The sequence below is a fragment of the Triticum urartu genome, chromosome 5, assembly GCF_003073215.2.
Source record: "Triticum urartu cultivar G1812 chromosome 5, Tu2.1, whole genome shotgun sequence".
Classification (NCBI taxonomy): domain Eukaryota; kingdom Viridiplantae; phylum Streptophyta; class Magnoliopsida; order Poales; family Poaceae; genus Triticum; species Triticum urartu.
Window position 1 is genome coordinate 6,529,346 of NC_053026.1, and position 72,089 is coordinate 6,601,434.

Sequence of the window (72,089 nt, forward strand, 5' to 3'; positions counted from 1 at the left end):
GTCATGTACTAGAATGGTGATGAGTTATTATATATATGACTACGGATTATGAGTTATTATATGACTACAAATGATGATGATGTGGTATTATTATATGATTGTGGATGATGAGTTGTTATATCATTGGGTCGAAGAAAAACACGGATTAGATTAAAGTGGATGGATCCAAGTGAGCAAGTTGAATTAGTGGGACGATATGACGTTGGGACGGCACACGGCACACCAACCTTTTCATTGCTACTGTATAAAAATTGTATAACAGTGTATAAATATAAAGAAATAAAATACGCAATAATAGTAATGGTGTGGGGAAAAAATAGGCACCACTGCTATTTAGCAGTAGCGCGAATCCAGTCCCATGCTACTGCTAACACCAGTAGCAGTAGCGTGGGGTCAGACCCGCACTACTACTAACAATTAGTTGTAGTGTTCTAACAGTAGCATGGCCCCCACGCTAGTGCTAGCCCTTAACCCCACGCTACTACTAGGGATTTCCCTAGTACTGAAATAATCCAGATGGTGTTACTAGCTCGTTTAATGAGTACACTCTATCGGCTAGCCCTAAATTTTTCAGCCATGCATCTAATTACCCACAAGTACCAATTGAAATTAATTTACATGCTTCAACTTATTATTATACTAGTAACATACACCATGTGTATGTAAGTCTCATGCATCGGCAAACCCACAAATCTATATGCCGATGAACAACATGATGTGTTCGGTTGATTAATTTGAAACACCACATCTTAGAATTTCCAAAGCCATCCAAGAAAGTGTTTCACCCATTTATCCGTCGGCAACTAATTTGCAATATGTGAATCCAAACATGCCGATGGGTGGGAGAATTGGCCAAGCTACTACTATTTATACGGCCAATTACCCTCAACCATCATATGCTATACATCATGTTAGTAATTTTTCGTCACCTTACGCTACTGTTGACATTCATAATTTGGCTCCACACCTTCGTAAATATAGCCGAATGGGTGAAAATTTTACAATAGCCCATATGCCTTTATGTTGTTGCAATAATTTGCCTCCTTGTGTTTGGAGATTGTTGTCATAAACAGTATGGGACTAATGTGTTTACTAGTGCACACAGAGTCACAAGCCCCTAAAGTCATGTGGAGTTTGGTACAAACTCTGACGATAATCTCTTGCGAGGCAGCAAAGATTATCACCGAAGATTATGCCTGTCGAAAGTGACCCCCCCCCCCCCCCCACACACACACACAATTGCTGACGTGAAGCAATCGGTTCGGTGTCTATCTGAAGAAATTGACTGCAGCCGAGAAAACGAAGCAAAAACATAGCATTTGTTTTGTTGTTCTTCTTTCTTTTTCTTGAGTCATAGGACAAGCGTATTATTATTAAGAGGGGTATAGTGTTCAAAGCTTACAGTTATCTGATGCTAAACCCGAATCCTGTGTGAGATGAGAGAAATCACTTTGTGTTCGGAATACATACTGTTAAATTGTGATCCAAATTATACCGTGTTGGACTAGACGTAGTACAACCGGTGTGGGACTTTGCGTTGACGTCGACGCGTACGAGTAGAACTCGTTTACTTGTCCTCCAAGGACTCTCATGTATTGCCCTCTTATATACCCCATGTAGTCGCATCTCAGACGGCCTGTCATCTCGTGCTTGTAATACTCCTCCTCATAGTGATTGCGCCTTCGTGCGTTCGTGGTTTTCTCCCGCAAGGGTTTCCACGTAAAAATCTGTGTCTCTCGTGTCTCGTTTATTCTCGTTATTATCTAACAAGTGGTATACAGAGCTGAGGTTGCAGACACGAGGTTTGAGACGAGAGTTAGGGTTTTATCTGTGCGCGCCGCCGTGGTGCGATCTGTCCGACCAGGGATCTGTCAGTTCGAAGGCAGATCGATTTGTGCTGCAGCCGTCGTAAAAAACCGAGACCGAGAGGAACTCTGGAGTAGGTCTACTGTGGATTAATTCCCGTCGAGGCCGCTAGCTTCCCTCGTGTGCATACGCGTCCACGCGTGCTCTGCAGGTGGATCAAGTCCCGAGGCAATTTGTTTTGCTGCTGCTACTCGGCGCGTGAGCATTGATCCGTTCAAGTACTGTTTCAACTAGTACTCCTCACGCACTAGTACGTGACGAAGCTAGTACTAATTGAGTACTAGATCATCAATTGCTACAGCCACCGAGAGTTTCCAGGTGTTATTTTTTCAACTCCGTTGCTCCGCATTAATTAATTCTATTCAGAACTTTTTCTACCGGCTTGTACTACTTTGTGAACACATATTCAATCTACTCATGGCATCCATGAAGTACGATTTTCCGCTGCTGGACCGTGATGCGGGCGTTGTTGGCACAGGTCGACTATGATGTAGCACTGGATAGTTTTGGGAAGAACCGAATTGAGGACTGGACTGCTGAGGAAAAAAGAATTGATTGTAAGGCTTTGTCATAAATTCAACTTCATTTGCATAATAATATTTTGCAGGAAGTTTTGAGCGAGAAAACTGCCGCCGCTCTATGGTTAAAGCTGGAAGGGATTTGCATGACTAAAGATCTCACCAGCAAGATGCATCTGAAGCAAAAATTATTCCTGCACAGGTTACCCGAGGGAGGTAATGTTTTGAATCATATTTCGGAATTTAAAGAGATCATATCTGATCTAGCTGCAATGGAGGTTAAGTATGAAGAGGAAGATACTGCTTTAATGTTACTTTGTTCACTGCCAAGTTCTTATACCAATTTTAGAGACACCATATTATACAGTCGTGATACTCTCACACTTAATGAAGTTTATGAAGCTTTGAATTCTAAGGAGAAGATGAAACTAATGGTGCCTCATGATGGTTCAAGTTCATCCCAAGCAGAGGGATTATCTGTTCGTGGCAGGACAAAGGAAAAGAACTCACATAATGGAAACAGAGGCAAAAGTAAGAACGGCTACAGGGGCCGGTCGCAATCCAGAGACAAGAAGTATTGCATGTATTGCAAGAGAGACGGGCATGGCATCTCAGAGTGTTTCAAGTTGCAGAACAAGGAAAAGAGGAAAGGTAACAAACAAGGTGAAAATCCTGCTAACGTTGCTCGTGATGATAGTTCCGATGATGCTCTTGTCGTTATTGCTGGATGTGCTGAGACCAATGATGAGTGGGTACTTGATACTGCATGCACTTTTCATATGTGTCCACATAGAGATTGGTTTAATACTTTTGATTCCACTACTTCTGCTGGTTCCATTTTGGGTTTTGATAATTCACCATGCAAGATTGAAGGCATAGGTTCTATTCGAATCAAGATGTTTGATGGCATAATCAGAACTTTGACAGATGTTCAGTATATTCCAAAGATGAAGAGAAATCTTATCTCTGTTAGTGCCCTTGATGCAAAGGGGTACAAGTATTCAGGTGGAGATAGTGTTTTGAAGGTCACCAAAGGCTCCCTTATTGTGATGAAAGGTGACTTAAGTTCGACCAATGGTCTTTATTACCTTCGAGGTTCTACCGTTTCAGGTAACGCTACTCCGGTTGTTTCAAAAAATTCTGATTGTGATGCTGCTAACCTTTGGCATATGCGTCTTGGACATATGAGTGAACTTGGTTTGGCAGAGTTAAATAAGAGAGGTCTTCTTGATGGATATGAACCTGGTAAACTGAAATTTTGTGAGCATTGTATCTTCGGCAAACACAAGAGGGTGAAGTTCAATACTTCGACCCGTACTACTGAAGGTATTCTTGATTATGTGCATTCTGATTTATGGGGACCATCTCGCAGAAAGTCACTAGGTGGTGCTAGTTACATGCTGACTATTATTGATGATTATTCGAGAAAAGTTTGGACTTATTTCTTGAAGCATAAATATGAAGCATTCTCAGCTTTTAAGGAGTGGAAGATTATGATTGAAAGGCAGACTGAAAAGAAGGTAAAAATACTTCGCACTGATAATGGTATGGAATTCCGTTCTAAGCAATTTAAGAACTATTGCAAGTCTGAAGGCATTGTCAGACACTACACCGTTCCTTATACTCCTCGACAAAACGGTGTTGCTGAGCGTATGAACAGGACCATTATTTCCAGAGCCCGTTGCATGTTGTCCAATGCAGGTTTGCATAGGCGTTTTTGGGCTGAGGCCGCTTCCACTGCTTGTTATCTCATTAACCGTTCACCATCTATTGCTCTTAATAAAAAACTCCAATTGAGGTATGGTCTGGTTCACCTGCTGATTATTCACAGTTGAGAGTTTTTGGTTGCACTGCTTATGCTCATGTTGATAATGGAAAATTAGAGCCTAGGGCTGTTAAGTGCATCTTTCTTGGTTATAAGTCTGGTGTTAAAGGTTTTAAATTATGGAATCCTGAAACCCAGAAGGTTGTTATTAGCAGAAATGTTATCTTTAATGAATCTGCTATGTTACATGATGTTTCATCTACTAATGTTCCCGTTGAGAGTGAACAGCAGCCTACTATTCAGCAGCCTACTGTTCAGGTGGAGCATGTTATTGATTCAGGTGTTTCATCTGGTAATGAAATTGTTGATGCACATGATGAACCCGCCGTTAATGATGATCATGTCACTCCCACTCCAAATCAGCCTATTGTTCCACCCAGTTGGAATCTTGCACGTGACAGAGTTAGACGGGGTATTAATAAACCTGACAGGTTAATTGAAGAGTGCAATATTGTTTCTTTTGCTTTATCTGTTGCAGAAGAAATTGAAGGTAATTCTGAGCCTTCTTCATATTCCGAGGCTATTATTTCTGGTGATAGTAATAAGTGGATGCCCTCTATGCATGATGAGATGGAATCACTTGAAAAGAATGGCACTTGGGATTTAGTAAAATTACCTAGGGAGAAGAAACCTATTCGTTGCAAGTGGGTTTTCAAGAGGAAAGAAGGTGTTTCTCCTAATGATGAGACAAGATATAAAGCAAGGTTAGTTGCTAAAGGTTACAGTCAGATTCCAGGTATTGACTATAACGAAGTCTTTTCTCCTGTTGTGAAGCATAGCTCTATTCGCACTTTACTCAGTATTGTTGCCATGCATGATCTTGAGCTTGAACAATTGGATGTTAAAACTGCATTCTTACATGGAGAATTAGAAGAGGATATTTATATGGAACAACCTGAAGGTTTTGTTATTTCTGGAAAAGAAAAGCTTGTCTATAAGTTAAAGAAATCTCTGTATGAATTGAAGCAATCCCCTAGATAGTGGTACAAGAGATTTGACACCTTTATGCTCTCTCAAGGTTTCAAAAGGTCTAATTATGATAGTTGTGTTTATTTGAAAACTGTCAATGGTTCAACTATTTATTTGCTCCTTTATGTTGATGATATGCTTATTGCTGCAAAGAGTATGTCAGATATTGATGAACTAAAGAAGCAATTGAGTAATGAATTTGAGATGAAGGATTTGGGTGCAGCAAAGAAAATACTTGGCATGGAAATATCCAGAGATAGACCGTCTGGAAAAGTGTATCTAAGTCAGAAGGGATATATTGATAAAGTTCTTCGTCGTTTTAATATGCATAATGCCAAGCCAGTAAGTACTCCGTTAGCCGCACACTTCAAATTATCATCAGCTTTATGTCCTAAGTCAGATGCAGATATTGAGTACATGTCTAGAGTTCCCTATTCGAGTGCAGTTGGTTCACTTATGTATGCCATGGTTTGTTCTCGTCCGGATTTATCATATGCATTGAGTGTTGTCAGTAGATACATGGCTAATCCTGGAAAAGAGCATTGGAAAGCAGTTCAGTGGATTTTCAGATACCTGCGAGGTACTTCTAATGCTTATTTACAGTTTGGGAAAACTAGAGATGGACTTGTTGGTTTTGTTGATTTTGATTTTGCTGGTGATTTGGATAAGAGAAGATCACTCACAGGTTATGTTTTCACCATTGGTGGTTGTGCTGTGAGTTGGAGAGCAACTTTGCAGTCTATTGTGCCTTGTTCCACTACTGATGCCGAGTATATGGCTATTTCTGAGGCATGCAAAGAAGCTATCTGGTTGAGAGGTTTGTATTCTGAGCTTTGTGGAGATTCATCTTGCCCTACCGTATTTTCTGATAGTCAAAGTGCCATATATCTTACAAAGAATCCAATGTATCATGAGAGGACAAAGCACATTGATGTCAGATTTCATTATATTCGAGATGTTGTTGCTGAAGGCGATTTGAAGGTATGCAAGATAAGTACTCATGATAATCCAGCTGATATGATGACAAAGCCAGTTCCGACCAATAAGTTTAAGCTTTGCTCACGCTTAGTTGGTATTTCTCACTAGTCCTATGGACTTTGACGCACAAGGTGTTTATGCTGATTTGGATGGAGTTATCTACTTTCTTCGACTACTGAAGGGAATTTGGGTCAAGGTGGAGATTGTTAAATTGTGATCCAAATTATACCGTGTTGGACTAGACGTAGTACAACCGGTGTGGGCCTTTGCGTTGACGTCGACGCGTACGAGTACAACTCGTTTACTTGTCCTCCAAGGACTCTCATGTATTGCCTTCTTATATACCCCATGTAGTCGCACCTCAGACGGCCTGTCGTCTCGTGCTTGTAATACTCCTCCTCATAGTGATTGCGCCTTCGTGCGTCCGTGGTTTTCTCCCGCAAGGGTTTCCACGTAAAAATCTGTGTCTCTCGTGTCTCATTTATTCTCGTTATTATCTAACACATACTAGTCAGCAAGAGATGAAGTTCTTCGGTACGAGAGATTCGATTCGGACCGAGGAGTTAGCATTTCTCTTCACTAAATAAGCGCACTAGATTTCGGATGTATACAAAAAATGTAAATTGTGTGTGGAAGAAAGTGAAAACCAAAGAAAATTAATGAAGACCAGGAAAGAAAAGAAAAAAGAAAAAACCAAAAACATGAAGAAAAACCGATGCATAGCAGTAGAAGACAGTGAAAACCAAAAAAAATCTAATTAAAACTGAGAAAACAACAAAGAAAATGTAGGGGAAACAAAAAAACAAAAAGGAAACAAAAGAAAAAAAACGCAAAAAACAGTACAAAAAATATGCAATCCAATACAACGCATTGTAAATCAGTGCCTTGTAGCAGTCCGGTAAAGCTTCAGGCGAGACCAGGCTACATCTCGCTGTAAGCGAGATATAGCCATGGCAGAGGAGGAGTAGAGCAGCGCCGACTACAAGATTGGGACCTCTATATGGGCTGAGCACACTCGAGCCCAGTTGTGCCGCTTCGGACCGGGCTGAAACTGGCTTGGCTCAATGGCCCAAACCAGCCCAAAGATGGCTCGGCTTGGGGTTTTTCCTTCTCAGGCCAACCAAAGCCTCGGTCGATCTGTCCTGTTCTTTGTTAAGTATTCCATCTGTTAAACAGTTAACCTATTTTTGTGACATTTATTCGATTACACAAACCTATGAACTTTGCCATTTCTCAGACATATAAATAACCTGCTCACACACCCATCAGGCTAAGACAGGACAGCACCTCGGCACTATATAAACTACAAATAAGGACAGGCTCTCTCCCTCTGAGGGGTCTCAATAAGGTCTATATAAACCTCTCGGCAGTCATTATAGCAGAACAGAGAATCTCACAAGGGGTTGCTACTTTGGCACTATATACACTACAAATAAAGATGTTATTTCTTCTAATATATCTAGAGACTACAGTACATATATGTGGTCATAGCTAAGTATCCATCACACTACGCCCACCATAGAAACAACATCCAGTAGCCTGGCATCCCTCTTCTGTCAGCCACTTCCAGAGTCTGCACGACGTGTAACAAATAATAACACAACGTGAGTGTCTTTTGCATGCAAGCAATACCTAATCCACATTCTTTGCAAAATGTCACACAACTCAAAGTTAGCGCTCCTCGACAAACCTACAAGCACAAACATACATCTCTTGTTCCTAAAAAATCCCTAAAACTTTCAAGTCTACAAACGGAAGATGGATGCTTTGCTAAAAGAAACATGGATGAAGTCTGTTTTCTACACAATTTACTTGCTGCACACCACCTATTAACCAAAATGATAAACTCCCAAAATATCAGCATACTTTATGGTGTGGTATGATTATTTTAAAGATATAATCACATAATTATTGTAAGAGTGTATTGCACAATGCATACAACTATATGATCTTACATACTTAACACTAGCATTATGTCTGGATAATTATTATCTACAAAAAATGGAATATACATACTTGAGAATTGAACTAATAATCTGGATACTAATTTGTAGACGGGGCTAGTTAAAAGAGGAGATGTGTACCTAGCTTGTAATAACTTCTCCAAGTTTTGATAATTTTGCACTCAACTCTATGGTGCTTCGTTCTTCTTTGAGTGTGTGAAACACCCCAACCTATGGAGTTAGCGAAACAAATCTCTTAGTACTAGCATCTTGCTAATAATACTTCGGTACAGAGGAATGGATGGTGGTGGTCAAGCAAACTGCCGTTATAATATAGAAATGAACTTACAGAAATATGAACTTCAGCAAGGCCCTTGCATTGCTCATCAGCATATTCTCCAACTGATAATTACAGAGAAAAAACATTGCACTCAAGACCGTGAAGCTACCAACTATCACACAAATGTAATTTATTTTCAACTCACTAACCTAACAAAATCTCTAATACACCCACCTCAATTGTGGTAGAAACAGGTTTTCCATTGATAGATTCAATAACATCACCTTTTTGGATTCCGAGTATCTCAGCATTAGATCCTTTCGACACCTAGGGTTCAATTGCCAAATAGTTATACCATATACACATGGGAAAAAGAGCACCTTCAGGAAGCCATTACATACCTCTTGAACAATAAGACCATGATCAATGTTATACATACGCCATAACATGTCAACATGAGCAGGCTCTAGATGCTTGATGGCCTCAAACATCATCCCAAGATGGGGCCGAGCGATGTACCTGCACCAAATCAGACACCATTTAACATATTTCGAGCCAGGTATACAGGAGTAAGTAACCCTTCCACGATAAGCAATCTTTGGTGGAATTCAACTTCTATCTAACATGTTACAAAAACGGTAACAACTATTTTGATTCAAATAAAGCTCAAAAAGACCCTAAGGGGACAACAAAGCCTTTGGATCATTCACAGTAGTTGAAAAATGCTAAAGGACGGTTTTTCATGATATTACGTAAAGTAAAACATCATATTTCAATATGATCGAGAACAACTAAGTACCACAAAAAAAACATTTGAATATCTCCTAGGTTTCAGGAAAATTGTCCATTAAGAGAAAACCTAAAACATAGTTTTTCATTTAACTCCACTCTACAATTTGGCTAAAGACATGCGAAGCAGAATTATAAAGTCTTATCAGTTCCTTCTTATAAATAGTTGTCATCATGAACCATTTTGTAGTCTCGTTGTGGTCCCACTTGTTTATTTCTAGTTCTTGATTTGCTTATAAATAATTATTATTGCAGCCACTTGTTCAGACATACGACTATGTACATATACATAAAAAACGGCACTGATCAGGACGTGGAGTTTCTACACTAGGAGCAAATGCTCCTGGTGTGAACAGTAAAATCAAATAAACTAAAAAACAATTCAAAAAATTCTGAATTTTTTTGTGCCATACTTTCATAAATGTTTGTTGTGCCTGCAAAATTTCATCGCAAAATCACATTGGTCGTAGACGTGGTAAAAAAACAAAATCGATGCTCTGAAAATGTTACTTACAAAAGCATTTTGGAGCTCTGATTTTGTTTTTTTGGCACGCCTTCCACCAATGTGGTTTCGCAATGAAATTTTGCGTGCACAACAAACATTTGTGAAAGTATGTCACAAAATAATTTCAGAATCTTTTGAACATTTTTTCTATTTTTTTTTATTTTACTATTCTTATCAGGAGCATTTGCTCCTGGGCGTAGAAAGGTACTTCCGCACTGATCACATTTGCTCTGAGAATCTTAACGTAATTTATGGTCATTAAATTGCGCTGTTAAAAATATCGGCCAGTTAATCTCGGCATATCGGACAGTTAATCATGTCTTGGCCACCTGCCGATACAAAACCACCTATTCACGCAATTAACTGGGTGAATCGATTTACTTGTCTGATAAGCTGATTAATTGATTGTCAGACCGAATTATAGGCCGGGCCAATTAAGTGCCTGGGCAATTTTGGCCCAAATTTAGCCCGTTCCCTCCCTTTTCCCAAAGCCTACCGCACATGAGGTTAACCCGTTCGCTCCCTTCTCCCGCTCGTGGAGTAGTAGCCACAGCTCGCGCACTGAGCTGCCGCCGGCGCCCCGCCGGCATCATCCTCTCCCCGAACAGCGGCCGTACGAGTGCAGCAAGTGCTCCAACATGGAAAAGAAATTCAGATGCAGCGTAGGATATACCCTAGTTAACCTACCTATAAATTCAGTTAATAGGCTGATAAGCCAATTAATCCCTACTCAACAACCCAATCGATATGCTACCAATTACTGAACATTGTTAAATTGCATCAAAGTGAGCAAATAGATAGCTTCAAAAAAATAATTTGACTTCTAACAAAAAGTAAGAAGAAAAAATATGAGAGAACACATTAGCTTAGCATCACCAAATAATCATATAGATGCTAAATCATGTAAAAAAAGTGTATTAGATATTACTTGCATGCTGAAAACATTCGCCTTGAGAGAGGAGTTTTGCATGCAGAAGAAGGTGTGGTTATTTGACACTCACGTTGTGTTATTCTTTGTGACAGGTACTAGAGTCTCTTGAACTGGCTGCCGGGAAAAGAAAAGGTTTCCATATTAGATGTAGTGTCTAGTGGATATTAGAAATAACTTGTGTACATGTAATTTAGTGCCCCTTGTTCTGTTTTGCTAAAAAAAAACAAGAGCACTAGCTAGAACCAACTTGCTAATGTCATGTGAAGATAGTATCTCAGAGGGCTGTTAGACTCAAAGAAAGGCTCAGTATGATCTCAGATACATGAGGAATAGCAGCTGGCGAGGTCATAGTGAGTGAATGCCCTATCATCTCTTCAAGGCTCCTTCCTGCATAAAGGGTGTGAGGTCCCATGTTAAATACGGAAATATGTTAATGTTCTTGGAATGATGTTTTGCTTGATCTCTGGTCGCCATCGCCATTCCCGGCCATCCTGCATCCCTCATGAGTACCAATCCAATCCACGCGGTTTGAGCCCAGCATCTCTAGAGCACCTCCGTCGTTGGAATGGTCGCCCGAACAATGTGTCTGCCTGCCCTCGTGGTACGGCCTTGTCCGCCCCTACATCCCTTGTCTCATTGAGATCCTGCGGTGTCCATTCTAAAGTTGGGAACCAGGAGAAGTCTGGGAAACTCACGACACCCGGATGGCTTAGGGTTCCTTACCCCTCCCGCAAGGAACCGGAGAAACTCGCCTACATAAAGCAGCATAAGGCGGGGGCAGAGAAGCACCAGAAACTGTACAAACTGCTAGATTGATCCGCTCTCGTTGTTGTGCCGACGCTGTGCAATATCCAACCTGCCAAGATGTCAACATTTGCGCAGTTTGTGGGTGCGAGCCGGCCGGGACTGAGGCAGAACCGGAGGTCTGTGGGGGCGATTACTGGGCTCCCTTTGTGGATGCTGCCCACCTGAGCCTTCTGATGGGGATGTTGAGGCCCTTGAGGTGAGGAACCCGTGGCCGTGGGTGCAGATGCTCGTCGCGTGGGAACAAGAGAAAAAGATGGGCGTGCCAGCTCTGCCGTCGCCGCCCCAAGAGGAGGGAAGATCGGAAGTAAATGGCCCCGAAGGTTTCATGGAAGGTGAGGATGTATTGCTGAAGTTGACTTGGAGGAAGCTGGTGTTCTCCAGAATCTTTCCCAAGGATCAAACACACGATCACGCTGCAGCTCGACGGGTCGTGTACGCGCAACTCGTCTTGATGTATACGAACTAGCTGTAGCACTTGATATTTTGCCGGCGCTCACGCAAACACCGGGACCAGAACACACGCACACGAACGCAGCAACTCGAAGTTAGCCAGAGGCACGTGTCGTGCCTCGTAATATCTCTTTATTGCTTTTCGTTTTTCTGGTGATTACAAACGACGTAAGGTGGTGCATATATATAGGTGCACGACCTGACTCCAAAACTAATGTGATACGGACACAAAGTCCTAACCGGACTCACTTGATTTACTTTCCTAATCTAAAACCCGGCAACGCTGATTGCACCGTACCAAATTTAGCTACCTAAACTTACTAGTACTCGGACTACTACTAGACATCCAACACGTATACTACTAGAGATTGTTTGGATTATCCAACAATCACCCCCTAATCCAAACATTCGACTCGTAGACTCTGAACCAACACATCGTCTGGATTACCAGTCCACGCCGTCACATCTTAGCGTGCTACATGTAGACTAAACACATAGCCTCTCATGCAGGAACTCAACTTAACCGGTGCGCATCCATCTTCACGCTGGCCTTCGTCTTCTCGCCGAGACACACGGACGACTCAGACACAAACAAAACTAAAGACACGACTCTTTTTTTTTTGTTTTTTTTTCAACCGCCGCTTCTTCCTTAAAGCAATCTCGGGTCATCATCCATGCCCACTTCAGCTAGTTGTAGAGTCCCGTGCTCCTTCTTTGCCTCCTTCCGCGGATTAGGACACTCTCGCGAATAGTGTCCATGGTCCTGACAATTGTAGCAACGGACTTTAGATTTGTCGAACTTCCGGTACTTCTGCTTATCTTTCTCCCTACTACGCGAGAACATCAACTGCTCTTCTTCTTGGTCGCGTTCACGCCCCTTCAACGTCAACTCATAGGTCTTCAGCCTCCCGATCACCTCCATCACCGACATCTTCGTCACATCGCCCCACTGCTCTATGGTGCCAACAATCGGTAAAAACTTATCGGGAACGGCTCGAAGTAACTTCTCCACAACTACGATGTCCTCCATCTTTGATCCGAGAGCCCGCATCTCATTAACCAGGGAGGTTAGCTTCAACGCAAATTCACCAACCCCTTCTGATTCTTTCATGCTCATCCTCTCGAACTCCCTCCTTAGAGCTTGAACACGAGCCTTCTTGACACGATCATCTCCAGCATGCATCTCCTTGAGAGCTTCCCAAGCTTCCTTTGTCGTCTCTTTCTCTGATATGGTCATGAAAACGGCATCAGGCACAGCTTGGGCTATGGCGGCGAAAGCTTCTTGGTCCTTTATCTTCCTCGACCGCACCATCACCTTCCACCGCTGCCCAGACTCCACGTGCACGCATGAAGATCTTCATCTTTGCAGCCCACACCCCATAATTGCCGCCTTCAAGCATGGGGAACTGGATGGTCACACCACCACCACTCGCCTTCGAAGTGGACATGATCCTCTTCGATTTTCCGTCGTCCGTGACACAACTTGACGGCGACGAAGAATTCCTTCAACTCCGCCATGATGTAACTTGACGGCGAAGCCTTCACACCTTGCTCTAGATATCAATTGTTGGAATTTCCCAAGGATCAAACACACGATCACGCTGCAGCTCGACGGGTCATGTACGCGCAACTCGTCTTGACGTATACGAACTAGCTGTAGCACCTGATATTTCACCGGTGCTCACGCAAACACCGGGACCAAAACACACGCACACGAACGCAGCAACTCGAAGTTAGCCAGAGGCACGTGTCGTGCCTCGTAATATCTCTTTATTGCTTTTTGTTTTTCTAGTAATTACAATTTATTGCTTTTCGTTTTTCTAGTAATTACAAACCACGCAAGGTGGTGCATATATATAGGTGCACGACCTGACTCCAAAACTAATGTGATACGGACACAAAGTCCTAACCGGACTCACTTAATTTACTTTCCTAATCTAAAACCCGGCAACGCTGATTGCACCGTACCAAATTTAGCTACCTAAACTTACTAGTACTCGGACTACTACTAGACATCCAACACGTATACTAGATTGTTTGGATTATCCAAACATCAACCCCCTAATCCAAACATTCGACTCGTAGACTCTGAACCACACATCGTCTGGATTAGATTACCAGTCCACGCCGTCACATTCTTAGCCGTGCTACATGTAGACTAAACAACATAGCCTCTCATGCAGAACTCAACTTAACCGGTGCGCATCCATCTTCACGCTGGCCTTCGTCTTCTCGCCGAGACACACGGAACGACTCAGACACAAACAAACTAAAGACACGACTCTTTTTTTTTTGTTTTTTTTTCAACCGCCGCTTCTTCCTTAAAGCAATCTCGGGTCATCATCCATGCCCACTTCAGCTAGTTGTAGAGTCCCGTGCTCCTTCTTTGCCTCCTTCCGCGGATTAGGACACTCTCGCGAATAGTGTCCATGGTCCTGACAACTGTAGCAACGGACTTTAGATTTGTCGAACTTCCGGTACTTCTGCTTATCTTTCTCCCTACTACGCGAGAACATCAACTGCTCTTCTTCTTGGTCGCGTTCACGCCCCTTCAACGTCAACTCATAGGTCTTCAGCCTCCCGATCACCTCCATCACCGACATCTTCGTCACATCGCCCCACTGCTCTATGGTGCCAACGATCGGTAAAAACTTATCGGGAACGGCTCGAAGTAACTTCTCCAAAACTACGATGTCCTCCATCTTTGATCCGAGAGCCCGCATCTCATTAACCAGGGAGGTTAGCTTCAACGCAAATTCACCAACCCCTTCTGATTCTTTCATGCTCATCCTCTCGAACTCCCTCCTTAGAGCTTGAACACGAGCCTTCTTGACACGATCATCTCCAGCATGCATCTCCTTGAGAGCTTCCCAAGCTTCCTTTGCCGTCTCTTTCTCCGATATGGTCATGAAAACGGCATCAGGCACACCTTGGGCTATGGCGGCGAAAGCTTCTTGATCCTTTATCTCCTCGACCGCACCATCACCTTCCACCGCTGCCCAGACTCCACGTGCACGCATGAAGATCTTCATCTTTGCAGCCCACACCCCATAATTGCCGCCTTCAAGCATGGGGAACTGGATGGTCACACCACCACCACTCGCCTTCGAAGTCGACATGATCCTCTTTGATTTTCTGTCGTCCGTGACACAACTTGACGGGGCGACGAAGAATCCTTCAACTCCGCCATGATGTAACTTGACGGCGAAGCCTTTACACCTTGCTCTAGATACCAATTGTTGGAATTTCCCAAGGATCAAACACACGATCACGCTGCAGCTCGACGGGTCGTGTACGCGCAACTCGTCTTGACGTATACGAACTAGCTGTAGCACTTGATATTTTGCCGGCGCTCACGCAAACACCGGGACCAGAACACACGCACACGAACGCAGCAACTCGAAGTTAGCCAGAGGCACGTGTCGTGCCTCGTAATATCTCTTTATTGCTTTTCGTTTTTCTGGTGATTACAAACGACGTAAGGTGGTGCATATATATAGGTGCACGACCTGACTCCAAAACTAATGTGATACGGACACAAAGTCTTAACCGGACTCACTTGATTTACTTTCCTAATCTAAAACCCGGCAACGCTGATTGCACCGTACCAAATTTAGCTACCTAAACTTACTAGTACTCGGACTACTACTAGACATCCAACACGCATACTACTAGAGATTGTTTGGATTATCCAACATCAGGCGCATCCATGGACTGTTATCATGCTTGTTTATTCCTTGGAAAGGCCAACACCGAGAACTTTGTTTGAGAACATAGAAGCTGGATGACGGTTGAAGGAGGACCTGGATTACACCTATCTAGGGCACAACAAGTACCTTGTTCACTTTGGTTGCGAAGATGATATGGTACGAGTTTTGAAGGGAGGGTCGTGATAGTATGAACATGATCGATCCTCTAATCATTGAAGCTTATGATGGTATGAAGAAAACTTTGGCTTACTGACCTATACGTTCCTATGAAGTGGAGAAGTGACCCTGTGAAAGCATAGCGCAATGTATGAGCTAGTCAGACTAGTAGCATGAATGCCCAGAACACGGCCCAATCTCAAACAAGGAGCTCCGATATTATTCCACGGTTGCGGAATCTGTCGTATGGCGCAAAGATGACGGAGGCGGATCTATCTGATGACCTCTCAACTCTGGGCAAACGCAAGACGGGTGATGACCATGTGATAGGCTCTAGGCTGGCGGACGACAACCAAGCTTTGGTGGTGTAATCCTTAAGTTCTAACATAACCACTTTGGCCGACCCCTTGCTTTCAGGTACACCAAAAAAGTGCAAGACGGAGGGGCTTCAGGAGCGATACTAGTCCGAGGGAGGAGGGGAAATCCACGACCAAGATATGCAGGAGAGGACCAACACTACGGAGGCAGCCGGCCCAGCGCCCCGTCAGGAGCAATGCATATAGTAAGCCACGGACAGTTCGTGATCTCATGAGTTTAAGAATTAAAATTGAAAGGTACTGTGCTCGATCAGGTTTAAGTGGTTTTGATAGTGTTGATCTTAATGTTGGTCTTAGTGACAGGCTTGCTTTGTATTGGCATGAGTCGTTGAGTCTTGATGTAAAAGCTACAAATAAAAGATATATTGATGTGTATGTGACTGTTGCGGTGGATGAGCCACCTTGGAGGCTTACCTGCGTCTACGGCGAGCCCCGGACGGAGGACCATCATGACATGTGGTCCCTCCATTGCGATCTTCACCAGCAGGCCAACATGCCGTGGCCTGTGGTTGGAGACTTCAACGAGGCTATGTGGAGCTTCGAACACTTCTCCGAAACTCCTCAGTGGGCAGGTCAAATGATTGATTTTCGTGATGGTCTGGAAGTCATTGTCCTTGGTGATCTCGGTTTTGCAGGTCTTCCCTATACATATGATAACAGTCAAAGTGGAAGGGCTAACATCAAGGTTCGGCTGGACCGTGCCATGGCTAACAACACCTGGCGGACACCTTCTCGGACGTCAAGGTAACACCTTGTAGCGCCTAGGTCGGACCACCGTACCTTGCCATCATGCTCAAGTTCATGATGGACGAGCCCCCTCCGGTGACTCGCAGGAGATGTCGCCAATATGAGGTGATGTGGGAGAGAGACCCGGCGCTCCCTGAGGTCATCATGAATACGTGGATGGAGTTGGGATCTATGCTTTACCTGGGCGACGTTGCGGCCGACCTTAATAGCATGATGAAAAAGCTTGAGGACTGGAGCAGCAATTTTTTTGGTAATGTGATTAAAGAGATCAATAAGTCTCGTTCTCGCCTTGACCAGCTTGTGTCTATGAATGTATCAAAAAGAAAGAAGGGAGACGAATGATCGTATGAATGAACTTTTGTATTGTGAGGAAATGTTGTGGATGCAGAGGTATCGCATTGCATGGCTGCACGAGGAGGACCACAACACATGTTTTTTCACCGGAAGGCGGTCTGGAGGGCACGGAAAAAAGCGAATCAAGGCTCTGGTGGATGATACAGGCGTGATGCACAAGGTCAATGAGTCCAGGGCTGCTATGGCAACGCCATATTTGTCGATGCCTCCCTTAAAGAGTTGGTGGAATTATTGTGACCATCAAGAGATTTTCATTACGGAGCTCTCTGTTAATTGGGACCTCAGTTCCATCGGTCCTTGTATCATGGGGAGTTCGTGGAATGCCAAGTCCTCATTGCCCATTTCCCGCTACTCTCAATGACTTCAGATCAAATAGTTTGGCCTCACTCAGTGTCTGACAAGTTCGGTGAATTCACTTTACTCTAGGCTTATTCTAGGCAAGTTTACCATCAAGTTACATTTCCCTCATCATCTTTCTGATGTTCTTTCCGAATGAACAACACCTATACTCCGGGTCAGATTTTTTTTTTTTTGGCTCACTGAGTTTTGTTGCTAACCTGGCGTCGCTGCATGGTACCAATGCTGCCATGTAAAAGCTACTCCCTCCATTTTGTTTTAAATGTCTAAAACGTCTTACAAAAGTGGACAAAAATTCAGAAGGTTATCTCCCGCCAGCACAAGGCGAACGCTCTCCTGCCGAAGGCAGAACGAGCTCCTGGCCTCCATGGAGCTCGTCCGGGACCGGCCATCACGATTCACACGCTTGCAGACTGATACCGTGGCCGATCTGGCAGGAACATCTGCAACACCATCAGGGGCGGGGCGCGGACCCCCAATGCAGCGTCTTTCTGCACCCAGGGCAAGAACATGACAACATGACGGCTGCAACTGAAGGGCTGGAAAACATCCAACTTGGCGATGATCACTCAGATCGGGAGAGATTCAACGCTTGCGTGGAGCTGCTCAAAACGTTGGTAGTCCAGCAGAACGCAGTCAGCCAATCCAGAAGCAAGGTGTTGCCCACTCACGACTTGCAGGCGAGAGGACCACGAAAAAAAATACTGCAAAAATAATCAATCCACTTGAACATGCATGTTAGTAGCTGAGATTTCTTTATTCAGGAGAAGGTAAAAGAAAAACCTAGGATTGAAAACTTAATTAGCGAATACTGAACAATAACTGAGAAGAATGAAACTATGAACAATGATAAATAAGCAAGCTGTCTAGAGAAACAGAATTAAACCTTAACTGTGACTAACAGATGACTTTGGATGACCTGGGACTTAACAATGATGCTTATGATAACCCGGAAAATAAAAAATGACAACACATGCTCTGATCTCAAAATTATATGAATGAAAAAGCTTCTGAACACTTGGCTAGCACCTTCTCTCAAAAGCCTGAACAGTGATGTCTGAATATAGAACACTGCAGATACCAAAGCAGAAATCCCATCTGAGCTTCTGAACCACACAAACAGTTTGGCTAAATCCCAGAGGAAAACATTGCGACGACTTAATAAAGCAATGCTACATAACCAGCTAACATATACTGCTCACGAAAAATGGAAAAGAGATTGGTTACATAAATCCCATCTGAACGTCTCAACCATGCATGTACAAAACAGTGAGACACTAAATGAGTTCACGAAAGGAGTTACAAAAAATGATGCACCTACGCTGAAATTTATAGACAGGTAAGGTATATAGGACCTGTACACCTCACTCAATAAATGAAAAAAACTTTTGTGTCCGTGCATAACTGCAGTGAAGACCATGCCTGAAGCAACATAGCAGTGCGCGAATCTAGCTATACGACAGATGAATGATGATCACAAAAATTGCTGCACGACGGATAATATAGCAAAAACGGCACAAGAATCAAAAGTTCTACGAACTGTGCTAGCAGCTACCCGCATTTTCGATCATGTCTCTGAACCAAACACTCTTGGCTAACCTCACATTCAGACTCTGAACCAAACTCTTGGCTAACCTCACATTCAGAAAACAGCACAGCCCCCACTAGATGGGCATGTAAACGTAGACCAAACCAGAAGAAGAATGAAAACACTCTAATAGCAATCAGGTAGGAGCGGCCAACATTCCCAATCCTGATTCTGAACCCAAACTAGCTGTACAAAGTACAAACTAATCTAATACCAAACTAGCTCTGAAAGTACAGAAAATGGGACTAATATACAGCTGAGGCATCTCGAGAAAAAGAAGCACAGCCCCCTGCTGGTGAAACATAGATCGTACACTTACCAAACACACAACATATCTGAAAAAAGAAGAGAAAACGCATGGATGAGGGAGGAATAAACATCACATAAGCATATCTGAAGAACACATGCCTGCGGTTTCGTCATACTGTACTTCCGAGACTTACACTTACCATTGGCAATTATGGATGCTACATACTACTAACAGTTTTTTGTTTGCCACTAGCACAGGCGACCCAACCGCCAAACCAAGGCAAGAGGAGACATAAATTAATGTCTTAACATACGGAATGAGTGTTACTAACAGAGAATTACTACATGCCAAGATAAATAGAGCCTAAATTCTATTTTGGTCGACGATTTGCAGCTTTAACTCATGCGCCATGAGCTGCTTGGACCCATCCATGCAGATGTGACCCCGCCACGAAGATCGAGCGGGTCCGACTCAGTCTCCCTTGCAGAATACCAATGACCTCGCCGTTTGAGTTGAACAGTGGCGCCCCGGACGAGCTCTCAGCAGTTCTCATGTCGACTTCCAATACATTCATGTTGTACCCCAAAGGATCGGGCATGTCAATCCCCCTTGAAGAAACAGTTGTACCTATAGAGACCATTCTAGGCATATTGGACGGCCAAGACACCATCATGCACTGCCTATGATTTATTGGAGTTTTGGCAGAGATCTCAAGGGTAGGGTGTGCTTGGGCGCATACGCCATCGTCTGAGTAATTCTTGAGGCTGCTGTTCTCAACACTCAGAACAATTGTATCTTCACCTGAATCAACCCCAGCTACTGTTGCAGTGCCGTACTTCCTGACAGCATTAACCAACCTAGCTTCCTGAATAGTTTCTTCCTGGTGATCACATAAGACAGTAATGTCCATCATATCCAGTGTCTCTCGTGTCAAAGGTCGAGACGCATTGAAGAGATGGCTCAAACCGTGTGCACTTGTCATGATTAGCAGTCCGGTTGGTCTAGAATAGTAGGCAAAACCAGTAGAAGAATGCCCATTCCTGACCTTGTCGTACCGCGATTCTTTATCTTTTACTGTCTTGACCTCATCAGCCAGGATTTTGAGTTCTTCGAGCTGGTCTTGTTTCGGAGCAAACTGGATGGAAAAGATTGAACCTTTGACCCGATCAAACACCTGTGTCCAGTCAACGTCCTCTTCCGCCATCATGCTGCAGGGAAAAGAGTCGATTTGGGATCAATGGGTGATGAATAACCAGCGAATACTGGAAAGCAGGAGGGAATTGGGGGAAAGTACAAGGTGGAGGCAGTGATGGACCTAGGAACTTATTTTTCACTAGATTCATTGTCGAAAATACTCTTTTAACAGAAGAAAAAAAAACATCATATGACATTTGTGAATGTTTAAGAACATCGAAAGGCAGTGCAACAAACATTACTAAATACTCAGTCCATTTGGCTGTGCTCATATGCATGCAGTCTGTTCATTGGCTGTGAGCTTTTGAGTTGTAGTTTCACTCTGATGCAAACAAATTTATATTTACACAAGCAGAAGTGATGCGAACATAACTACTGTACTATGCATTCGTCTCTTCTTCTTCATCAAATTGATCCAATCATTCACTGGATCCATTGATGCTAAAATGATATGAACTCTAGTACTCTACCATCAGTACAATCAAGCAAATATGCATGCAGTCTGTTCATTGGCTTGGCTGTGAACTTTTGAGTTGTAGTTTCACTCTGATGCAAACAAAATTATGTTTACACAAGCAGAAGTGATGCGAACATAACTACTCTGCATCCGTCTCTTCTTCTTCATCAAATTGATCCAATCATTCATTGGATCCATTGATGCAAAAATGATATGAACTCTAGTGCTCTACCATCAGTACAATCAAGCAAATAGCAAGCAGTACATGGAGGGGGTAGGCACGGGACAGCAGTAACTCAACCACGAGGCCGAGGCCACGGCCGGCACTGGGAGCGGGGAGGGTCGGAGGAGACGAGGGCGTCGACCGTCGGTACCGGAGGCGCGGGCGAGAGGAGCTCCTCCTGAGCGGCAGTGCGACCGTCTGGTCCGGCTCGGCGGGTCGGCGGGTCGCGGCGGTTGCTTCGGGCCTCCGGCCACCGGCGGTCAGCGCCGAACTACCGATGAGAAGGAGCGGCGGCGGCAGACTGGGTAAGCGCCGAGCGGCGGCGCGTCCTGGTGACTGGTGACTAGGTCGCGTCGCTGTGGGCTGTGGGCTCAGATGTGATTTTTTTTCTTAGGAACCGGCTCGCTCACATGTGATGTGACAGCAGAATATCAGTTCGGCCTCGGCTCAATTCAGTTTGGGCTGACATATTGCGCGCACTCTAGCCTTATATGCGCCTAAGAAACTGAACTAGCACATCATCTTATCTTGAGATAAACGAAGTCGCGATAGACGCTTCCATAGTCTGTCGCCGGGAACATCTCCTCCCACTGAACACACATTCTGGAAGGCCTAAAATAAGGGACCTCCTATCTGCCGCTCTTTACGGCAAATTGCCGGCCGCACGCACAGGCGGATATTCGACTCGGACGGCCCTAGCTAGCGACTGTAGCTCTGTAGAACTCAAAAAAAGTCACGTTCTGTAGGGATCAAATGCAGGAGGTCCAGTTCCAAATGACCTGCTATTACCACTTGAGCTAGCAAGCTTATCTGAATATTGAGCTGTGCGAAACAATTAGGAACCAAAACCATCACAGATCTGAGTTTTTTCTTAAATTTCAAACGCAGACATTCGTTTGAACAAAAAGGGGAATGTCCTATGAAATTTTTGAACAAACTCGTAAAAAACTCAAACACTTTTGAAAACCGGGAACAGTTTTTGAACATAATGAACGCCATTTGGAACCTCTGGGAAAAAAATTAAAACGCGAACATTTTTTCAAAAGGGAACATTTTCTAAAGTAACAAAAACTTTTGGAAAACATGAGCATTTTTTGAAACGCCGCAAACAAAATTTTAAAAAACAAACATTTTTAAAATTCCAAACAAAATTTGGACACACAAACATTTTTAAACACTCTGGAACAAAATTTGAAAATACGAACAATTTTGAAATATGCAAACAATTATTGAAATGGGAACATTTTTTGAACTCTGGAATAAAATTTTTTAACATGAATTTTTTGAAATTTGTGAAGAATTTTAAAACAAGAACATTTTTTGAATCTTCCAAACAAAATTTGGAAACATGAACATCCTTTAAAATTAGCAAACAAGTTTTTTTAAAGAAAATATTTATGTAAATCCCCAATTTTTTCCAAAAAAGTTTTGAAATTCTGAATAAAAGCATAAAGAAAAGAAAAGGAACAAAAAATAAAAGAAGAAAAGAAAAAGAAACAGAAAAAAGTAAAAAGATAAAACAAATAATAAAAAACCATTAGTAAGGAAAAAACGAGTAAAATCGGTTCAGGAACTTTCTGGAATGTTCACAAAACCGGAAAAACCAAGTTGAAACCTTCCAGTATGTTCCCAAAACCGGATACGGTGCTCGTTAGCTTCTAAGATGGTCTGACCCAGTTCAATCGCTAGCTTGATCGGGTCTATGCGGATCGACTACTCGATGCAAAGTTCGTCAAATAGGAAAAACATTCAAAAAAATGCAAGTAGCGGTGTCAAATTTAGGACTTGAACTCTGGTGGGCTGAAGACACTATCCTCCTAATCATCCAACCATGAGTCACTATAGGTGTGCCACGACACACCAGGCACACCTCTAGGTCCGCCAATGGGTGGAGGAGGACGTATCCAAGGACGCCGGTGGGAGTCACCGGTCGGTGGGTCGCAGGATCAAGTTTACCATTTCGTTGCCGACAACATGTGGGTCGATTATAGAGTTCCGTCGCCGGTCATGGCTCGATTAATGGGTCGCGGGATCAGCTCCGAGGTCTCGTCGCCAACCGTTGTGTCGGGGCCTGGGATTTCATCGCCAGATCAATCTAGTTCAGGATTTTGTCGAACGTGTCGGTGGTGAAGTACTTTTTTAGGGAGCTCCTGTGTCCTGTCGGGGTTGGCTATGGGCGTTGCTGTGTGCCGTCTACTACGAGCCATATCATGGCTCACATGCAGTGGCGCACGTATTGGGCTGGCCCAATGGCCACCACTCACCAGTTGGCTTTTTTGTTTTATTTCTTCTTTCATTTTTATTCATGTTTTTGTTTTTGTTTTTTTGCTTTATTTTTTCACTTTGTTTATAGTATAAAAAAATTAACATACAATTTTTACAAATGTTAATCTTGCATTTCAAAATGTTAAATGTGTACACAAAAATATTTTTGATGCACATGAAAATGTATAAATGTGAAACAAAAAAGTAGAATGTGCTAATCATGTGTACGAAAAATGTCTATATATTCTAAAAAATGCTCATTTAATTGACAAAAATGATTCATATGTGCGAAAAAAAATGCTAATCTTACATTTGAAAATGTTAAATGTGTATCAAAAATGTATTTGATGCACACAAAAAATGTATAAATGTGAAACAAAACAAGTGGAACATGTTAGTCATGTTTACGAAAAATATTAATCATGTGTGTGGAAAATGTTATACATTGTAAAAAAATGTTCATGCAATTCGAAAACATGAATCATGTGTGCAAAAAAAAGTTATTCATGTGTATGATTTTTTTTAAATGCACAAGGAAAATGTACAGAAGTGAAACAAAAAAGTGGATCATGTTAATCATTTGTTCGACAAATGTTAGTTATGTGTGAGAGAATTGTTTATACATTGTAAAAAATGTTTATTTAAATAAAAAAATCTTAATCATGTTCACAAGTTTTAAAAAATGTCTATACAATGTTAATCTTTTGCACAGTTCAGAAAAAATGTACAACTGTATTTGGAAAAATATTATCGTGTATTTGAAAAGGTGTTTAAAAAGGTACATTTGAAAAACAATGTATTTACACAATCTACTTAATGTATTTGAAAAATGTCCAACATCTATCACCAAAATGTTTCATGTGTGCTCTAAAAATGCACATTGTATGCCTAGAAAAAGAAGACGTGAGTGCAGAAAAAAAATAAATAAAAACCAGAAAGAAACATATATTTTAAAAACTCTTTAACATATATTTGAAAATTTTCCAACATGTATCAGAAAAATGTTTCATGTGTGCTCGAAAAATATACATTGTGTACCAAGAAAAAGTAGACATGGGGCCAAAAAAACCCCACAAAAACATATATTTTAAAAATTCGTTATCATGTATTTGGGAAAAAAATTAGCATGCATAAAAAATGTTTCAGGTGTATAATAAAGAGCGTACAACGTGTATGAAAAAAAGTAGACATCAGAGCAAAAAATATAAAAATGTTAATCGTTTATTTTGAAAAATATTAAACATTCAGAAAAAATGTTTCCTATGTATACAAAAAATATCCGCATATGACAACGTAGATATCAGAACTTCTAATATAAAATATGTTAATCATTTATTTATAAATGTTAAAACATGCATAATTGTTTTTGATATATACAAAAAAGTACATTGTGTGGGGAAAAGGTAGATATATGTTGAAAAACCAAAAAAAATCGAAGAAAATTAAGAACCAAATGAAAATCAGACAAAACCAACAAATACTAGAAAAGAGAAACAAAACCAAAGAAAAGAAAAAAAATGAAAAATCCCATGAAGACCTAGAAAAACATGAAGAAAAAAGAAAAAGAAAAGGCAAAAGGCAAAACAAAAAAGCAGTAGAAAACTGAAGAAACCAAGAAAAAACAAATAATGACAGTAGAAAAAAAAGAAATTCACAAAAGTTTTAAAAACTATTCTCGTTTTTTTCCAAAAAAATGTTCATGTTTCCAAATAGTGATCTAAGAAAATATTCAGATTTAGAAAGTGCTACTTTGAAAACAAATTAAATTTTGATGTGTTTCTAAAAAAATGATTGAAAAACTAAGTAAAGACCAAAAAAGTTGGAAACTAGAATGAAAAAAAGCATTCCCTTCAATATGTTGTTCGAGAACCTATCGAGCGCCAATGGGCCGGCTGAGTCTCGATGCCCCTGTGTGTTACCCTCTTATTTGACGCATGTGGGAATAACTTTTTTTCTCTAGCATGTTATTTCCTTCACGTTTCGGTGTCAGTGTCCGTCAATGTCCCTTGGGAGCACCTATTCCATGTTGACAGGATGAAATTGTTATGTGGTCCCTTGAAGCCCTTGCTCGCTCAACTCGGCTTCGTGCTCCCTCATTCGCTTAGGTTTTTCCCCTTCAATCCTGTGCTAGCTCAGAAAAAATGGCTATCATTTATTTATTTGAAAAAGATTGTTAAATCAAAAAATGTTCATAGATTTAAAAAATGTTGCACATTAACAAAACCATAATTGTTAAAAAATATTCGTGAACTTACAAAATATGAGTGGATCTCAAACAATGTTCGTGAATTAGAAAAAGCTTCACAAATTAGAAAATATTCATAGAGTTGAAAAATGTGCATGATCTTTCAATAAATTTGTAAATTTAAAAAGTGTTCTTTACTTTCAATAAATCTTCAAGATATTTATTAAATGTTCATGAATGAAACTGTGAAAAAAGGAAGGAAATAAACAAACAATTGGTAAATTCATCAAGCAAGGAGATGGCTCCACACAACGAAGTGAAGTAGAGCACTCCATCCATTTTGAGCGAGCATAGTTACTTAGTTGATTTGAAGTTTTGTTCTTAGCCTAGTGAAACTTCTGTTTGTCATGCTTCAAACAGTGTTTCTGTTGTATGTTGCTTAAAAGTGTGTATAAGTTGTGAATGGTGCTGGCAGAACTATATATATGCAGAACTATAGTGATGGGCTTCATAATAATAATCATGTGTGGTGTCAATTTTGTGTGTATCAGGAAACACAACACCGACCTGCTATAGTTAACAACAGCGACAGGTTAATGACCATTCATTGGACGGCTGATGAATGACAAGTATATGGTATCTATGGCAGCCTCTTTGATAAGTAAGAGCGTTAAACCCAAAGAGGAGCAAAAGGAATTAACAAGATTTTTTTTAGCAAGGTTTCACTACAAAAGTTATAAAAGTAATTCGATAGGATGTTCGATAGTAAGATAATTCATAAGACGGTAAACAATAACAAGAACAATAAAGTGCAGCTAGTGGCCCACATATGCTAAGGACAAGTGGATGTGTTTCTTATAGTGATTAAAACGCTCTTGAGGACACACAAAAATTTCGCCAAGTCACTTTCACCAAATTCCATTGAGTTACCTTCTGTTGTTTTGATAAGTGTTGTGCGGGTAGACATGCACTAAGGTACTACCCTTATTTGGACAAATAACTACTTATGATTGTATTCTCCATGTAAGTATTCACAAATACAAGAGAAATAATTAAGATAAATCTATCATAGCATTAACTTTAGGATCAAATCAGCCCCTTGTGCAATAATTCTTAAATTGGGGTTTAGGTTTCTATCAATCTCGCGACCAATCATCTACAAACTAATCCCACAATGTCTTCCCCTAGTCCCAATTAATGCTGGTGCTTCAAATAGTGTTTCTGTTGTATGTTGCTTAAAAGTGTGTATATATTCTGGATGGTGTTGGCAGAACTATATGTATGTAAAACTCTCTCAATTGGTATTCTTTTTACCATTAGGTGTCCAATAGTGATGTGCTTCATGACAATAATTGTTGAACATGTGCTTCATACGTAAATGTTGAACATGTCGCCTTTTAGTGGGCTAACAGTCAGTGCCATACAACATCGCGGGTCGAATCGCCGTCCTATAAAACTTGCCTTTTAGATTACGTGGCATTCTCTCTTGTCAGAGAGAATGCCATGTCGCCACTTCATCCATCCGACTTTGATTAAATGGTTCACATCCTCATCGATACCCCCATCCTTCTACAACATTGACCCCAAATACCTAAAGGTGTCCTTCCGAGGCACCACTTTCCCATCAAGGCTAACTTCCTCCTCCTCGTGCCTAGTTGTACTGAAACCACACCTCATGTACTCGGTTTTAATTCTAGTAAGTCTGAAACCTTTCAACTCCAGGGTTTGTCTCCATAGCTCTAACTTCCTATTAACCACCATCCAACTATCATCGACTAGCATCACATCATCCGTAAAGAGCATACACAATGGAATATCTCCTTGTATATCTCTAGTGATCTCATCCATCACCAAAGTAAAAAAGATAAGGGATCAAAGCTAACCCTAGTGCCATCCTATTTTCATCAGAAAGTCATTAGTGTCGCCATCATTTGTTCGAACACTAAACGATATTCAAAACATTAAACGATATCCAACATCACATGATTACTAGCAACAAGACTTCTCCCATGTCCTCAAGAACTACTAAATCTACTCACGGAACATCATATGGATCATGATCAGTGGGTAACTGGGTATGAATAGATGGTAAACAATTTGAACATAACAGTCTTTCATCGATAAAACACCTAAGCATCAACTACAAGATGTAATCAACACAAAAAAGTACTCTCAGCAACCGATTTGAGGTTATGATACATAGATTGAATAGATGGATGAACTAGGGTTGATGATGAAGATGGTGATGGTGAAGATTGAAAGGACATGGATATCACCCAGAGGGGGGGGTGTGTGAATAGGTGTTATAAAATAATTATGGTTTAGACTTGAATAAATGCGGAATAAACCTAATGTTTAATTTACCAACCATAAAACCTAAACACACTAGGCTCAACCATGTGCACCAACAACTTATGCTAAGCAAGATAAAAAAACTAAGTGATAGCAAGATATATAACTTCAAGCACGAAGGTTGTCACAAAGTAAGTGCATAAGTAAATGACTCGCTAAGAGATAACTGAGGCATGCAGAGACGATGATGTATCTCGAAGTTCACACCATTGCGGATGCTAATCTTTATTGGAGTGTTGTGGAGGCACAATGCTGTGGGGCCACTGTATTATCCTCACACCCTCGCACAATGCAAGGTGTCGTGACTGCACTAAGGGACCCTTCAGGGTGGTCACCGAACCCGTACAATTGGCGACCCTTGGGGGCATTCATCGAACCTGTACAAATTGGTCGGGGCAATATCCACAACTTAATTGGAGACCCTGAAGCTTGCCCGTAGCTTTACACCACATTGATTGAGCTTCGTGACTCCACCAACCGTCTAGAGCACCCAAGAACCAAAGAGGCACAAGCTCTAGGGTGCCCAAACACCCAAGAGTAATAAGCTTCTCAACTTAATTCACTTCCACGTATCACCGTGGAGAAACTCGAACTGATGCAACTAATGCAAAGCCAAGAACACACGAAGTGCTCAAATCCCTCACTCTCAAATCGCACCAAAACAACGAAAATTATGGAGGAATATGAGAGGAAGAACAAGAAGAACAAAAAAGAACTCCAGGATCTAGATCCTTAAGGTTCCCCTCACTAAGAGGAGAGACGAGTTGGTGGAGAATGTAGAAATTGATCTCCTCTCACTTTTTCCTCATGGGGGGAATAATGATAAAGCAAGCTCCAAGAGGTCAACAGTAATGGGAGAAAACTTGGTTAAGAATGTCAGGGTCAATGGGGAAGAAGACTCACCTTATATAGCCAGAAGGAGAATCCAACCGTTATGTTTTGGAAAAGCTCAAGCGGTACAACCGCTAAAGAAAACAGTACAACCGCTAATTATTGATGGGTAACAGAACTCCCCATGGTAATACGCGCAGCACAACAACGGAAGTACCGCACAAACAGTACTTCCGCTTAAGGGAACAATACTACCGCTAATTATTGGTGGGTAATAGTACTCCTCACGGTAGGCCGTGGGGCCCACCTGTCAGGTGGTGGACACGTGGCAATTTTCTATTCGTTTGCTTTGCCGAGCATTGCTCTAGCATGTACTCGGGGTAGGCCATGGGTCGCCTGTCGGTGGTGGACACATGGTAGTTTACTATTCGTTTAATTTCCCGAGCATGGCTCTCGGCAAATTCTGGGCTCGGCTTAGGCCGTGGGTCCGGCCCGTCAAGTGACGGACACGTGGTGGCATCGTGCTTATTGTTGTCTCCTGAGAGGCATTCCTTTGCTCTCGGCAATGCTGCGCCACGCGGCAACAACCGTCTCCGTCTGTTGTCCGTGAATTAGCTTTATATTGCCGAGACGCACTGTTTGCCGAGTGTCTAACGTTTGGTTCTTGGCAAAATCATGTTTGTCTGAGAGGTGTACATCGGGTACACTTTGCCGAGTTTATTTGGCCCTTTGCCAACAATATTAAATGATACTCACAAGGGGTTAGAGACTGCTGTATTCAGATGCATCTGTGATTGTTAACATAAGGAGTGTACGAGACATTGATATGGCAACTTCATGAAAAAGTTCCGTGAGGCTTCAGCTCTTCAGGACTTCTTGCTTCGATCAGAAGCTCTTCAGGGCATGTATAATAAGCTTAAAGTGGTTTACAAATTGTGGAGTCTGGCCAATGCTAAGAGCATCTCTGGCCAATGCGCGGGGGGGTTGGACGGCCCGGGCGCATCCTCGTCGTCGCTATCAAGGACGACCACGCCGCCCTCCTCGCGTCCGCGGCGCTGAGCGACGATCTCCTCGAAGGCCTGACGCTGGCACTCCATCTACTCACGGACGTAGTCCGCCTTCGCCCACTTGAGGGCGGTCTCGTCGGCGGCGGCCATGGCCTCGTGCATCTTCTTCACGGGGAGCAAACCCAGCTTGGTCTTCGGTCGGATGAGGCAGTAGGAAGAAGGAGAGGGGCGGCCTCCCTCGCTGATGACAAGGGCGCCGCCGCGAGTGCGGCGCCCAGTGACGTCTCTTGTGGCTTCGGCTTGACGAGGCGAAGCGCCGGCGAGCCGGCGGACAGAGAGCCAGAGCCCAAAGACGATGTTGTCCCTGTCTCCATTCGCCGCGGCGGCGAGAGGAGGGGGGCGCCGGGTACTCCAAGCGCGGCGTGTTGTCAGCCTCGATGTGCTCGAGGACGGCCTCGAGGGTGCGGCCTGGAACGCCCCACCATCGGCGCCTCCCCTCGAAGTTGTGGCAGCCGCGGGCTCGGCACCGTTGGTGAGGGCGATCTGCTCCTCGTGGCGCCGCTCGAAGTACGCCGTCCACAGCGCGTTGCTATCGGAGACGTACCACGGTTGGTTCCGCTGCGACGCCTATCGTTGGCGTATGCTACAACCGTGTATCGAAGAAGTTACAACCACGTGTACCAGAGCTGCAACCGTTTGGTGATGCTACGACCGTGTAAGCCGGACCTGCAACCGGCGACGCCCGTCGCCACCGAGGCTGCAAGCACGAGCACAAGGAGTTGCAAACGGGTGGCGCTGCATGCTTGGTCCGGCCACAGTGTGACTGGAGTGGTACGACCATGGATGTTTTGCTTGCTATGACACGGCAGGTCTGTGCTGGAACAAGTACGGCCGTGTACTGCCACCATGGCCGCAAAATGCTGGAACCATGGAGGCCAAAAGCTGGGACCTCAACATCCACGTGTTGGAACCCCACGGCCGGGGTGCTGCGACCACGGCTACCGCCACGACAGCGGCGAGCATGTGCTGTGACCACGTCGGCCGCCTGCTGGGACCTCCACACCGCGTGCTGGAACACCGTCAACTGGGGTGTTGCGGCTACGTTCTTCGGTAACGGTAACGGCGAGCACGTACTGCGACTATGGTGACCGTGTGCTGGCTGATGACGAGCAACGACGGAGCGCTACGAGATGGCGGCCGTGTGCTGGCCGGCAATGACCAACGGCAGAGCGCTACAAGATGGCTGCCGCAAAGGCCGGCCGGGGTGTCGCGAGGAGCGTGTGCACAAGGACGAGCAGTTTCGCTAATCACCGCCGGCTGGATCGAAATGGCTGTGCGCGTGGTGAAAAGGGAAAGACAGACGTAATCTGTTGTGGCCGAAAAGATCATACACATGCGGTACAACCGGCCAAATTTTGGGCGGGTCGACCGACGGCTAGTAGTGGCCTTTTTTTTGCGGGGGAGGCCTTTCTTTTTTCTGTTGAAATGCGCAGCCCTTTTTGCATGGTTAGAAAAAAATGCAGCAAACAAATTAAGGACTTAAAAAGGCTGCATAAGAGAGCTCATTATGGGTAAGTTTAATGTGAGGAGACAAAGAGGTAGGAGGCTGGAAGGCCCAATCTTGCTAAGTGTAATGAAGCAACTAAATGCATGGAGCAAAACAATCGGGATCAATACAAATGCTTGGAGAATGAGTTTGAAGCAGAGATAAGTTCATGTTATCTCAAGGGCGTGTACAAGGAGCCGGAACCCGAACAATAATTCTTATGATCTTATCTGATGTTGACGAGGACCCAACTTCAAACTAATGTGTTCTCTCATGTTGATTTGCTTTACATATCATTGCTTAGTACTGAGTACTATGTTTTATCTTATAAATCATTGCAGAGACAAATGTGCGCAAGTGGTTGAAGAACATGTAGAAGCTCGAGAACAAACTCCAAGGAGGTGGAGTAATGAACATGTTTTTAGTCACATTTTTACTGCTCACTGTAGTGTCTTTGGCTCAATAAGCATTTCGGGAAAGAAGTGCTCAAGGGGTTGTTGAGTAATCTGTAGATGATATAGAACCTATAGCTAATTACAAGAGGTATTAACCTGATTTGTACATATTTACATGTGGAAATAGATTGAAGAACCTGTAACTGTATTAGTGTATTGTTTTCCTAACTCTAGGAAGAAAACTTCTGTGAACATGACTCCTACTAAGCAAACATCTATGAAAAAGGCCACTGCCAAAGGAAATGAGAAGATAACTCCAGTGAAGAAAGCTGCAGCTAAAGCAAAGAAACATGGAGCATGCATGCTTTGGTAAAAAAAACATGGATGAACTCTGTTCTCAACAATTTACTTGCTGCACACCACCCATTTACCAAAACCATATAAAATCCCAAAATATCAACATATAGTTTATAGTGTGGTATAACATTGTAAGCATCACAAGGATGTCACATAGGAGTGTATTGCACAATGCACATAAGCTTACATATTTGAATTAAAATATAATCGATCTACAAAAAACCAGAATATACATACTTGAGAATGAAGTGATAATCTAGATAATTTGTAGATGGAACTAGTTAAAAGAGGAGACGTGTACCTCTTGCAATAACTTCTCCAAGGTCTGATACATTCGCAGTCAACTCTCTGGTACTTCGGTATTTTTTGAGTGTGTGAAAAACCCCAATCTATGGAGTTAGCATAACACATTTCTCAGTGCTAACATTTTGCTAATAACACTTTGTTACAAAGAATGGATGGCAGGGATCAAGCGAACCATCGATATAGGATAGAACTGAACTTACAGAAATACAAACTTCAGCATTATGGCCATTTTGACTGTCTGAAAGGCCTTTACATAGGCTCATCAACGTATTTTCCAACTGATAATTTCAGAAAGAAAAAACATAGAAGTCAAGAGCAAGAAGCAAACGAATATCACACAAATATAATTTATTTTCACTTTATTAACCTAACAAATACCTAATACACCCACCTCAATTGTGGTAGAAATGCATTTTCCATTCATACATTCAATAAGATCACCTTCTTGGATTCCGAGTATCTCAGCATCAGATCCTTTCGACACCTAAGGTTCAATTGCCAAATAATTAAACCATATACGCATGGGAAAAATAGCACTTTTAGGAAGGTGCACTAGTAGAAAACAGGGCTTTGGTCACAGCGCAATATACACATTAGTCCCGGTTGCATTACAAACTCGAGCGGCTAAAGGCATTAGTCCCGATTCAAATGGGCCCTTTAGTCCCGGTTCGTGTCTCAACCAGGACTAAAGGGCATCGCACCCATTAGTCCTGATTCGTATCTCAAACCAGGACTAAAGGTCTATCGTATCTCAAACCGAAACTAAAGATTAGACCTTTAGTCCCGGTTTGAGATATGAACCGGGACTAATGGGTGCGATGCCCTTTAGTCCCGGTTCGTGTCTCAAACCGGGACTAAAGGGCTCATTTCTCAAACTCTACCCCCCCCCTATATCGCCATTTCAGTTTTGAAAAAAAAAAAAAATGATAAAAATTTCAAAAAATAAAATCCCTACTACATCTACTAGTTAGAAAAATTAAAAAACTTAAATTTGGACATGCTTTGCAAAAAAGTGTTATAATAAAATCCTTTGAGATGTAGTTATATTACTACATCTACTAGTTAGGAAAATTAAAAAACTTAAATTTAGACATGTTTTGCAAAAAAGTGTTACGAAAAAGTAAAACGGCTATAACTTTTGCATACAATGTCGAAAAAAAGTATAATATATCAAAATGTTCAGCACAAAAATCCGCATTTGATTTTGACAGCCTACCACCTGTTTGCAAATTTTTAGAATCCTCAAATTCTTAAAGGAAAAAAAGATATGCTCAAATTTTAGTTTTTTTGAATTTTGGTTAAATCAGGTCAAACTATGGTCAAACTACTTATTCAAGAAGTATTAGTGTTACTAAATAATTATTCAAGAATATTAGTGTTACTAAATAATTATTTCAATTTTTTGAATTTTGGTCAAATCTGGTCAAACTATGGTCAAGCTACTTATTCAAGAAATATTAGTGTTACTAAATAATTATTGTTTTTAGAATAATAGTTTCAAACTCAAACAGTGAAACGTGTGACTTCATGCTCAAGCTAAACTCCTGAGGGTTAATAGGATTGACATCTTACTATTGTCAGGAAAAGAACAAGTGCAGACTTGGAAACAAGGGAGAATAGAACCCGAAAGTTAAGCATACTCAGGGGGCCTTTAGTACCGAATCTTTAGTCCCGGTTCCAGAACCGGGACTAATGGACCTTTTTCTACTAGTGGCGTTATATACCTCCTGAACAACAAGACCATCATCAATGTTACACATGCGCCATAACATGTCAACATGAGCAGGCTGTAGAAGCTTGACGGCCTTAAATGTCATCCCAAGATGGGGCCGAGGGATGTACCTACACCAAATCAGATACAATTTAACATATTTCGAGCAAGGTACACAGGAGTAAGTAACCTTTCAAAAATAAGCCTCTTTAGTATCCAATTTCTATCTTTTCTTTATTTGAACAAGGACTTCTATCTAACATGTTCAAAATTTTCTATCACTAACCAAATACTTTGATTCAACTAGATTTCAAAAAGGCCCAAAGGGGGTGAATCATTAATAGTAGTTAGAAAATGCTCAAAGAGGATTTTTCATGATTTTATGTAAAATTCAAACATCATATTTAAACGACATCAATTGAGTATCAAATACTATTTGTTCATGAATATCCCCTAGGTTTAACTTCAAGCCCTCCTTGAAAAAGATGGGTTCAGGGAAATCGTCCATCAAAATTAAGGGAAAAAACTAAAACAAAGGTTTCCATTTAAATTTACTCTACACTTTGGCTGTAGATAGTACTAGAGACATGCGAAGCAAACTTACAAAGTCTTATCAGTTTTACCTTATATAAATAGTTGTCATGATAGAACATTTTGTAGTCAAAGAGTGGTTCTGATTGTTTCTTTCCGTCTAGGCCCCATCGAAGATCCATAGGATTGTTGCTTAATTATTTATGAAGCAACATGTCAAAACACGCACACACGCACACACGCGCGCGCGCACACGCACACACGCACACACACACACACACACATAACGACAATGACTATATATATATTTAACATAACTTAAAGGGCGAACCGATGCTGAAAGCTCACGCACTAGTTGGGGCCTAGGGAAGGGAATTTCTCAACAGCCTTACCCTTGCATAATAATTTTGCAAGGAGGCTGGTTCAAATCCAGGACCTCCAGGCCACAAGTGGCGAGACTTATCACTGTGCCAGGCCCGCCCTTAAAAATCATAACATAACTTATGGCCATTAAATTGCATAAAAGTGACCTAACAACAATACAAAGAAACACACCGATACTGTCACAGAGCTTTCAGGGAAAACACACCGATATTTCTTCCACGAATCCAAACAATTGAGCAAGATGGAAGAAGGTATAAAAGACCCAAATCCCTCAGGGTTGTTGGCCATTCCGGCAACTTTTCCATTCAAGTCAATAACTGGCCCCCCGTTGTCATACTGCAACAATTCGTATCGACAAAACATGAGTTTACAATAACAGGAAAAATGGCATACAATAGATTGCAATATAGAACTCAAAATTGTAACAAATGTATATAATACCATTTCATGATAAGATATATTACCTCATTATCATAGTAATGGCCATCTAGAGAATGAAAGTACACATTGTGGTGCCGCTCAAACATGGTTGGATTCATATACTTTGCCCTAGCATATGTTATCCTTAGATTTAAGGAATTGTCTCTTCCGAGCTGAAAAACCTCTTCAGCAAATTTTACATCTTTTTCACGAAGAGATGGTAACTTGAATGGTTGATCCACCTTAACATTCAAGAAAGCGATATCGTAATGGGGCTGATAGTAGACCAGCTCGCCCTTTGCACTAGTGCCATTTAACAAATGAACAGTGACCTGAAAAAAGTTCCGGAACAGATTTTATAAGATTTTTGAACAATGCCTAGTAAGCAAATCGCATATGATGTTTCCAGTTTGTTATCATAGAAGGCCAATAGCACAAAAAACATGTCCACTGCACTGGTGCCGTCTAGCAAATGAACAGTGACCTAAAAAATGTTCTGGGACAGAACGTATAATTTTTCTGAACAATGCTTTGTAAGCAAAAATTGCATATGACGTTTCCATTTTGTTAAACTAGAAAAGGCCAATAGCTAGCACAAAAACATGTCCTTTGCACTGGTGCGATCTAGCAAATGAATAGTGACCTAGAAAAAAGTTGCGGAACAGATTATATAAGACTTTTGAAGAATGCTTAGCCAGCAAATCGCATATGCCGTTTCCATTTTGTTATAATAAAGGGCCAATGGCACACAAAAAAAGCATGTGAATTGCAACTAGTTAGATTTGACTCACATCAGCACGAGGGGCATACTGTTCGCCGCCTGACGAGACGTTGTCAGGAGCATCCTTTGTGCGAATGAGCCGCGCAGTTGTCAAAACAAGGCCGGTTTTGTTCCCCTCATCCCAATCGACCCAGAAGCCGGAGCAGCCTCTCAGCGGTTCACCATCTGTGTGATTGATTCAAGCACGGTCGACACATACATTAACTTGCATGATGGATCAATCAATCCAAAACAGAGAGGCTGCATTTATACATACTCCATACCAAGAGAGGATGAAACCCCTAGGAGAAATTTGGCAGCGGAGAGCACGGCCTGGCTTCCAGATTCACGGACGGAGAAGAGCTGGGCAGTGTGAAACCTGGTCGGTGGTTTGAAGTCATCGAGCGTGGGGATGTTCACAGGGCGGGGAGCTACAGGCAGGCGGCAGGAGCATAAGTAAATAACGATAAATATGGATCGAGAGTAATTAGTTACTGTGATAAATAAACTGATGAAGAAGATCGATGAGACGGACCTGATTCTTCATCGCGTCTGGCCTGTTCCATCTTCTTGGCCGCCAAGTAGTAGGAGCCAGGATAAACCCACGCGAACGGATCAGGCGTCGAGACATCTTCCTCTTCGCTCCACACAACCACCTTCTTCCTCTTCTTCTCCAAGGGACCGTCTCGTGTGCTTCCATAAGCCGCCATGGACCCGCGCACTCGTCTTCTTTCCCGGATCGCCGCGAACTGGAACTTTTATAAACGCAGCCGCGCCGCCGCCGCCGTCGCCGCTGGGGATTTATTCGTCCAGTTTTTTTTACTCTCGGGGAGGGATTTTTTTCGTCCAGTATTAGAGGCGGGCTCCCAAACCAAACCAACAATCCCTACGCTCGGCTGGACGGCTCGTTGCTGGCCGGTTAAAAAAAAACCCGACCATGTTCCTCATATTTTTTTTGAAGAAAGGCCATCATGGCTAGCTTTATTAAATCATGAAAACGTTTACATCGTCTACGAGCGTGCTGACATTGAAGTCAGAAGGCTCGTCCAACCAAGTAAGAGTAGACTTATTACAAAAGCTATAGTTAGCTAGCACATGAGCCGCTTGATTACATGAACGAATACAATGTTTAAAAAAGACCTCCCCAATTGCAGTACTTATGTCCACACATTCTGCAAATAGTGCTGCGGCTTCATCCCACCATCTTGTATGACCAAAACAAAAATTAATTACTTGAAGTGAATCTGATTCCGCTTCAATCCGATTGAAACCAAGAGAGTTGGCAAATGCCAAGCCGTCTCTCATAGCCGTCGCTTCCGTGGTAATTGCATCAGCTACAACTGGAATGAACTTACATTGCGCGGCGATAAACTTACCCCTATCATCTCTGAGGACAGCAGCTGTCGCACCACTTCCTTCATCTGCAAAGAAAGCTGCATCAACGTTTAATTTTGTATATCTTGGGTCTGGCTTGCACCATTTTGTTTCAGGCATATCATGTGATCTTGCTGTAGCGGTCTGGAAGTTTTTTGCTATAGAAAGAACCGAGATCGACCATCTCCATGAAGGTGGCACCGGTTCATTATGTGTTACTTGCCTCCGAATCCACCAAAGATACCAGCCTCCCACTGCAAGAGCTTCTTTAAAATTTATACTTGGGTGTATAAGTAAATGGATCTCCGGCAGTGAAAGTAAATGCTCAAAAATAACTGAACCGGATCTATCCACCAACAGTGAATGGTCAATGAGATCCATCATACCAAGTCTGGTCCACAGGTACCTCGCATGCACGCACTGGAACAAGAGATGTCGGATGTCCTCCGCGCCCTGGTGGCAGATAGGACAGGCGCCGTTGGAGCCAACCTGCCTATTAGTTAGGATGGCTCTTAGCGGGACGATCCCTCGTAACACTCTCCAACAGAAAATTTGAACTTTACGTGGAACGGATAATTTCCAAAGATTACTCCATACTGCCAAAGGTGTGGATCCACATGGTCTTTCCATCATATTTGCATGGGACCTATAAGTATGCATCCATTGCAAATGATAGGCTGTTTTAACAGAGAAGATGCCTGTTCTGTTTGGTTGCCATGCTACAAAATCATCAAAAGCTTGGAAGTGAACAGGGATTTGAAGTATCCTTCTCACGTCCACTGGATAAAAAATGCTTTCTAGAAGCGTATCATCCCATGTCCCGGTCACTGGATCAATTAGCTTGCAGACCTTAGTAAGAATTGATTGGCCTCTCGGTGTGATCACTTTCATGTCAGAACTCGAAGGGATCCAAGGGTCCTTCCAAATGTTTACCTCTTCACCCGTACCAATTCTCCAAATATATCCTCTTTTGAATGTATCAAGACCCTTCAGTATACTTTGCCATGTGAAGGATGACCCATTTTTTGGGGTAGCACTTAGTATACTTCCATTGGGGTAATATTTGGCCTTCAACACTTTTGCTACCAAGGAATCTGGGACAGTGATGAGTCTCCAACATTGTTTTGCCAACATAGCTAAATTAAACGAATATAGGTCGCGAAAGCCCGTACCTCCTTCACTCTTTGGGATGCACAATTTCCACCATGACATCCAATGCATTCTTTTATGCTCCTCATCATCCCCCCACCAGAACTGAGCAATACTGTTTGTAATTTCTTTACAAATCCCCTTGGGAAGACTGAAGACAGACATGGCAAAAACTGGGATAGCCTGCGCTACAGCCTTTAAGAGAATCTCTTTGCCCCCAATAGAAAGTTGTTTTTCCATCCATCCTATCAACCTTGTTTTGATTCTATCAATGAAGTGTCTGAAACAATCACTCTTATCTGCACCAACTATAGCTGGAAGCCCAAGATACTTATCTGACAATGCTTCTGTATTAATATGAAGAATTTGACTAATTTCTGGTTTAGAGACGACACTGGTATTAGGACTGAAAAATATACTTGATTTAGCCAGACTCACCATTTGTCCTGAACTTGCACATATAGGTATCCAGTACTTGCTGTAAGGAAGTTGCATTTAACACATCTGCTCTCATGAGAATTAGAGAATCATCAGCAAATAAAAGGTGTGATACTGACGGTGCATTTCTGCACACTCTAATTCCATCCATGCCACCAACTTCTTCTTCATATTGCAACATACTAGACATCCCTTATGCACAAAGAAGGAACAAGTATGGGGAGAGGGGATCCCCTTGTCGAATCCCCCTAGTAGGGGTGAACATATTTGTTTCTTGAGAATTAAATCTTACTTTGTATCTAACAGAGGATACACAAGCCATAATCATATCAATCCATAGGGCATGGAACCCTAGCTTTTCCATCATGCTTCTTAAGAAAATCCACTCAACACGGTCATAAGCCTTGTGCATGTCCAGTTTCACTGCACACAGACCTGTTCGCCCTGCTCTTGTGTTTTTTATTTTATGGATACACTCATAGGAAATAAGGACATTATCAGTAATTAACCGTCCAGGAACAAAAGCACTCTGAGTAGGAGAAATAATATCAGGCAAAATTCCTTTCAACCTAGCAGCGAGCATCTTTGATATTATCTTATATAAGACATTACAAAGACTGATAGGTCTGTACTGTGTGATTAATTCGGGTGAATCCACTTTGGGTATTAGAATTATGGACGTATCATTCCATTATGCTGGAATTTGCCTTGAATTTATTGCAAACAAAACCTCTTGAGAAATCTCATCACCCAAAATATGCCAAAACTTTTTGAAGAAAATGGCATGAAGCCCATCAGGCCCAGGTGCTTTAAGATCACCTATACCGAAAACCGCCTTCCGCACATCCTCGTGGGTATAGGGGGCCAAAAGCATATCATTCATTTGTTCAGTCACCTTAGTTTGGACTTTATTTGTAATAGAAGGATCCACATGTTGCACCTCTGAAGTAAATAAGCTATGAAAATAACTCTGTACATGTGGGTTAAGAGCAGTCGTACCTTCTATCACATTACCATCTCCATCTTTCAGTTTTTTAATAAAATTCCTCTTTCTCCTCGCAGAAGCATAGGCTTGGAAAAATCCCGTATTACGGTCTCCATTTTTTAGCCACCCCGCTCGGGAGCGCTGCATATAATAAATTTCCTCAAGTTCCAGCAAATACTCAATCAGTTCCGACAACTCTTTCCTCTTCTCTTCACTTTCATCATTGATGGGTCCAGTCATAATTTGCTCAAGCTCTTTCTGTGCCTTCTGTAGCCTTTTCTTAGGCTTCTTGAGCACCCTTTGATCCCAATCATGAAATATATTATGCATGCGGTTTAATTTCTCATGGACGGTGGTTAAACCCGGGGCAGCACCCGCCGAGACCCACGCCTCCTGTACCACATCCGAGAAAGATTGTTCTCTTAACCAACGTGCCTCAAACCGTTTAGTGTGTCCGCCATTGTCTCCTATCTGGGTATAATACTCCGTATCCACACATAAGGGTCTATGGTCGGAGTGGTTATAATTCAAGTTCTGCAAAACTGCATGTGGATATAGCATCGACCATGCATCATTTATCAGCCCACGATCTAGTCTCTCTCTAATCCGGCCTCGCTGCCACGTGAACCGATCTCCTACAAACCCCATGTCCCTGAGTTCGCAGTCATCAATAGCAGACTGAAACGCATGCATGTATTGCTGCGGTCGAGGGTTGCCCCCATCTTTCTCATTAAGGAATTGTATCTCATTCAAATCTCCCACCAGGAGCCATGGTAGATTAGTGTTCTGATGCAACCGCCACATTCTATCCCAAGTCTTGTACTTGTGTTCCCATCGGAACTCACCATACATACCGGTGAGTCTCCATTCATTGTTATTCTCATCCTCCACTCTCACGTCTATGAACATGGGGTCAAGCTCCAACCTATGAACCTTAATTTCTTTCTTCCACAATAACAACAAGCCACCTTTCCTTCCATCCCCAGCACATACTAACTTTCGATCCATCTTTAATCGCCTTCTCAAGCACTCAGCCGGATAGTTGTCTAAGTGTGTCTCCGACAAAAACATCATATCTGGGTTGCATCCTCGCTGGACGTCCAACAAAGCACGAACCGCCGGGGCATTCCCCAGTCCGTTACAATTCCAACTCAAAACCTTCATTGCTTCTTCCCGCACGATCAATCCTTACACAAAAACCTACAGCAACAAAGATAACCACAGCCCCTCACAACTTCAACGCATAGTATGAGATTGATTGGAACTCAACTTGTCCTTGTTGAATCACAGGCTCTTGCACAGCATATGCTCCTTCGATCAAGATGATGGAGCAGAAAAAACACATCTACTACGGGAGACTTGGTGCAAATACGACCAAAATCTCGCAGTAGAGAGAGAAACCAGCCACGGCGTCGAACGGCGCCGTCCTGGGACAACAGTCGCCGGCAGCCGCGCTGCCGCCAAGAAGGCGGCCGGCAGCGGGCCAGCAAACCCTAGTCGCCTGGTGTTCGCCTCGCAACAGAGAGAAAAACAATTCAGCTACCATGTTCCTCATATTGATCGGCCTTGAACGATTTAAGTGATCAACATTCTCTGTCCAGCCGAAATATAGGACGGATATAAATACACATAATCGCGACGCATCCGTCATGTTGGACTCGATAGGTAGGACCCTCCGCAAACTGCATCAAAATCCTCCGGCCCCGACTTGTCGGGCCAGACATTTTGCTCTCCTCTCTTCTCCCTCGTCCGCGTCGGCCCGACCCTAGCTCCGCCGTAGTACTAAGCCCTTAGCACCGCCAGAACACTCCTACTCTCCACTCTTGCCGCTACGAACGTTGTTGCCGGCCCGGATGTCACCGTAGTATGTTTCGGCTATTTTCGGACTGCACTTTTGCCCTCCATGTGATCCCACATTGAAAAACAAAATAGCTAAGGTATGGATTATGCACTTTGCCCGATATGCCGTATGAGGGTCGTCTGAAGCCGTCCGCGGGCGTATCAACGGACGTTTAGGGGCTGGATTTGCGATGTCTATAGATGTTTTTTTAAGGAACAGGCTGTAGATGTTCTTATTCAACCCCGTGGTCATGGCTAGTTTTTTTTCTTCTGAAGAGACCGTAGCCTGGGTATGCTGGGAGGTGACGACATGGGCTAGACCTGGGTCATGCGGCTATGGCCATAGTTTTGGGAGATGGCGACGACGCCCATTGGTATTGTTCCCCTTCTTGGAGGCGTTGCTGAGGTGCGTCGGCATCTCATCCTTAAAATTGTGCTTGGTTGTTGACTTTGGGCAAAATTCTAGGCCCGGTTCTGAATCGGCGATAACGGTGTTCTCGATGCCGTCCCTCTATAGGGAGCATCTTGTACGGAGACACGGCTTGGAGGTTATGTGTTGCGTTCCTTCGATGCTCGTTCTATCCCAGATTGATCTTCAGGGGGCGGTATGTACGCCATTGTTGGTGCCTCCGATGTCTTTCTCAAGATCGAGCCACTCCCGCCACTTACTCGCTGACCTCTCGTAGGCAGACATTAATGGGTGGATGGTGCATAGATAAGGGAAGCCTCGTTGGCATTTGTCAGTTCAGGGTAGGCCCCTTTGTGTTGTGGTTGTAATGTGTGTGGTGGCTTGTCTTCGGGAGGAATATCTGGTGCACCGAAGCTTGTGGTGCTACCGGTGCACTGAAGTCATATTGTGCATTTAAGATGTTCAAAAATTTCTGAATTTTTTTAGCACATTCATACAACATCAATGTGGATTGTCACAAAATTTCAAGTCAAAGTGCAAAACATAACTCGAAAAAACAAAAATGACAAATTCAACACTGAATAGTATGTAACATAACTTGGGCTCTAGATTTGGCCCATTATCACATTGATGTCAAATTTGTTATTTTTATATCTGAAAAAATATTTCAACTTTTTGTGACATCATACATTGATGTTACATTAACGTGCTAGATTTTTTGAAAATATTCTATGACATCCGGTGCGCCGGTAGCACCACAAGTGCGGGTGCACTGGATACATTCCCCTTGTCTCCGAACTATACCTGGTGTGGAAAAAGTGCATGAATTTTCAAAAAGTTCATAGATTTTTTATTTTAAATTTGGAAAAGTTTACAAATTTGAAAAAAGTTGATGAATTTTTTAAAAAACCACGAAATTTTAAAAAGTTCACGAATTTTTTTATTTAAAGATTTGAAAAAATTTCACGAATATGGAATTTTTTTATTAAATTGAAAAACTTCATTAATTTCAAGAAAATTATAATCTGAAATAAAACGTTCGCGCATTTGAAAAAGCTCACAGATTTGAAAAAAAGTCCACGTTTATAAAATGCTGATAATAAAATGAGAAAGTAAAACGAAAATGAAAGTTAATCAGAAAAAAGAAAAAAAAACGGAAGGAAAACCGGACGGGGAGAAGCTTGCCAAAACCGGGTTGCACCAGCGGCTCGCGACGTCGCGTGCAGGCTGCGAGCAAAAGAGAGAAAAACAATAAATGGGCCAAGCCCAGCACAGAGGAGGGTGGTCTCAAAAAAAAAAAAAAAACCGGCGGCGCCATTGGAGGATCTGCCACCATGACCACAGTCGTTCGGATCAGTTGGAGTCGGTCGGTGGACTGTTGGAGAGAAGAAGGCGGCGGCGGCGGCGGCGCGATTGCTAGAGGAGGATCGGTTGGTTTCTCGATCGTGGCCATCCAAGAAAGAGGATGAGTGCGGCGGGTGGGGAGAGATCCAACAACAGAAGAACCATGACGGCCGATCCGACCAGCCGAGACGATCCCTTGGCCTTGCCGGAGAAGAAGAAGAAGGTGAGTGTGCGGAGAGACGAGGCATCGTTCCCTGATCCAGACGCGTGGATTCTCAGCGATGCCGACTTGGCCAGGATGGAACGCGACCAGAAATCAGGTCCGTCTCGTCCATTTTTTCATCAGTCATCAGTTCACTCTCGATTTTTTTCATCAGTCAGTTTATTTACTCAAGATGTAAACGCAACTGTTTAATTAATTAATTATTACTCTCGATCAATATATATATAGCTCCACCGCCTGTGAAAATCCCTACGCTCGATTACTTCAAACCCCCGACCCGGTTTCACACCGCCGAGGTCTTCGCCGTCCGTGATTCAAGCGAGGCCGCGCTCTCTGCTGCCAGATTTCTCCTAGGGGTTTCATCCTCTCTTGGTATGTAGGATGTGTATATGCAGCCTCTCTGGTTTGGATTGATTGATCCATTGCCCGTCGCGCAACTTAAAAATGTATGTATCAATCGTGTTTGAATCACGCAGATGGTGAACCACTGAGACGCTGCTCCGGCTTCTTGGTTGATTGGGATGAGGAGAAGAAAGCCGGCCTTGTTTTGACAACTGCGCGTCTGATTCGCACAAAGGATTCTCCTGACAGCGGCTGGTCAGGTGGCGAAGAGTATGCTCCTCGTGCTGATGTGAGTTAAATGTAGTGTTTCTTCTAAAAAACATCTATCATTCTTTTCCAGCCCAGCCGCTTCCACCCCCAAATAAATTACTAGTTGCAATTCTCTTGTTTTTCTTGTGTGTGCTACCATTCGCCTTTCCTAATAATAACAAAATGGAAATGGCACATGTGTTTGCTTACTAAGCATTGTTCAAAAATCTTATATAATCTGCCCCGCAGCCTTTTTTAGGTCAATGTTCATTTGTTAGATTACACCAATGCAAGGACATGTTTTTTTTTGTGCTATATATATTGGCCTTTCGATTTAATAACAAAATGGAAACATCATATGTGATTTTCTTACTAATTAAGCATTGTTCAAATCTCTAGTACAATCTGTTCCGGAACTTTGTTTTTAGAACTGTTCATTTGGTAGACGGGACCAGTGCAAAGGACACACTTTTTGTGCTCTTGGCCTTCTCTAGTTAATAACAAAATGGAAACATCATCTGTTCAAATCTCTAATACAATCTGTTCCGGAACTTTCTTCTCAGGTCACTGTTCATTTGCTAAATGGCACCAGTGCAAAGGGCGATCTGGTCTACTATCAGCCCCATTACGGTATCACTTTCTTGAATGTTGAGGTGGATCAACCAATCAAGTTACCATCTTTTTGTGAAGAAGATGTAAAATTTGCTCAAGATGTTTTTCGGCTCGGAAGAGACGATTCCTTAAATCTAAGGATAACATATGCTAGGGCAGAATATAAGAATCCAAACATGTATCGGCGGTACCACAATGTGTATTTCCGTTCTCCAGACGAGCATGGTGATGATAATGAGGTAATATATCCTATCATGAGATAGTATTATATACATTTGTTACAACTATTAGTTTTTCTATGTCATTTGTTTTATAACATTTTTCTTGTTACTGTAAACTCTCATGTTTTGTCAATGTGAATTGTTGTAGTATGACAATGGGGGCCTAGTCATTGACTTGAATGAAAACGTTGTCGGAATGGTCAACGTCCCTAAGAGATTTGGGTCTTTTATACCTTCTTCCATTTTGCTCAACTGTTTGGATTCATGGAAGAAATATCGGTGCGTTTTTCCTCTCACCTCTGAGATAGTATCTATATGATTGGTGATGCTAAGCTAATGTGTTCCCTCCTATTGTTTTCTTCTTACTTATTGTTGTTTTCTTCTTACTTATTGTTAGAAGTCAAACTATTTTTTGTAGTATCTATTTGCTCACTTTTATGCAATTTAACAATGTTCAGGATATCGGTAACTGGTAGCATATGGTTGGGTGTTGAGTAGGGATTAATTGGCTTATCAGCCTATTAACTGAATTCATTGGTAGGTTAACTAGGGCCATGTCTATATATATATCCTAGGCTGCATCTGAATTGATTTTCAATATTGGAGCCTGTGTTTTGATTTTCGGCCGAAAAAAGTGGATTTCGGCCGAATTTCGGCCATCTCGGCCTGGGGCGAAAAGTATATTTAGGCCGAAATTGCTTAAATTTGGCAACTTTTGGTCAAATTGCAGTCAAAATTTGGTCAAATTTCAGCCGAAATTTTTGAAAATGGCCGAAATCCGGCCATCTCGGCCTAGGGCAAAAAAAAGCTCAAACCGAAAATCAAAACACAGATTGGAGCACATGCTGCAGTAAAAGCAGCCATAGATTGCCGCAAATGCCAAATGCACCACACAAGTGCATTTTAGATACTATTCAGGGTGGACACGGTCCGGGCCGGTCCGGTCCCTGACCGAGCCGCCGTTTGGACCGGCCGCCGGCGGACCGGACCGAGCAGCACAGCGGTCCTCTTTTCCCGGACCGGACCGGCAGAGGTAAAGCTCGGGCCGGACCGACAGGACCGGCCGCGGCGGCGAGGTCGTGACTACGGCGGCGTGAAGAGACGACTCCGGTGAGCTTCTAGACACGATGGAGACAACTGCGTGATCGAGAACGGCGACGGTTCACACATGGGAACAACAGGACGCGGTGGCGCCGGCCGAGGCGCGCATGTTTATTCTTTCGCAGATTTTCCGTTACATGCAAGCAATTTAATGGATGCATGAGCCCACGATTTTGTGCGTATCGTGACTGCCGTAATTAGAGGATCAAGTTTTACGTGGAGTCAGTCGTGGGATGACGACGTAATTAACGGATCGAACCTCGTTTGTCTAGTTATTTATATTTTCTGTTTGACGGAAAGAAAGGAAAGGAAAACGGCCCACGATTTTCTGTGTGCGGGCGGGGCAGCCACGATCACTATTTCTTGCAGTATCTATTTGCTCACTTTTATGCAATTTAACAATCTTCAGGATATCGGTAACTGGTAGCATACGGTTGGGTGTTGAGTTAGGGATTAATTGGCTTATCAGCCTATTAACTGAATTCATTGGTAGGTTAACTGGGTCATGTCTATATATATCCTAGGCTGCATCTGAATTGCTTTGCAATATTGGAGCACATGCTGCAGTAGAAGCAGCCATAGATTGCCGCAAATGCCAAATGCACCACACCAATGCATTCTAGATACTACATAGGAGAGCGACACTGCAGCAGCAGAACAGCAGCAGTATTACATCAGAGAGGAGAGGAGTTTACCTTGCAGCCTGGTGAAGCCATGGATAGAGGACAGGAGGAGCATATGGCGAAGCAGCTGGAGGAGTGGAGGTGTGTCCGCTGCGGTAACGCAGGCAGCTGCTCGAGGAGGGTCAGCGCCGACGACTGCTTGGCGTGGGGGCTGCTCCTCCATGAGTGGGAGAGAGCACGGACCAACCTAATGCGCTGGGGCTGCTCCTCGATGAGCGGGAGAGAGCACGGACCAACCTAATGCGTGGGAGGCTGTGGGTAAAGGGAGGGAATGAGCTAAATTTGGGCCAAAATTACCCAGGCAGTTAATCAGTCCAGCCAATAATTCGGTCTGACAAGCCGATTAATCTGCTTGTTAGACAGATAAATTGGTCCACCCAGTTAATTGCGTGAATAGATCCTTTTTAACTGACTGATATGCCGATTAACTGGCAGATATATATTTTGAACAGTGCAATGTAATGACCATAAGTTATGTTAGGATTCTCAAAGAAAATGTATCATTTTCGTGTTTTATGTATATACACACAGTCATATGTTTGTAAAAGTGGCTAACATAAGCAATTTAGCAATAATAATTATTTATAAGCAAATCAAGAGCTGAAAATAAAACAAGTAGAACCATGCTGAGACTACAAAATGGTTCATGATGACAACTAGATATAATAAGGAACTGATAAGGCATTATAATTCCGATTCGCATGTCTTCAGCCAAATTGTAGAGTAAAGTTAAATGGAAAACTATCTTTTAGGTTCTCTCTGTCAATTTTGACGGACAATTTCCTGAAACCTAGGAGATATTCAAATACTCTTTGTGGTACTCAATTGTTCCTGGTTATGTTGAAATATGATGTTTTACTTTTACGTAATGTCATGAAAACCCGTCTTTGAGCATTTTTCAACTACAATGAATGATTCATCCCTTTTCGGCCTTTTTGAACTTTATTTGTATCAAAATATTTGGTGGCCCTTAGATAGAAGTTGGATTCCACTAAAGATGACTTATTTTGAAAGGGTTACTTACTCCTGTATACCTTGCTCAAAATATGTTGCTTTTTAACATGTTAAATAGAAGTTGAGTTCCACCAAAGGTTTGCTTATTTCGAAAAAAATTACAACTCCTGTATACCTTGCTCGAAGTATGTTGATTCTTTTAACATGTTAGATAGAAACACCAAAGATTGCTTATTTTGAAAGGTTTCATTATACCTTGCTCGAAATATGTTAAAATGGTGTCTGATTTGGTGTAGGTGCATCGCCCGGCCCCATCTTGGGATGATGTTTCAAGCCATCAAGCTTCTAGAACCTGCTCATGTTGACATGTTATGGCGTATGTATAACATTGATCATGGTCTTATTGTTCAAGAGGTATGTAATGGCTTCCGGAAGGTGCTCCTTTTCCCATGTGTATATGGTATAATTGTTTGGCAATTGAAGCCTAGGTGTCGAAAGGATCTAATGCTGAGATACTCGGAATCCAAAAAGGTGATGTTATTGAATCTATCAATGGAAAACCTGTTTCTACCACAATTGAGGTGGGTGTATTAGAGATTTGTTAGGTTAATGAGTTGGAAATAAATTACATTTGTGTGATAGTTGTTAGCTTAACGGTCTTGACTGCAATGCTTTTTCTCTGCAATTGTCAGTTGGAAAATACGCTGATGATCACATGCAAGGGCCCTTCAGGTGCTGAAGTTCATATTTCTGTAAGTTCATTTATATATTATAACGGTGGTTTGCTTGATCACTGCCATCCATTCCTCTGTACCGAAGTATCATTAGCAAGTGCTAGCACTAAGAGATTTTCCCCCTAACTCCATAGGTTGGGGTGTTTCACACACTCAAAAAACAACGAAGCACCGTACAGTGGACTGCAGAATTATCAGAACTTGGAGAAGTTCTTACAAGCTAGGTACACCCTCCTCTTTTAACTAGACCCATCTACAGATTATTATCCATATTATTATTTCAATTCTCATGTATGTATATTCCATTTTTTTGCTGATAATTATTATCCAGATATAATGCTAGCACTAAGTCTGTAAGCTTATGTCACACTCTTACATGACACCCATGTGATCTCAAATGAAAAAAATAGCGCGCTACAGCAAAATAGTGGCGACCTCAAAATATGCTATTAGCGAGACGTTGTACACCGATATATTTAGCGAGGCAATTCTCAATACGCTATAGCGTGCTATTAGCGACGCTATAGCGCGCTATTTTTTTCAGTGGATATCATAGCACACCATAAAGTATGCTGATATTTTGGAAGTTTATGGTTTTGTTAAATAGGTGGTGCGCAGCAAGTAAGTTGTAGAGAAAGACTTCATCCATGTTTTCTTCACCAAAGCATCCACATCTTCCATTGTAGACTTGGAAGTTTTAGATTTTTTGGAACAAGAGATGCATGTTGGGGCTTGTAGGTTTGTCGACGGGCGCTAACTTTGAGTTGTGTGACATTTTGCAAAGAATTTGATTAAATATTGCTTGCATGTTCCCTCTCTCATTCACCTTGGGAGAGGTTTTTTGCATGCAAAAGAAGGCTTGGTTATTTGACTCATGTTGTGTTATTGTTTGTTACAGGTCCTATAGACTCCTGAACAGGCTGCCAGAAGAGGGATGCGAGAAAATGCCAGAAAAGGGATGTTTCTGTAGAGCTGTGCCTGTGATGGATATTTACCTGTGACCATATGTTGTAGTAGTAGTCTGGATATATTAGAAATAACATATTTAGTTGTAGTCAGTGCCAAAGTAGCAGCCCGTTGTGAGATTCTCTGTTCTGCTAAAAGAAATGCAGTACACCATACTGAAACCCCTCTTTTTTGAGTATTCCATGTGTCAAATAGTTAACCTATTTTACATGCCCTTTTGTTCATGATCAAGTCAGTATGTCAACATTTATTTTATTACACAAGTTCATGAGCTTTGCCATTTCTCAGTTAAGGAAAAGTTACTCAGACATATAGCCAGTTCACACACAATCCCTAAAAAAAAGTTCACAAACAACAGTTCAGGAAGGACACCTCCCTTGGCATGCTTCTGCTGGACGGCCTGACCGAGTTTTTGGTCGGCGTGAGCCACTTGTGGGCTGGGTTGGGCCACTGAGCCAAGCTGCCACTTTGGAGTGGAACTGGGCTCTCGAGAGGACGTCCTGATCATGCGCTGCTGTTCTCCTCAGGCCGATAGCCGTGCCGCCTCCCTATACCTCGCCAAGCCCCCACCCCGTTTGGCCAATGTCGTGCTGCCGCTCACCGATCTTCTCAAGTCGACCCAAGCCGGACGTAAGCTCGTGCGGCACCCCTCCTGGTGGCTCGGTCGGCAAGTGAACCGGCTCTGCTCGGCTTAGAAAAGGGCTATGGAGGAGTGGAGGATCTCGGCCCTTGCCGGTTGAAGGGCTCCCTTTTTTCATACTCTTTTGAGGTTTGTTAGTGTTTGTGTTTACGTTAGGGCTCAGAGAAGCGAGGCGGCGGCGGCTCTCTAAAGATGAAATAAAGTTCTCCCCGCCTAGTCTCCGTCCCGGTGGTGTTTCTAGCATCGTTGAAGGGCGTGTGGAGGTTTGTCTCTGGCGGATTTCATGGGATTCGGTCGGCATTTGTCTTCGGTGAATCCATGTGGATCATATTTTCGTTCGTCTGTGTTCGTGTGTTTACAGGTTGGATCCTTTCGATCTACACTTCTCTTCATCGGTGGTACTTGATGTTCTAGTGAACTGGTCCTACGGGACCTTACTCCTTAGCACGATGACTTCCCGACTATCTACTAGAACAAGGTTTGTCCGGCTCCGATTAGAGAAGGGAGAAGACGGCAGTGCGCCTTCGGCTCGTTTCAGTGCTAGTAGTCATCTAAAAGAGAAGAGTACACAAATCCGCCAAAAACTTTGCTACTAGAAGGAAAAGACATCTGATTGTCAAAAAAACAGGAAAAGACATCTCTAAAAAGAGAAAAGGAGATACCTAAAATAAAAATGTTATTTTTTTACTATAAGTACATATTTGCGTTTTAGCATTTTTTATATTACAATTAATATGTTTCAAGTAATATCTTGTTTGTGCCACTATCCACTAGATTTTAATAAATTATGGTTGTGCCACTAAAGCTTGCGAATACAATAGCCACACGCCCATGTGCAACATTTCGGTGAGTTGCCGGCAGGTCAGGCCTTGTTTCCATCTCCTTTGACACGCTTCCTCCTTCGAGTGATCCACCACACTTATCACATCAACCGCAGAGAAGAGAAGATGCATTTGACCGTAGCATCCCTTGTGACAGGACAAGACATGGCGACCATGCAGCCCAGCATGCAGTAAGGGGCTGTTTGGTTTCTAGCCACATCTTGCCACATTTTGCCACACCTCAGCTTAGGCAAGTTTGACTAAGTTAGATGGGTGTTTGGTTCTAGCCACATCTAAGGCAAGAATTTTTTTATGAGAAGTGAACCCCACATGTCATAGACACAAAAAGTGTGGCAAGATTCCCTTAGGCAAGCCAAAGTGTGGCTAACAATTTGAGCAACTCAAGTTAGGCAAGTGTAGCAAGTATGGCAAAAATAAGTGGTCATATATGACAAACATAGTCACAATCCAAACAGCCCATAAATCCCGCGGACTCTCGTGTCTACCAAGACAGTCGCACATGCCCTTTGAGAATCCGTCCAACTACCGCCTCCACCCCCAGCATTCAGCACATCACTCACCTTCATCGGGTTTCTCTCCTTGTACTTCCCGGCCGCCACTCCAACTGCTGGCCCTAGTCCTCGTTGAGTCTGACATGACGCTGCTCGTCCGTAGCCTATGCGTGAGCAACACGGTGGGACCCAGTGCCAGGCGCCAGTCTAGCCACTTCACGCATCATCGCATCATGCGAAGAAGGAAACCTCATCGACCTTTTGTGAGCAGGATGCATAGCGCGGAGCACCCTAGGGTTATCACCATGGACTTGGCTCCATCACCAAGGAACACTCACATCATATATACTAAGGTGAATTCTATCCATCAAACCTTGGCATTTCTATCAAGGACACACTGTGCGTGTGGGTTTTCTCGATGAGGAAGAACCCATGGTAGATAGTAGTGGACTTCCTCTACTCTGGGTACAAGAACCAACCACCTAAGTGTAGGTTGTCGCTTGGGGCAGATCAGGTCATCATTGCGCAGTTCCACAACCCCTTGGACATCGTACTCCTTGTCGGCCGCTCTTACTACTACATCTCGTAGTTCATCACATTCTCCCGCTTCAACATCTTCTCCCCTTTTGATAACAAGTTCTCACATATCTCTCTTTTGATGAGATTTGAGCCCATCTCCTGCAGTTCCAGGTGTGGGGAGGCTAGTAGTGAGCAGCAACAAGAGGAGGAGGCTTGCAGTTCCAGTAGTGGGGAGGCTAGTAGTGAGCAGCAACAAGAGGAGGAGGCGCTCTCGTGTCAAGGTTTAAGTTCATGTCATGTTTTATTTTGTGCTTCGTGTTTGTGTCCATTTGCTTCATTGCGATGTAATAAACTGTTTGTGCATGTTTGCTTTGCTTGCAACTTGATCGACACTACACTTTTTTCATTTTTTCAGTTTGTATCCGAGCCATGGTTTCCCTCTTTTTTTGTGTTCACACCAAATCAGGAACCAGCAAGAAAGATGGATCAATAATAATCAAAGGGGGTTCACAAACTAGAAAGACAAGTCGATCACAAACAAATACTATAATCACTGAAAAGCATTAGCATAATACATCCCTAATTATTACACACCACAAACTTGTTATTTTGGCATGGCGAGCAGATCTTCGCATCGCTGTTGGAGCAAACGGGGTTGGAGGCACCGGGAACTATGGAATCACCTATTCATTCAAAATTTCATGGCTCTGGCTGCTAATCGGCGAACGTATTCATGTCCACGAGGCACTTCCAGTGTGTTGATCCTTCAGCGACACTTCGTCATCGTCATCCTCACGGACCTCTACACGGTGACGGAAGACCACACCATCACTTAATCGTGGCCGATGAACGTGAGGTCACCGCCAACCACGCCTTGTTGCCCAAGTTGGAGGAGATGTTAGCCGAGCTTGGCGACATTGATGAACACAACAACGACCCGATGACGGGGACGCCGCAGGGCACCCACAACATTCTTCTCAAGTTTTTTTGTTTTTGTTTTCTATATTTTTTTATTTGTTTCTCCTTTTCACTTTCCTATTATTATTTTTCCTTTTTTCCATTTTCTTTCTTTTAGACCTTTTCACATTTAAAACATGTTGCCATTTTTTCCATTTTTTTATTATGTTCACCTTTTTTAAATGTTCAGAACTTCAAAGAAATGTTCACAAAAGTTGTATAAAAGTGTTCACAAATCCCAAAGAATATTTATATTTCAAAAAAATTTAGAAAAGGTTTTAGTAATGTTTATTTTTCACCAAAAGTTGTTATCAAATTTCAAAACATTCTGGTTTTTAAACTAAATAAAAAATTATTTTTTCTCAAAACCAAATAAATTCCACCTAATAAAGAGTAGAAGAAAAACCCCACTAGAAAAACCAGGAAGAAAATTACCCGAGTCGATTTTTTCGAGCGGTAATTGCTTGAATTGAATGAATCATTACGACCTCGATGGCCAATTGGGTTGGCCCAGTCACGACTTCTATGATACCGGCCGCCAATTTGACACGCTAAGCATCAAATAGGGGTTATTGCAAAAGGCAATCCCTATTTAACACATTATGCTTCAAGTTATGCTTTCACACACAGGAAACCAAACCACCATTTAGCGGTAGCCAATGTACATAGTGTTTCAGTTTTAGTTTAGTTTAGTTTTTGTTCTTCATTTTTTTGCCTTTTATTTCTAAAATTATCCTTATTAAAAAAAAAAAGTTCAGAAAGGCCCATGACCTGTCAATCTGCGAACAGACCGCAAGAACCCCGCGTACAGTCCGAAAGCAACACAGGCCACAATGTTTTAGCAGCCTCGGCGGCGCGATTGCAAGAGGATCGGCGATGCGCGCGAGCAAGAAGATGTTGAGCGCGGGCGTGGAGAAGCCCAATAACAAAAGGGCCACGGCGGCCGATCCGACCAGCCGAGGCGATACCAACGCGAAGAAGACGAAGAGGGATCCGTCGCCTGATTGCGTACGCCCTCGTCTTTGCCAAGATTGCACAAGACGAGATCGACAAAGAGTCAGGTCTGATTGCGCTATCCCGTAGCCACCATCCAAGTTTTCATTCGAATTCCTAAATAATGGTACAGACCGTCTTCATCTGCTCATGTGTGATCTGAATCATCTGACCGATATATGTTTATGTTGCTGCCGCCTGTAGCTCCCCGCCCTGTGCAAATTCCTACCATCGCTTACTTCAAACCTCCCACCTTGTTTCACACCGACGAGCTCTTTTCCGTCCGTCAATCTGGAAGAAAGGCCGTGCTCTCGGCTGCCAAATTTCTTCTAGGGGTCTCATCCTCTCTTGGTACGTTCTAATCCTCTGTATGTTTCGGATTTTTTGATCCATCGCCGCACGCAACTTAACGTATATATTAATTGTGCTTGAATCACACAGATGGTGAGCCGCTAAGACGGTGCTCTGGCTTCTGGGTTGATTGGGATGAGGAGAGCAGAACCGGCCTTGTTCTGACAACCGCGCGGCTGATTCGCACAAAGGATGCTCCTGTCAGCGTCTGGTCAGGCAGTGAAGAGTATGAATTGTTACAGTATGACAATGGGGGTCCAGTTATTGACTTGGATGGAAAAGTTGTTGGAATGGTCAACGACCCTGAGAGATTTGAGTCTTTTATACCTTCTTCCATTTTGCTCAATTGTTTGGATTCATGGAGGAAATATCGGTACGGTTTCCCTTTCAGTTCTGTGATGGACACAATGAAAATGTGTTCTCTCCTATTGTTTCTTTTTTAGTTATCGTTAGGAGTCAAACTATTTCTCATAGTATATCTATTTTATCATTTTTATGCAATTTAATGACCATAAAGTTATGTAAAGATTCTAAAAAGAAGTGAGCATTGTCGTATTTTATGTATATATATAGAGAGACATATGTTTAAAAAAGTGGCTGCAATAAATAATTTAACAATAATAATCATTTATAAGGAAATCATGAACTGGGTCTTTGATGGGGCCTAGACAAAAATAAACATGTATAGAACCACGCTGAGATGCTGAGAGTACAAAATGGATTATGATGACAACTAGTTATAAGAAGGGTTTTGCTTTGCATGTCCTTGGCCAAGTTCTACGGTAAAGTTTAATGGAAAACTATGTTTTAGGCTTTTCTCTCTATTTTGATGGACAATTTCCTGAAGCCATCTTTTTTCAAGGAGAGTTTCAAGTTAAACCTATGAGATATTCATGAACAAATATATTTTGTGATACTCAATTGTTCTCAGTCATAATGAAATACTCAGTTAATCCCCTCTACTATTTTGTGATACTCAAATGCATTTGTCAACTACTATGAATGATTCATCCCCGTTGGACCTTTCTGAACTCTATTTTTGACTCAAAATAATTGGTTATTGTTGTTTTTTCTTGACATGCTAAGATAGAAGCTCGATTCCACCAATGTTTGCTTATTTTGAAAATGTTACTTGCCCATGTATACCTTGCTTAAAATATTCTAAATGATTATCTGGTTTGATGTAGGCATTTCGCCTGGCCCCAACTTGGAATGACGTTTAAGGCCATCGAACTTCTAGAACCTGCTCATGCTGACATGTTATGGCATATGTTTAACATTGATGACGGTCTTGTTGTTCAAGAGGTAGGGTAATGACTTCCTGGAGGTGCTCAATTTCTCATGCATGTAGTGGTTAATTATTTGGCAATTGAACCCTGGGTGTCAAAGGGATCTAATGCTGAGATACTCGGAATCCAAAAAGGTGATTTTATTGAATCTATCAATGGAAAACGTATTTCTACCACAATTGAGGTGGGTGTATTAATGAGCTGAAAAGAAATTACATGCGCGATAGTTGGTGTCTTCATGGTCTTGACTGCAATGTTTTTTATCTGCAATTATCAGTTGGAAAATACGCTGATGAGCACATGCAAGGGACCTCCAGGTGCTGAAGTTCATATTTCTGTAAGTATATCATAACGGTGGTTTGCTTGATCCCTGCCATCCATTTCTTTGTACCGACGTATTATGAGCACAATGCTAGCACTAAGAGATATGTTTTGCTAACTCCATAGGTTGGGGTGTTTCACACACTCAAAAACAACGAAGCACCGTAGAGTTGACTTTAAAATTATCAGAACTTGGAGAAGTTATTACAAGCTAGGTACACATCTCCTCTTTTAACTAGCCCAATCTGCAGATTATTATTTCAATTCTCTAGTATGTATATTCCATTTTATGTAGATATAATTATTATCCAGATATAGTGCTAGCACTAAGTATGCAAGTTTATGTGCATTGTGCGATACACTCTTATGTGACACCAATGTGATGTTTAAAATATCATACCACACACCATAAAGTATGCTAAGTTTATGGTTTTCGTAAATATGTTGTGTGCAGCAAGTTGTGGAGAACAATCTTCATCCATGTTTTTTTAGCCAAGCATCCATCTTCCATATGTAGACTTGGGAGTTTTAGGATTTTTTCAAACAAGAGATGCATGTCTGTGCTTGTGAGATTTTCTGTACACCTTATTGAAACCCCTATTAGTGCATGAGGAAGCGTTGTTTATTACCTTATCCATTTGGTGGTCAACAAGGACAAGTATCTTGGCTCTGCACATACGCGTAAGCACGAGGAGGAGCAAGTATCTTGGCTAATGAACTTTCTGAAAAAGCACTAGCTAGTACTAATTTTTAACTGTGTTGCTGGTTTGTGGTAATTCTTTCCCATAGTGATCTGACTGTAAACCCATGTATATTTTTGCTGTTACAAGTAGATGAAATTTCTAAGTTCCAAGTGTAAGCTGGCATACATACGAGCTTGTCCGCTATTAAACCATGCGTCACAATCCTAGCTTGTGGTCTCTTATCTATTTGTGTGTTGACTTCTAGTCATTTGGCATGGAATTTGCAGTGGTCCTTGATGTTGATTTTGGTACATGGAGAATTCTGATGTTATGTCCTCAAGTTCTTTATCCTACCACTTGCCCATAACAACTGATGATGTACGTGCAATGATTCGTCCTGATTCCATTTTTTGTAAACCGGTGATGTTAGCTGAAAGAATGAATATTTTGTAGCTAAGTTTGTATTTATGTTTTGAAGCTGTGTGTAGCGAACTGTGATGTGAATATATATATCTTGAAGAAGTTAGTCCCTTTTTTTGCTACATTTCTTATTGGATGGTTTCATGCATATATTTCAAGATTAACATGTATTTTTCCTTGGCATTAAAAATAAATAAATAGTGAGACTAATTCCGTGAGAAATTGGTTGTAACCAAGATGACCCTGTGGAAGTGGAACAGAGTGTGTTGTGAACCAAAATCATAGATCAAATCGCAAAGGTGTTGTTTTCAATCGAACCTTTTGGTTTTTTTTTGCTTGCAAAGGGGTTTACCAGCATATTAAAGTCTAGGGAGTAACAACTCCCTCCATGACTTTATGATGTCAGCCGATTGAATCATTGAGATGAAAGTATATTAGACTGAAGCGATAGCTCCAAGAGAAGAAGGAAAACGAGCTAAAAAGAACAAACTGAATCTGCGGTCCTGCACAGTATGTCCATATCCAAACAACTGTGGTTGATATGTAGCTACATGACCAGCACCCCTCGCTTCCTCTACCCGCAATGCGGAAACCCTAGATTAGCTCATTCAACTTGCTTTGAGGTTTGTGTGCAAAAGAAGTAGTGTCAAAACACTGAGATGTTCAAAACAAACACCATACTCTTGAACCTGAGAAATTAACAATCAATTTATGTCTGGTTGCATATGTTGGAAATATGCCCTAGAGGCAATAATAAATTGGTTATTATTATATTTCCTTGTTCATGATAATCGTTTATTATCCATGCTAGAATTGTATTGATAGGAAACTCAGATACATGTGTGGATACATAGACAACACCATGTCCCTAGTAAGCCTCTAGTTGACTAGCTCGTTGATCAATAGATGGTTACGGTTTCCTGACCATGGACATTGGATGTCGTTGATAACGGGATCACATCATTAGGAGAATGATGTGATGGACAAGACCCAATCCTAAGCATAGCACAAGATCGTGTAGTTCGTATGCTAAAGCTTTTCTAATGTCAAGTATCATTTCCTTAGATCATGAGATTGTGCAACTCCCGGATACCGTAGGAATACTTTGGGTGTGCCAAACGTCACAACGTAACTGGGTGGCTATAAAGGTGCACTATGGGTATCTCCGAAAGTGTCTGTTGGGTTGGCACGAATCGAGACTGGGATTTGTCACTCCGTGTGACGGAGAGGTATCTCTGGGCCCACTCGGTAGGACATCATCATAATGTGCACAATGTGATCAAGGAGTTGATCACGGGATGATGTGTTACGGAACGAGTAAAGAGACTTGCCGGTAACGAGATTGAACAAGGTATCGGGATACCGACGATCGAATCTCGGGCAAGTATCGTCCGCTAGACAAAGGGAATTGTATACGGGATTGATTAAGTCCTTGACATCGTGGTTCATCCGATGAGATCATCGTGGAACATGTGGGACCAACATGGGTATCCAGATCCCGCTGTTGGTTATTGACCGGAGAACGTCTCGGTCATGTCTGCATGCTCCCGAACCCGTAGGGTCTACACACTTAAGGTTCGATGACGCTAGGGTTATAAAGGAAGTTTGTATGTGGTTACTGAATGTTGTTCGGAGTCCGATGAGATCCCGGACGTCACGGGAGGTAAAGATTTATATATAGAAAGTCATCATACGGTCACCGGAATAATTCGGGGTTGCCGGTATTGTACCGGGACCACCGAAGGGGTCGGGGGTCCACCGGGAGGGTCCACCTGCCCGGAGGGCCCTATGGGCTGTATGTGGAGAGGGACCAGCCCCTTAGTGGGCTGGGCGCCTCCCCCTAGGGCCCATGCGCCTAGGGTTTGGGGGAACCCTAAAGGGGGGGCGCCCCCCTTGCCTTGGGGGGCAAGGCAACCCCCCTTGGCCGCCGCCCCCTCCTCAGATTGGATCTGAGGGGGCCGGCCCCCCTCTCCCTTGCCCCTATATATATGTGGGGGTTGGGAGGGCAGCCGCACCCAAGGTTCTGGCGCAGCCCTCCCCTCTCCCAAGTCTTCTCCTCTCCCGTGGTGCTTGGCGAAGCCCTGCAGGATTGCCACGCTCCTCCACCACCACCAACGCCGTTGTGCTGCTGCTGGATGGAGTCTTCCTCAACCTCTCCCTCTCTCCTTGCTGGATCAAGGCATGGGAGACGTCACCGGGCTGTACGTGTGTTGAACGCGGAGGTGCCGTCCGTTCGGCACTAGGATCTCGGTGATTTGGATCACGACGAGTACGACTCCATCAACCCCGTTCTCTTGAACGCTTCCGCTTAGCGATCTACAAGGGTATGTAGATGCACTCTCCTTCCCTCGTTGCTGGTTCTCCATAGTAAGATCTTGGTGACACGTAGGAAAATTTTGAATTTCTGCTACGTTCCCCAACAGTGGCATCAGAGCTAGGTCTATTGCGTAGATTCTATGCACGAGTAGAACACAAAGTAGTTGTGGGCGTTGATTTTGTTCAATATGCTTACCGTTACTAGTCCAATCTTGATTCGGCGGCATCGTGGGATGAAGCGGTCCGGACCGACCTTACACGTACGCTTACGTGAGACTGGTTCCACCGAAGACATGCACTAGTTGCATAAGGTGGCTAGCGGGTGTCTGTCTCTCCCACTTTAGTCGGATCGGATTCGATGAAAAGGGTCCTTATGAAGGGTAAATAGCAATTGGCATATCACGTTGTGGTTTTGCGTAGGTAAGAAACGTTCTTGCTAGAAACCCATAGCAGCCACGTAAAACATGCAAACAACAATTAGAGGACGTCTAACTTGTTTTTGCAGGGTATGCTATGTGATGTGATATGGCCAAGAAGAATGTGATGAATGATATGTGATGTATGAGATTGATCATGTTCTTGTAATAGGAATCACGACTTGCATGTCGATGAGTATGACAACCGGCAGGAGCCATAGGAGTTGTCTTAATTTATTTATGACCTGCGTGTCAACATAAACGTCATGTAATTACTTTACTTTATTGCTAACCGTTAGCTGTAGTAGTAGAAGTAATAGTTGGCGAGACAACTTCATGAAGACGATGATGGAGATCATGGTGTCATGCCGGTGACGAATGATGATCATGGAGCCCCGAAGATGGAGATCAAAAGGAGCAATAGATATTGGCCATATCATGTCACTATTTGATTGCATGTGATGTTTATCATGTTTATACATCTTATTTGCTTAGAACGACGGTAGTAAATAAGATGATCCCTCATTAAAATTTCAAGAAAGTGTTCCCCCTAACTGTGCACCGTTGCGAAAGTTCGTCGTTTCGAAGCACCACGTGATGATCGGGTGTGATAGATTCTTACGTTCGAATACAACGGGTGTTGACGAGCCTAGCATGTACAGACATGGCCTCGGAACACATGCGAAACACTTAGGTTAACTTGACGAGCCTAGCATGTACAGACATGGCCTCGGAACACAAGAGACCGAAAGGTCGAGCATGAGTCGTATAGATACGATCAACATGAAGATGTTCACTGATGTTGACTAGTCCGTCTCACGTGATGATCGGGACACGGCCTAGTTGACTCGGATCATGTAATCACTTAGATGACTAGAGGGATGTCTATCTGAGTGGGAGTTCATAAGATGAACTTAATTATCCTGAACATAGTCAAAAGGTCTTCGCAAATTATGTCGTAGCTCGCGCTTCAGTTCTACTGTTTAGATATGTTCCTAGAGAAAATTTAGTTGAAAGTTGATAGTAGCAATTATGCGGACTAGGTCCGTAAACTGAGGATTGTCCTCATTGCTTCATAGAAGGCTTATGTCCTTAATGCACCGCTCAGTGTGCTGAACCTCGAACGTCGTCTGTGGATGTTGCGAACATCTGACATACACATTTTGATAACTACGTGATAGTTCAGTTAAACGGTTTAGAGTTGAGGCACCGAAGACGTTTTTGAAACGTCATGAAACATATGAGATGTTTCGAGGGCTGAAATTGGGATTTCAGGCTTGTGCCCACGTCAAGAGGTATAAGACCTCCGGCGATTTTCTTAACCTGCAAACTAAGGGAGAAAAGCTCAATTGTTGAGCTTGTGCTCAGATTGTCTGAGTACAACAATCATTTGAATCAAGTGGGAGTTGATCTTCCAGATGAGATAGTGATGTTTCTCCGAAGTCATTACCACCAAGCTGCTAGAGCTTCGTGATGAACTATAATATATCAGGGACATATATGATGATCCTTGAGATATTCGCGATGTTTGACACCACAAAAGTAGAAATCAAGAAGGAGCATCAATTGTTGATGGTTGGTGAAACCACTAGTTTCAAGAAGGGCAAGGGCAAGAAGGGATACTTCATGAAACGGCAAATCAGCTACTGCTCTAGTGAAGAAACCCAAGGTTGAACCCAAACCCGAGACTAAGTGCTTCTGTAATAAGGGGAACAACCACTGGAGCAGAATTACCCTAGATACTTGGTAGATGAGAAGGCTGGCAAGGTCGATAGAAGTATATTGGATATACATTGTGTTAATGTGTACTTTCCTAGTACTCATAGTAGCACTAGGGTATTAAATACCGGTTCGGTTGCTAAGTGTTAGTAACTCGAAACAAAAGGCTACGGAATAAACGGAGACTAGCTAAAAGGTGAGCTGACGACATGTGTTGGAAGTGTTTCCAATGTTGATATGATCAAGCATCGCACGCTCCCTCTACCATCGAGATTGGTGTTAAACCTAAATAATTTTTATTTGGTGTTTGCGTTGAGCATAGACATGATTGGATTATGACTATCACAATACGGTTATTCATTTAAGGAGAATAATGGTTACTCTGTTTATTTGAATAATACCTTCAATGGTCTTGCACCTAAAACGAATGGTTTATTGAATCTCGATCGTAGTGATACACATGTTCATGCCAAAAGATATAATATAGTAATGATAGTACCACCTACTTGTGGCACTGCCATGTAAGTCATATCGGTATAAAACGCATGAAGAAGCTCCATGTTGATGGATCTTTAGGCTCACTCGTTTTTGAAAAGTTTGAGACATGCGAACCATGTCTATTGGTGTATATGAAACTCCATGCAAATGGACCGTTTGGACTCACTTGATTTTGAATCACTTGAGACATGCAAATCATACCACATGGGAAAGATGACTGAAAGCCTCGTTTTCAGTAAAATGGAACTACAAAGCAACTTGCTGGAAGTAATACATTTTGATGTGTGCAGTCCAATGAATGCTGAGGTATGTAGTGGATATCGTTATGTTCTTACTTCACAGATGATTTGAGTAGATGTTGAGTATATTTACTTGATGAATCACGAGTCTGAATTATTGAAAGGTTCAAGTAATTTCAGGGTGAAGTTGAAAGATCGTCGTGACAAGAGGATAAAAAAGATCTATGATATGATCATAGAGATGAATATCTGAATTACGAGTTTGGCACAGAATTAAGACATTGTGGAAATTGTTTCACAACTAATACAGCCTGGAACACCATAGTGTGATGGTGTGTCCGAACATCATAACTGCACCCTATTGGATATGATGCATACCATGATGTCTCTTATCGAATTACCATGATAGTTTATGGGTTAGGCATTAGAGACAACCACATTCACTTTAAATAGGGCACCACGTAATTCCGATGAGATGACACCGTATGAACTATGGTTTAGATAAACCTAAGTTGTCATTTCTTAAAAGTTTGGGGCTGCGACACTTATGTGAAAAAGTTTCAGGCTGATAAGCTCGAATCCAAAGCGGATAAATGCATCTTCATAGGACACCCAAAAAAGTTGGGTATAGCTCCTGTCTCAGATCCGAAAGCAATAAGGAATTGTTTCTGAAATCGGATCCTTTCTCGAGGAAAAGTTTCTCTCGAAAGAATTGAGTGGGAGGATGGTGGAGACTTGATGAGGTTATTGAACCATCACTTCAACTAGTGTATAGTAGGGCACAAAGAGTTGTTCCTGTGGCACCTACACCAATTGAAGTGGAAGCTTATGATATTGATCATGAGACTTCGGATCAAGTCACTCCCAAACCTCGTAGGATGACAAGGATGCGTACTACTTCAGAGTGGTACGTAATCCTATCTTGAAAGTCATGTTGCTAGACAACAATGAACCTACGAGCTATGGAGAAGCGATGGTGGGCCTGGATTCCAAAATGGCTCGAGGCCATATAATTCGAGAGAGGATCTATATATGAAAACAAAGTGTAGACTTTGGAAGAACTACTTGATGGTCGTAAGGCTGTTAGGTACATATGGATTTTAAAAGGAAGACGGACAATGATGGTAAGTATCACCATTAAGAAAGCTCGACTTGTCGTTAAGATGTTTTCCGACAAGCTCAAGGAGTTGACTACGATGAGACTTTCTCACTCGTAGCGATGCTAAGAGTCTGTTGGAATTATATTAGCGATTACTGCATTATTTATGAAATCTTGCAGATAGGATGTCAAAACATTGTTTCCTCGACGATTTTCTTGAGGAAAGGTTGTATGTGATACAACCAGAAGGTTTTGTCAATCCTGAAAGATGCTAACAAGTATGCAAAACTCCAGCAATCCTTCTAAGGACTGGAGTAAGCATCTTGGAGTTGGAATGTATGCTTTGATGAGATGATCAAAGATTTTGGGTGTATACAAAGTTTATGAGAAACTTGTATTTCCAAAGAAGTGAGTGGGAGCACTATAGAATTTCTGATGAATATATGTTGTTGACATATTGTTGATCAGAAATGACGTAGAATTTCTGGAAAGCATATAGGGTTATTTGGAAAGTGTTTTTTAATGGAAAGCCTGGATTAAGCTACTTGAACATTGTGCATCAAGATCTATAAGGATAGATCAAAACGCTTAATGGTACTTTCAAATGAGCACATACCTTGACATAATCTTGAAGGTGTTCAAGATGGATCAGTCAAAGAAGGAGTTCTTGCCTGAGTTGTAAGGTATGAAGTTAAGGCTTAAAGCTCGACCATGGCAGAAGAAAGAGGAAGGACGAAGGTCGTCCCCTATGCTTTTGTCATAGGCTCTATACGGTATGCCATGCTGTGTACCGCACCTGAAATGTGCCTTGCCATGAGTCAGTCAAGGGGTGCAAGTGTGATCCAAGAATGGATCACAACACAGCGGTCAAAGTTATCCTTAGTAACTAATGGACTAAGGAATTTTCTCGATTATGGAGGTGGTAAAAGAGTTCGTTGTAAAGGGTTACGCCGATGCAAACTTTGACACTAATCCAGATTATTCTGAGTAGTAAACTGGATTCGTATAGTAGAACAGTTATTTGGAATAGCTCCAAATAGAGCGTGGTAGCTGCATCTAGGAGATGACATAGAGATTTGCAAAGTACATACGGATCTGAATGTTGCAGACCCGTTGACTAAAACCTCTCTCACAAGCAACATGATCAAACCCAGAACTCATTGATTGTTAATCACATAGTGATGTGAACTAGATTACTGACTCTAGTAAACTCTTGGGTGTTAGTCACATGGCGATGTGACCTGTGAGTGTTAATCACATGGCGATGTGAACTAGATTATTGACTCTAGTGCAAGTGGGAGACTGTTGGAAATATGCCCTAGAGGCAATAATAAATTGGTTATTATTATATTTCCTTGTTCATGATAATCGTTTATTATCCATGCTAGAATTGTATTGATAGGAAACTCAGATACATGTGTGGATACATAGACAACACCATGTCCCTAGTAAGCCTCTAGTTGACTAGCTCGTTGATCAATAGATGGTTACGGTTTCCTGACCATGGACATTGGATGTCGTTGATAACGGGATCACATCATTAGGAGAATGATGTGATGGACAAGACCCAATCCTAAGCATAGCACAAGATCGTGTAGTTCGTATGCTAAAGCTTTTCTAATGTCAAGTATCATTTCCTTAGATCATGAGATTGTGCAACTCCCGGATACCGTAGGAATACTTTGGGTGTGCCAAACGTCACAACGTAACTGGGTGGCTATAAAGGTGCACTACGGGTATCTCCGAAAGTGTCTGTTGGGTTGGCACGAATCGAGACTGGGATTTGTCACTCCATGTGACGGAGAGGTATCTCTGGGCCCACTCGATAGGACATCATCATAATGTGCACAATGTGATCAAGGAGTTGATCACGGGATGATGTGTTACGGAACGAGTAAAGAGACTTGCCGGTAACGAGATTGAACAAGGTATCGGGATACCGATGATCGAATCTCGGGCAAGTATCGTACCGCTAGACAAAGGGAATTGTATACGGGATTGATTAAGTCCTTGACATCGTGGTTCATCCGATGAGATCATCGTGGAACATGTGGGAACCAACATGGGTATCCAGATCTCGCTGTTGGTTATTGACCGGAGAACGTCTCGGTCATGTCAGCATGCTTCCCGAACCCGTAGGGTCTACACACTTAAGGTTCGATGACGCTAGGGTTATAAAGGAAGTTTGTATGTGGTTACTGAATGTTGTTCGGAGTCTCGGATGATCCACCGGGAGGTAAAGATTTATATATAGAAAGTCATCATACTGTCACCGGAATAATTCGGGGGGTTGCCGGTATTATACCGGGACCACCGGAGGGGTTCCGGGGGTCCACCGGGAGGGTCCACCTGCCACGGAGGGCCCTATGGGCTGTATGTGGAGAGGGACCAGCCCCTTAGTGGGCTGGGCGCCTCCCCCCTAAGGCCCATGCGCCTAGGGTTTGGGGGAACCCTAAAGGGGGGTGCCCCCTTGCCTTGGGGGGCAAGGCAACCCCCCTTGGCCGCCGCCCCCTCCTCAGATGGGATCTGAGGGGGCCGGCCCCCCTCTCCCTTGCCCCTATATATATGTAGGGGGTGGGAGGGCAGCCGCACCAAGGTTCTGGCGCAGCCCTCCTCCTCTCCCAAGTTCTTCTCCTCTCCCGTGGTGCTTGGCGAAGCCCTGCAGGATTGCCACGCTCCTCCACCACCACCACGCCGTCGTGCTGCTGCTGGACGGAGTCTTCCTCAACCTCTCCCTCTCTCCTTGCTGGATCAAGGCATGGGAGACGTCACCGGGCTGTACATGTGTTGAACGCGTAGGTGCCGTCCGTTCGGCACTAGGATCTCCGGTGATTTGGATCACGACGAGTACGACTCCTTCAACCCCGTTCTCTTGAACGCTTCCGCTTAGCGATCTACAAGGGTATGTAGATGCACTCTCCTTCCCTTCGTTGCTGGTTTCTCCATAGATAGATCTTGGTGACACGTAGGAAAATTTTGAATTTCTGCTACGTTCCCCAACAGATATGTATTTAAATATGGTATACACCATGCTTGATCTATAGAGTTGGTAATACTTACTAGACATATTTGAAATTACTATGTTGGATGCTTCACAATCTATTCCAAAATTGTCGTTCACCTATCCAATGCAACAATAAGTATGTGAATGATGTTAACGTAATAACAAGTAGAGAGGGAGATTAAAGTCGATATTTTTCTAGTATCCATCATAGGTTCACGATCAGTAGACCTAGTAGGACAATCAAAACATGGACATAAACCAATACTGAATATTTATAAATGGTAGGTGACAAATCTAGCCACACAATTACGCAGACAACCGACAAGTTTTATTAATATTAAAATAACACGCCTGATTTCAAAATCATAGCAAATTTATGATCTAATCAACACATCATTATTTTGAGAACCACAAGGTTGAGATTTATCCATCGAAAATAGGAGAGTTAATAGAACTGTTGTGTTGTTGCTGCTGCTCGTTTGCAATTAATCTTGCAGGGACAGTTGACGAAGCATTCTCCGAGATTTGGCCAACACAACTTATCTATCTTACAACAGAATTGTCCAAGGACTTTCTCGTCTTTATAACAAGGGGGTCTGGTTACATGACTTACTTTGGCCATCATGTTGCTAGTCTTTATGGTTTCACCTAATTATAACATAAAAGAAAGAATAGACTTATCATCTCAATATATAAACAATCAAAATCAACAATCTATACATATCGGGGAAAAAACTTTGAGTTGTTAATTACCATATGTGCATCCAAGACAAGTCAAACACACCACAAGAAGAAATGAAAGTAGCAGAAGTCCTTGCACATTATTCCTCATGTGCTTGGTCATCATCACCGAGGACCAGAGGTTATTAATGGGTGGTACTGTTGTAAGTGGGGTTGATGAGTGTATGACCATGAAATGCTTGCTCCAGGAATGGTTCATATATATAGGAAAAACTTCTTGGCATTGATGTATGGTTCCTCCCTTAAGTACTAATGTTTGGAGTTATGGCTTGTCTAAACATCCAATTTTAGTTACACTTCTAAAGATGCATGGTTCCTTCCTTGAGTTTCTAAAAAAATTAATGCCTTGTCAAATCATGCAAGTTACTTTAGTGCCCCCTCTAGAATTGCTCGCTTGTAATGATTAGCTAAAAAATGTCGCATGGCAATATTATGTTTAAGGCATTGATAATAATTGGTATAGTATGAATAAATTCTATCTTATATATGATGACTTATCTGTATAGTATCATTAATTTCTCTCTTGGTATAAGAGAACAGGATTTAAAATCCACTAAGACTGATGGCTTAACATTGGACTTGTTTTTTTAATGTATAAGCAACTATTCTTAAAAAAAATTTAAATACCTTTTTTTAGTTTTCTACACATGAACATGTTTTAAAAATGGGATGACCATTTTATAAATATAAGACGAAGATTTATTATCATATACACGAACATTTCATATCCAGGTACTTGAGCATTTTTTTATTTACACAAAATTTACTCCAATATTAAGTACGTTTTGATTTTTTTTAAATAGATCAAGTTTTCCTAGATCTTTGTTTATTAGAATTGCAAAAATGTCATGCTGGTTGGATGTAATTTTTGTTAGGCGGAGCTTCCCGATTCTTGGGACTCCCTATGCGCTGCTCCTTACGACAAACATCATCCCCTTCCCACAATGTGCGCCTGTCTGGGCCGGCCCACTGATGACGCGAGCAGACACAGCGAGTGGGAGAGCATGCGGCGCCCTCCCTTGGAGCCACTTGTCTGTCCAGAACCTCGACATCATACTGTTTCCAAGAGGAATCATGGTGCACACTGCAAACAGACTCTTGTCAATCTTTTCACAAGGAACCGGAGTACCTTTCGACAGCCTATCCATTGAGTCCCATTCAAACGACGACCAACACAATCTCAGGGCGCGACTAAAACTCAAAATGTCCTTGATCTCAAGACCACCATGCCTCTTTGGTGCTTAGATCTTTCGCCAATAGACCATGAATTTTCGTCCATGCCCCTCCTCATCCCCAGCCCATAGGAGGTTTCTCCTGCATTTATCCGTTTTCTTGGTAGCCCATTTGTCCGCAGCGAAGCAGGTGATATAGAAAGCTGCAGTTGCCGCCAACACATAATTAACATTGGTTTCGGGTCCAATATATCCATATCTTTTTGACCAATCCAGATCTTTTTGACAAAATACACCGAGATCACGGGATTCAGCTCCAATATATCCAGATCTTTTTGATGAAAATGCTGACACCGCAGCCTTTCATTGATATAGAAGAGAGTTAACAGAAACACATGGAGGTTGCCATCATTCAAGGACACTATTATTTCCATGGGAAAGATCAGCTCAGGTACACTTCACTTAACAGAACTTTACACGTTACTTGAACAGAATTGAGTATACAGATGGTGAGTGTGCTGGTTCTAGATCGGTGTGTTACTTTTCATGAGCTGAAAAATGGAAAAGCTCTTAGACAAATGTCAGGGCTTAGGTATAGTCATTTGTCAACTTAACCATGAACAAAACAGCATGTCAGTCGCAAAAAAGAAAGAACAAAACAGCATGTAAAATATGCAAAGTGTTTAACTGATTGGATACTCAGTAAAGGGGAGATTTCAATAGAGTGTACTGTTTCTAAGAGCAACTCTAGCAGACCCCGCAAAAACTTGACCCGCAAAACACATTTGCAGTTTCACGAAGATCGTGTTTGCGGGTCGAAAACTAACGCGACCGAACAGATACTGTAAAACTGGAATAAAGAGCTCCTTCCTCCAGTCCGGCCGTTGCCGCCCCTTCCTCCAGCCGGCCACGCCGACCACGCCCAACCCCGTTGGCCGCACCCCGTCGCCCATGCCCCATCGCCCATCGGTCGCGCCCCGTCCCTACTGGTCGCGCCCCATCACCGCGCCGGTCGCGCCCAGCCTCGCCGGCCACGCCCCATCGCCTCCGTCATCCGCGCCCAGCCTTGCCGGCCACGCCCCGTCGCCTCCGTCGTCCGCGCCTTGCTCTATTGCCAGGCGAGCCGTGCCCCTTTGCCTGCCGCGTCGGGAGGATTCCGGCGGCCAGGCTGAGGTCATGGGAGGCCACGACGATGTCGAGCTCGTCCAATTCGAACCAGCGGCGATTGTTGCAGCGTCTAGCGGCCTTTTCCGATGTGCGGTGATGAATTCCGGCGAGTTTAGGGCGGATTCCGGCAAACTCCGTGACGACGTGTTTGCTTCGACGAGGTTTGATCGGTATACGGGGCCCTCTAAATTCGGCCTTCCAACCTCCAAAGATAAGGGTTTCGGGTGTGCATTTGCGGTGGCCCTTAAAAAATTTACGGGTTGGACCACTTTTACGGCTTCTGTTCTGGACACTTTTTTGCCCAAAACTGTAAAACACAAAAATTTTGCGGGTTTGACCACTTATGCGGGGTCTGCTAGAGATGCTCTAAGGCCTTGTACAATGGGAGGTGCTTAGAAGAGGTGCTTAGAGAAATACACCAGGATTTCCTTAAGCACTGGTGCTTATTTGTACAGGGTAGACGCTTAACTAAGCATCTCTTCTATAGAAATAGGCACCGGTGCTTCAGAAAAACCCGGTTTATTTTTCTAAGCACCTCCCTAAGCATCTCCCATTGTACAAGGCCTAAGCAGAACCAAGAAACTCACAAGGGGCCGCAACTTTGGAAGACCAAGCAGACACTAAATTACAAATAAGGGAGGTTATATTTTTTTCGACAAAAGGAATATATTAATATCACGGAGATGCAAATTACACCCAGCCTCTACAACAACGAAATGTCCTAAGGACATTACAAATGCACACAACCCAAAATCAAAAAGGAGAAGAAAAAAAAAATGAAAGATCCCACTACAGTGATAAATTCCTTGTAACTGCAGCATGAACCACCACCAAGACAACATCCGAAATCTAAATTCTCCAAAGCGACGCCTCTAAGAAGGAAGCAGTGCACAAGTGCCCTGGTTGCTTGATCATAGATCTTAGGTTTTGACCCGAAAAAATATGTGCTCTCAAAACAATGCCTTCAATAAGGCCATTATCAGGCATAACCAATTAAGGCCAAATCTTGGGCTTACACCCTAAAAGCTAAGATTCTGTACTCCTCCTGTGCTGCCGCCCCCACTTTCCGATGCTACTGCTACGACTCGAGATTCACCAAGAAAAGTCCTCATCGCCTCGAACACTCGATCCGCCATTACTAGGCCTTAGACCTTAGCGACCATGAAGTTCTCCGCCATTGTCTTCACCATGCAAATCGAAATATCGACATGTCCCATGATGTCAACAGCCAACAAAGCTTCGCGTCAACGCTCTCCTGTAGCCACATGGGCTGAAATAGGGGCGCACACGACCGAATATCACCCGATCCAGCAATATACACGCGTCAAGCACCCAATGGAGATCTCTGGTGGAGCCTTCCAGGACTCTTCAATGGCCAGATCAATGAGGAACGACATCAAGCAAAACACCGTCTTGGCGCTAGAAGAACCCTAGGACTACCGCAGGAGGGGAACATACCTTGGCTGGGAACCCTAGATCCGCCGCCACCAACCACCATGGTCGCCCCCCACGCCACCCTCGCAGCCATGGTGGCACGACCGCCGTCGGATCCCCTGGGTCTGCCGCCCCAGTGTTCCATCTCCGTCGTCACGCCGGGCTCCCATGGGCACCACCGCGCCTTGGCCAGCGGCCCCCACACGAGAGGGGGAGGAGAGCCCGCCGTCCGCTGTTCGCCGGGCGAGCTTTGCTCGCTTGCCTCCTCCAGCAGCGGCGGGGAAGCAGGGGGAAGGGGGGTTGGGGGCGGCGGCGACGGGTGAGAAGTTGTCCCTCACTTAGGGTTTCTATAAAAGGCCGAGTTAGGATAAAATGATAGTCAGATCGTCTCCATCTTCTGCCACTGCCACACAGGCAGAACTCCAGTACTACCAGCCAAAAGGCATCCCAGTGCTTTCTTTCAAAAATCCCTCTCTGGTAGCCACCCCTTCATAAATTTAGGACCTCGACAAGGACCGAACGTTCGGCCTGGGCAAGCGCCAGACCGAATGAAACGTTTGGATCTGGGACAGCACTCTACCGAACAGAATCGTTCAGTGCAGAAACGCACCAGCCCGAACCCCTCATTCACGAGCAAGTTGTCAATACGTGCAATTTAAAGAAAGTGGGCTAAAAAAGGCCCAGCGTACGCACAAAGACCCAAGTATTCAAAAAGCTAGCAATTGCACACATACTAGGAAATCAAAAACTGGAAAATTCCCATAGCAAAAATTACACAATTTTTCTATGGCAAAAATACTTTAATTCACATGGGAAATCTTAGTTTAATTT

At 42.9% G+C, this 72,089-nt stretch overlaps 3 protein-coding genes and 1 pseudogene across 4 annotated transcripts; 2 read left to right on the forward strand and 2 right to left on the reverse strand.

Annotated features, from left to right (window-relative positions):
* Positions 1 to 7,455: 7,455 nt before the first annotated feature.
* On the reverse strand, positions 7,456 to 37,034 carry LOC125506840 (serine protease HTRA3-like). Its single transcript, XM_048671547.1, has 10 exons — positions 36,860 to 37,034; positions 36,609 to 36,755; positions 36,356 to 36,510; positions 35,609 to 35,896; positions 35,350 to 35,480; positions 34,243 to 34,360; positions 8,614 to 8,706; positions 8,449 to 8,501; positions 8,241 to 8,330; positions 7,456 to 7,729 (listed from the first exon to the last, which is right to left on the reverse strand). The coding sequence occupies exons 1-9, from the start codon at positions 37,032 to 37,034 to the stop codon at positions 8,288 to 8,290; spliced, it is 1,203 nt and encodes a 400-aa protein (XP_048527504.1). The 3' UTR covers positions 7,456 to 7,729; positions 8,241 to 8,287.
* Positions 19,543 to 21,661, reverse strand: LOC125506841. Of its 2 annotated transcripts, none has more exons than XM_048671549.1 (2): positions 21,317 to 21,661; positions 19,543 to 20,608 (listed from the first exon to the last, which is right to left on the reverse strand). In XM_048671549.1, the coding sequence occupies exon 2, from the start codon at positions 20,605 to 20,607 to the stop codon at positions 19,801 to 19,803; it is 807 nt and encodes a 268-aa protein (XP_048527506.1). In that variant the 5' UTR covers position 20,608; positions 21,317 to 21,661; the 3' UTR covers positions 19,543 to 19,800. The 2 variants fall into 2 exon arrangements, with proteins under 2 accessions (XP_048527506.1, XP_048527505.1); XM_048671548.1 differs by having other exon boundaries at positions 21,352 to 21,660.
* A 6,991-nt stretch (positions 37,035 to 44,025) lies between the features above and the next one.
* On the forward strand, positions 44,026 to 49,927 carry LOC125555712 (serine protease HTRA3-like). The gene is made up of 10 exons (XM_048718574.1): positions 44,026 to 44,182; positions 44,293 to 44,457; positions 44,562 to 44,716; positions 45,240 to 45,527; positions 45,658 to 45,788; positions 48,544 to 48,661; positions 48,736 to 48,828; positions 48,940 to 48,999; positions 49,116 to 49,205; positions 49,880 to 49,927. The coding sequence occupies exons 1-9, from the start codon at positions 44,026 to 44,028 to the stop codon at positions 49,203 to 49,205; spliced, it is 1,257 nt and encodes a 418-aa protein (XP_048574531.1). The 3' UTR covers positions 49,880 to 49,927.
* A 4,345-nt stretch (positions 49,928 to 54,272) lies between these two features.
* Positions 54,273 to 56,867, forward strand: LOC125555713 (annotated as a pseudogene).
* The last annotated feature ends 15,222 nt before the right edge of the window (positions 56,868 to 72,089 follow it).

Excerpts from the sequence above, each read along its gene's own strand:
- LOC125506841 (XM_048671549.1), bottom strand. The coding sequence starts at position 20,607 with ATGATGGCGGAAGAGGACGTTGACTGGACACAGGTGTTTGATCGGGTC.
- LOC125506840 (XM_048671547.1), bottom strand. The coding sequence starts at position 37,034 with ATGGCGGCTTATGGAAGCACACGAGACGGTCCCTTGGAGAAGAAGAGG. Across the intron at positions 35,897-36,355 it reads AGTATGCCCCTCGTGCTGAT|GTCACTGTTCATTTGTTAAA; the intron begins GTGAGTCAAATC and ends AACTTTTTTCAG. Across the intron at positions 8,707-34,242 it reads ATGGTCTTGTTGTTCAGGAG|GTGTCGAAAGGATCTAATGC; the intron begins GTATATAACGCC and ends ATTGAACCCTAG.
- LOC125555712 (XM_048718574.1), top strand. The coding sequence starts at position 44,026 with ATGACGGCCGATCCGACCAGCCGAGACGATCCCTTGGCCTTGCCGGAG. Across the intron at positions 44,183-44,292 it reads GGAACGCGACCAGAAATCAG|TCTCGATCAATATATATATA; the intron begins GTCCGTCTCGTC and ends ATTAATTATTAC. Across the intron at positions 45,528-45,657 it reads AGCATGGTGATGATAATGAG|TATGACAATGGGGGCCTAGT; the intron begins GTAATATATCCT and ends GAATTGTTGTAG.